This window comes from Sinohyriopsis cumingii, chromosome 14, assembly GCF_028554795.1.
Source record: "Sinohyriopsis cumingii isolate HCF-2022 chromosome 14, ASM2855479v2, whole genome shotgun sequence".
In the NCBI taxonomy this organism is placed as follows: Eukaryota; Metazoa; Mollusca; class Bivalvia; order Unionida; family Unionidae; genus Sinohyriopsis; species Sinohyriopsis cumingii.
In genome coordinates this window covers 10,475,813-10,547,901 of record NC_142974.1, presented here as the reverse complement: position 1 = coordinate 10,547,901, position 72,089 = coordinate 10,475,813, and the positions used below count along the sequence as shown (strand labels likewise).

Sequence of the window (72,089 nt, the reverse complement as noted above, 5' to 3'; positions counted from 1 at the left end):
GGTTGTAAAAATGTTAAATATTAAAAGAAATGCAAGACCGCTCAATCCCAGCCAATGATTTAAGAACACAAGCGTGTTTTCCTGCATAAAAATAATGTGGCGAGACATTCGCTTACTCCCAAAATGACCCCGTTCGGAACATGGGCATATGCCCGTTTCGGGAACTGTCCCGCCTTTGGCACACTTTATATCCCTCATTCAGCGCAATCATCAATAAAATGTACCAGACATGGCGCAGTAAAATAATTTGTCATGATATATTATCTAGAAACCACCGATAGCACAGTTCATGCAGATAATATATAAATATTGCATGGAGAGGGAGACTGATGTGATGTCATGTGATTTGGATTTGTAACGTACCATTAACAATTTTACAGTCATATAGCTACAATGCCTGCAATGTGGCAGTTTACAGTGATGCCTATCACTAGGGCATCATGCCGCAGACATACAGCATGATGTCCCACCCAGTCACATTATCCTGACACCAAGCCGACGAGTCTTAAAACTAACCTCTTGATGCAGAGCGCCAAGCGAGGCAGCTATTAGTACCATTTTTGAATGTCTTTGGTTTGATTCGGGATTGAAATTCTAACCACTAGGCCACCGGAGTGGTGAGGGAGATTGAAATAAGCTTGCGGTTGCCCGACTGTTTTGCACATGCTTTACACATCTAAATCAAATTGTCATGTAAACTGTATTGGACAGTAAGAACCCAAAGCCCATCCCCATGAGACGGATACATAAATGAAGTGTATTTTTAAAAGAAAAAGCAGCCTAAAAAGATCATCTGACGAAATTGTATACCTGCATTTGTGTATATGCGTCTATGTGAATGTTTGAAAAATTGTAAGATTTATATTCGACTTCCGTCTTGCACGTTTCATTACTCACGTGACGATATCAGCAAGGGCTATAAACGAGTCTACAACTTAATCTTCATCAGGTACTTCCCACGTTTCAGTCTTGAGCTGATTTTGTTCCTAAACATGCAGGTCATTTGCATATGATGAACATTTATATTGCCGTAATCAAGAATGAATCAATAACATACATTTAGACTCGGAATAGCTTTCCATTTGGGGCTGCCGGTAGTATAATATTCCAAGGCGACCGCCCTTACCGATCACAGATATCACACCTCTGTCCGCATGGGCTTGAAAGTCGTGCTCGAGGCATGTATTTGTTAGATTAGTCATAGGTGGCAGAGAAGAGTTTGGTAATACGGCCCCTGGCAAATTTATCTTTTAGCGCAATGTCTCGTTTTGAAATATTACTGAAATAAAGATATGAGTATATTTGTGAATTAGGTGTTTCAGGCGTGTCTTGAGTATGAATTTGATGAGAGTTATGTATACCTTTCATTGTCACTTCACAGTATGTAGCCAGTGAAAAAAACAATAATATGCAGGGCAGCAGAAGTAGCCCAATCAAAGCAGCAGACACGTGTGTTCAAGAAACATACAATATCTACAATCGTCGTTGATGAAAATTATTTTGAATTGCATCAGGAATTTAAGTAAACAATGCATTTCAAAACTTTTCCCCGAGGGAAAGGACTTGTGTTCACACTATGAGCACCGGTGCTTTCCAAATAGTCTTTGGACGCAAAAAATGCATGTATATTACGGGAAAGCTGGCATACCTCACAATCATCTTACTGGAAAACAATGATTTGTGCAAATAACAACGGCAAACAAATTTTATATGCATGTATATATGTATGCATGTATGTATGTATGTATGTATGTATGTATGTATGTATGTATGTATGTATGTATGAATGTATGTATTTATATGCATGCATGCACGGATATATAGATCAATGAGTCGATTAATGTATGCATGTATAGGTACGCACCTTCCTCGTTCGCTCAAGCTTTGCTTCATGTATGCCCACGTGCAAATATATGTAGATCCATGTATCCTTGTACATGTTATGCATGCCATCACGTGTACACGTTCTTTTATTGACGTGCATGTATGTATGTATGTATGTATGGATTGATGGATCTATGGATGGATGTAGGTAAGTAAGTAGGCATATATGTAGGTAGGAAAATAGATATGTAGATTCCTGCGTACGTATGTAGGCGTGAAGTAATCTATGAACATGATCAAAATTAACTGATTCCGAAAATATATCAAGTTATGCGGTTGATAAAGAAACTCAACGACTAAATGTTTTTCTGTGTTTTTATTTCAAAAATTATGAACGAATTTATACACACGGATTTTGCAGATAAGTCTTAAAAATGGGCCCATTTGTATCAATGATATATCCGCTTACAGTCTGTTTGCATATTTTGACAAATGTGTATGGCATTAACTGCTATCAAAACTTTGAAAAGAAGATAATGTTCATATATAACGCTGCATAAAATAATGATGTATAGAAAGGCATTGCGGAAGATTTCTCAGTCAATTAAATATATTCATCTCATTGATTTTTTTATGACATCATACGCGATACAATAAAGGATGTACCCCGAGACTAAAATTTAATAACAGTTGTATACAGTATAAGATAATATTACTTTCAGATGATTAAGAGAGATCAAGTTTCCTATCATATCATTCAGATCTATCACGATTACCAAATGAGATCAATTGAACAAGATTATGATATTGGCACTAATTAATGTCCAGTACAATGTATCCAACATGACCACCGCGTCTGTGGACAAAAACAACGTCATGGAACCGGTCACTGAAGCATCCTTAAATCAGCAGAATACAATTATGAATTGGCCATCCGTTTTCTATAAAGAAGTTGTAAGTCTGTTCAGACACATGATTTTTCGGCTTGACACATCTTTTCAAATCAAAAAAGCGGCATCAGCCAGTACAACCTCTACATCCGCAGTAAATACAGGCTCCTGTGTTATCCTCTGCTAGGTTGGCTTTTGGGTTACGACATGTGCAATGGGCCTCAATACAAGGAAGACAGCAGAGGTCTTCATGACCCTGCTTCTTCCATTTCGCGAAGGGAATTTTATCCGCTTTATTCTTCTCTAAAGCGTACTCGCACAACTCTCTACTAATGGTGTCGCTGGTACAAGGCAAGTCGCAGATGTATCTTGATTTATGTTGATCAATATGAAAAACTGGCCAAATCACTTCCACTTTTCTTTCACCACCTTGAGACTCTTGTTCGGCCTCTTTCATCTTGTCGTTCTGCTCTAGGCCTGGCTTTATCAACTCATGTCTCTCTGCAGAACATTTCCTTATTGTCTTTAAATTAAGCATCGTTGTATGGTTTGCACTCAAACTTGGAGCGAATATTTGCACTTTAGAACAGTCACCCGTCCCAGAAATGTTTGCAACAGTGTTAGTCAGTGTGCATCAGTAAGAAGGAGTATCACTGCATCTAAAAATATATATGTTTTATAGTGTCACCTTACCATTGTCGGTGTTTAGTTCTATTTTGTAAATAAAACCATTTATACATCAAACTGACCAATTGTAAACCTGTTCAAGGATTAGTAGATACGCCATACTGCACATACCATATGTTGTACTAATGAGACCCTATTGTTGAGCATCCGGCATGAGTAGATGCCATACGAGAAAGTGAGGTGAGTATGTGCCTAAAAGGAAATTGTGAAGCTAGTGCCAACGAAACAAATATATATAACGTATACTAACTGTAAACCTGCATTATTGTTATTAAAGCACATTTAGTAGCAGAAATAGAAATCAACAACCGACAATTGATAACACGTAAATGAAAGATAGTTCCGACATGCCAATAAAGTATGTATGTATCCATATATATTGGTGTTGTTGTTGTGTTTAACGCCATTTTTCAGCACACGATCGGCTATACATGGCAGCCAGTATTAACGGTGGAGGAAGAACCCGGGAAAACCGCCGGAAAGAACCACCGACCCACGACAAGCTACCGGCAAGCTTTTTCACATACTGAAATTGGCTGAATTCGAGACTCGAACCCATGCAGGCAGAGGTGAGCTGGCAGTGGTCCGTAACGAAGATCGCTTTAGACCACTCGGCCACTCGGGGCCCCTTTATGTATGTATGTATGTATGGATGGATGGATGGATGGATGGATGGATGGATGGATGGATGGATCTATGTATGTACGTATGTATGTATGTATGTATATGTGTGTTTCTGTGTGTAAATATGTATGTATGTATGTATGTATGTATGTATGTATGTATGTATGTATGTATGTATGTATATATGTATGTATGTATGTATGTAATTACGAATGTATTAATATATGTATGTATGTATACGACCACATGACATTTGAACACAGCAATTTTTCAAAATCAATGGAAACAAGTGGATTTTCCGATTCAAATAACACATATTTCGAAGGAAATATCTTGATGCATTCACTGATACACACGGCTGATGTATCCCTTGATCAAAGAATGATTAAATGCTGTAAAATTTTTAAATATTAAACGAATTGCAAGACCGCTCAATCACACCCAATGGTTTAAGAACACAAGGGTGTTTTCCTGCATAAAAATGATGTGGCAAGACATTCGCTTAGTCCCAAAATGACACCGTTCGGAACATGGGCATATGCCCGTTTCGGGAACTGTCCCGCCCTTGGTATACTTTATATCCCTCATTCAGCGCAATCATCAATAAAAATGTACCAGACATGTCGCATTAAAATAATTTTCATGATATGTTATCTAGAAACCACCGATATCACAGTTCATGCAGATAATATATAAATATTGCATGGAGAGGGAGACTGATGTGATGTCATGTGATTTGGATTTGTAACGTACCATTAATAATTTTACAGTCATATAGCTACAATGCCTGCAATGTGGCAGTTTACAGTGATGCGTAGGACTAGGGCATCATGCCGCAGACATACAGCATGATGTCCCACCCAGTCACATTATACTGACACCAAGCCGACGAGTCTTAAAACTAACCTCTTGATGCAGAGCGCCAAGCGAGGCAGCTATTAGTACCATTTTTGAATGTCTTTGGTTTGATTCGGGATGGAAATTCTAACCACTACCCCACCGGAGTGGTGAGGGAGATTGAAATAAGGTTGCGGTTGCCCGCCTGTTTTGCACAAGTTTTACACATCTAAATGACATTGTCATGTTAACTGCATTGGACAGTAAGAACCCAAAGCCCAACCCCAAGAGACGGATACATAAATAAAGTGTATTTTTAAAAAAAAAACAGCCTAAAAAGATCACCTGACGAAATTGTATACCTGCATTTGTGTATATGCGTCTATGTGAATGTTTGAAAAATTGGAAGATTTATATTCGACTTCCGTCTTGCACGTTTCATTACTCACGTGACGATATCAGCAAGGGCTATAAACGAGTCTACAACTTAATCTTCATCAGGTACTTCCCACGTTTCAGTCTTGAGTTGATTTTGTTCCCAGGCATGCAGGTCATTTGCATATGATGAACATTTATATTGCCGTAATCAAGGATGAATCAATAACATACATTTGGACTCGGAATAGCTTTCCATTTGGGGCTGCAGGTGGCCTAATATTCCAAGGCGACCGCCCTTACCGATCACAGATATCACACCTCTGTCCTCATAGGGTTGAAACTCGTGCTCGAGGCATGTATTTGTAAGATTAAACATAGGTGGCAGAGAAGAGTTTGGTAATACGGCCCCTGGCAAATTTATCTTTTAGCGCTATGATGTCTCGTTTTGAAATATTATTGCTTTGTAATAAAGATATGGGTATATTTGTGAATTAGGTGTTTCAGGCGTGTTTTGAGTATGAATTTGATGTGAGGTATGTATACCTTTCATTGTCACTTCACAGTATGTAGCCAGTGAAATACCAATAATATGCAAGGTAGCAGAAGTAGCCCAATCAAAGCAGCAGACACGTGTGTTCAAGACAAATACAATATCTACAATCGTCGTTGATGAAAATTATTTTGAATTGCATCAGGAATTTAAGTAAAGAATGCATTTCAAAACTTTTCGCTCAGGGAAAAGACTTGTGGTCACACTATGAGCACCGGTGCTTTCCAAATGGTCTTTGGACGCAAAAAATGCATGTATATTACGGGAAAGCTGGCATACCACACACTCATCTTACTGGAAAACTGATTTGTGCAAATATCAACGGCATAGAAATTTTATATGTATGTATGTATGTATGTATTGTATTGTATTGTATTGTATTGCATTGTATGTATATATGTATGTATGTATGTATGTATGTATGTATGTATGTACTTGCATGCATGCACGGATGTATGGATCAATGAGCCGATTCATGTATGTACGTATAGGTACGCACCTTCCTCGTTCGCTCAAGCTTTGCTTCATGTATGCCCACGTGCAAATATATGTATATCCATGTATCCTTGTACATGTTATGCATGCCATCACGTGTACACGTTCTTTAATTGATGTGCATGCATGTATGTATGTATGTATGTATGTATGTATGTATGTATGTATGCATGTATGTATGTATGGATGGATGGATGGATGGATGTAGGTAGTTAGGTAAGTAGGTATATATGTAGATAGGAAAAGAGATACGTAGATTCGTGCGTACGTATGTAGGCATGAACTAATTTATGAACATGATCAAAATTAGCTCATTCCGAAAATATATCAAGTTATGCGGTTGATAAAGAAACTCAACGATTAAATGTTTTTATTTGTTTTTATTGCAAAAATTATGAACGAATTTGTACACACGGATTTTGCAGATAAGTCTTAAAAATGGGCCCATTTGTATCAATGATATATCCGCTTACAGTCTGTTTGCATAATTTAAGAAATGTGTATGGCATTAACTGCTATGAAAACTTTGAAAAGAAAATAATGTTCATATATAACGCTGCATAAAATAATGATGTATAGAAAGGCATTGCGGAAGATTTCTCAGTCAATTAAATATATTCATCTCATTGATTTTTTTATGACATCATACGCGATACAATAAAGGATGTACCCCGAGACTAAAATTTAATAACAGTTGTATACAGTATAAGATAATATTACTTTCAGATGATTAAGAGAGATCAAGTTTCCTATCATATCATTCAGATCTATCACGATTACCAAATGAGATCAATTGAACAAGATTATGATATTGGCACTAATTATTGTCGAGTACAATGTATCCAACATGACCACCGCGTCTGTGGACAAAAACATCGTCATGGAACCGGTCACTGAAGCATCCTTAAATCAGCAGAATACAATTATGAATTGGCCATCCGTTTTCTATAAAGAAGTTGTAAGTCTGTTCAGACACATGATTTTTCGGCTTGACACATCTTTTCAATTCAAAAAAGCGGCATCAGCCAGTACAACCTCTACATCCGCAGTAAATACAGGCTCCTGTGTTATCCTCTGCTAGGTTGGCTTTAGGGTTACGACATGTGCAATGGGCCTCAATACAAGGAAGACAGCAGAGGTCTTCATGACCCTGCTTCTTCCATTTCGCGAAGGGAATTTTATCTGCTTTATTCTTCTCTAAAGCGTACTTGCACAACTCTCTACTAATGGTGTCGCTGGTACAAGGCAAGTCGCACATGTATCTGGATTTATGTTGATCAATATGAAAAACTGGCCAAAGCGCTTCCACTTTTCTTTCACCACCTTGAGACTCTTGTTCGGCCGCTTTCATCTTGTCGTCCTGCTCTAGGCCTGGCTTTATCAACTCATGTCTCTCTGCAGAACATTTCCTTATTGTCTTTAAATTAAGCATCGTTGTATGGTTTGCACTTAAACTTGGAGCGAATATTTGCACTCTAGAACAGTCACCCGTCTCAGAAATGTTTGCAACAGTGTTAATCAGTGTGCATCAGTAAGAAGGAGTATCACTGCATCTAAAAATATGTGTCTTCTATAGTGTCACCTTACCATTGTCGGTGTTTAGTTCTATTTTGTAAATAAAACCATTTATACATCAAACTGACCAATAATAAACCTGTTCAAGGATTAGTTGATACGCCATACTGCACATAACATATGTTGTACTAATGACACCCTATTGTTAAGCATCCGGCATGAGTAGATGCCATACGAGAAAGTGAGGTGAGTATGTGCCTAAAAGGTAATAGTGAAGCTAGTGCCAACGAAACAAATATATATAACGTATACTAACTGTAAACCTGCATTATTGTTATTAAAGCACATTTAGTAGCAGAAATAGAAATCTACACCCGACAATTGATAGCACGTAAAAGAAAGATATTTCCGACATGTCAATAAAGTATGTATGTATGCATATATGTTGTTGTTGTTGTTGTTGTGTTTAACGCCATTTTTCAGCACACGATCGGATATACATGGCAGTCAGTATTAACGGTGGAGGAGAAACCCGGGAAAACCCCAGAAAAGAACCACCAACCCACGAAAAGCTACCGGCAAGCTTTTTCACATACTGACATTGGCTGAATCCGAGACTCGAACCCATGCAGTCAGAGGTGAGCTGCCAGTGGTCCGTAACGAAGAGCGCTTTAAACCACTCGGCCACTCGGGGCCCCTTTATGTATGTATGTATGTTTGTAGGTATGTAGGTATGTATTTATGTATGTGTGTGTCTGTGTGTGTAAATATGTATGTATGTATGTATGTATGTATGTATGTATGTATGTATGTATGTATGTATGTATGTATGTATGTATGTATGTATGTATGTGTTTGTGTGTGTAAATATGTATGTATGTATGTATGTATGTATGTATGTATGGATGTATTAATATATTTATGTATGTATAAGACCACATGACATTTGAACACAGCAATTTTTCAAAGTCAATGGAAACAAGTAGATTTTCCGATTCAAATAACACATATTTCGAAGGAAATATCTGGATGCATTCACTGATACACGCGGCTAATGTATCCCTTGATCAAAGAATGATTAAAGGTTGTAAAAATGTTAAATATTAAAAGAAATGCAAGACCGCTCAATCCCAGCCAATGATTTAAGAACACAAGCGTGTTTTCCTGCATAAAAATAATGTGGCGAGACATTCGCTTACTCCCAAAATGACCCCGTTCGGAACATGGGCATATGCCCGTTTCGGGAACTGTCCCGCCTTTGGCACACTTTATATCCCTCATTCAGCGCAATCATCAATAAAATGTACCAGACATGGCGCAGTAAAATAATTTGTCATGATATATTATCTAGAAACCACCGATAACAGAGTTCATGCAGATAATATATAAATATTTCATGGAGAGGGAGACTGATGTGATGTCTTGTGATTTGGATTTGTAACGTACCGTTAACAATTTTACAGTCATATAGCTACAATGCCTGCAATGTGGCAGTTTGCAGTGATGCCTAGCACTAGGGCATCATGCCGCAGACATACAGCATGATGTCCCACCCAGTCACATTATCCTGACACCAAGCCGACGAGTCTTAAAACTAACCTCTTGATGCAGAGCGCCAAGCGAGGCAGCTATTAGTACCATTTTTGAAAGTCTTTGGTTTGATTCGGTCGTGGATTCAACCCACGACCTCCCGCATCCGAGATGGAAAGTCTAACCACTAGGCCACCGGAGTGGTGAGGGAGATTGAAATAAGGTTGCGGTTGCCCGACTGTTTTGCACAAGTTTTACACATCTAAATGATATTGTCATGTTAACTGCATTGGACAGTAAGAACCCAAAGCCCAACCCCAAGAGACGGATACATAAATAAAGTGTATTTTTTACAAAAAAAGCCTAAAACGGTCACCTGACGAAATTGTATACCTGCATATGTGTATATGCGTCTATGTGAATGTTTGAAAAATTGGAAGATTTATATTCGACTTCCGTCTTGCACGTTTCATTACTCACGTGACGATATCAGCAAGGGCTATAAACGAGTCTACAACTTAATCTTCATCAGGTACTTCCCACGTTTCAGTCTTGAGTTGATTTTGTTCCCAGGCATGCAGGTCATTTGCATATGATGAACATTTATATTGCCGTAATCAAGGATGAATCAATAACATACATTTGGACTCGGAATAGCTTTCCATTTGGGGCTGCAGGTGGCCTAATATTCCAAGGCGACCGCCCTTACCGATCACAGATATCACACCTCTGTCCTCATAGGGTTGAAACTCGTGCTCGAGGCATGTATTTGTAAGATTAAACATAGGTGGCAGAGAAGAGTTTGGTAATACGGCCCCTGGCAAATTTATCTTTTAGCGCTATGATGTCTCGTTTTGAAATATTATTGCTTTGTAATAAAGATATGGGTATATTTGTGAATTAGGTGTTTCAGGCGTGTTTTGAGTATGAATTTGATGTGAGGTATGTATACCTTTCATTGTCACTTCACAGTATGTAGCCAGTGAAATACCAATAATATGCAAGGTAGCAGAAGTAGCCCAATCAAAGCAGCAGACACGTGTGTTCAAGACAAATACAATATCTACAATCGTCGTTGATGAAAATTATTTTGAATTGCATCAGGAATTTAAGTAAAGAATGCATTTCAAAACTTTTCGCTCAGGGAAAAGACTTGTGGTCACACTATGAGCACCGGTGCTTTCCAAATGGTCTTTGGACGCAAAAAATGCATGTATATTACGGGAAAGCTGGCATACCACACACTCATCTTACTGGAAAACTGATTTGTGCAAATATCAACGGCATAGAAATTTTATATGTATGTATGTATGTATGTATGTATTGTATTGTATTGTATTGTATTGTATTGTATGTATGTATGTATGTATGTATGTATGTATGTATGTATTTGCATGCATGCACGGATGTATGGATCAATGAGCCGATTCATGTATGTACGTATAGGTACGCACCTTTCTCGTTCGCTCAAGCTTTGCTTCATGGGGGCCCACGTGCAAATATATGTATATCCATGTATCCTTGTACATGTTATGCATGCCATCACGTGTACACGTTCTTTAATTGAAGTGCATGCATGTATGTATGTATGTATGGATGGATGGATGGATGTAGGTAGTTAGGTAAGTAGGTATATATGTAGATAGGAAAATAGATACGTAGATTCGTGCGTACGTATGCAGGCATGAACTAATTTATGAACATGATCAAAATTAGCTCATTCCGAAAATTTATCTAGTTATGCGGTTGATAAAGAAACTCAACGATTAAATGTTTTTATTTGTTTTTATTGCAAAAATTATGAACGAATTTGTACACACGGATTTTGCAGATAAGTCTTAAAAATGGGCCCATTTGTATCAATGATATATCCGCTTACAGTCTGTTTGCATAATTTGACAAATGTGTATGGCATTAACTGCTATGAAAACTTTGAAAAGAAAATAATGTTCATATATAACGCTGCATAAAATAATGATGTATAGAAAGGCATTGCGGAAGATTTCTCAGTCAATTAAATATATTCATCTCATTGATTTTTTTATGACATCATACGCGATACAATAAAGGATGTACCCCGAGACTAAAATTTAATAACAGTTGTATACAGTATAAGATAATATTACTTTCAGATGATTAAGAGAGATCAAGTTTCCTATCATATCATTCAGATCTATCACGATTACCAAATGAGATCAATTGAACAAGATTATGATATTGGCACTAATTATTGTCGAGTACAATGTATCCAACATGACCACCGCGTCTGTGGACAAAAACATCGTCATGGAACCGGTCACTGAAGCATCCTTAAATCAGCAGAATACAATTATGAATTGGCCATCCGTTTTCTATAAAGAAGTTGTAAGTCTGTTCAGACACATGATTTTTCGGCTTGACACATCTTTTCAATTCAAAAAAGCGGCATCAGCCAGTACAACCTCTACATCCGCAGTAAATACAGGCTCCTGTGTTATCCTCTGCTAGGTTGGCTTTAGGGTTACGACATGTGCAATGGGCCTCAATACAAGGAAGACAGCAGAGGTCTTCATGACCCTGCTTCTTCCATTTCGCGAAGGGAATTTTATCTGCTTTATTCTTCTCTAAAGCGTACTTGCACAACTCTCTACTAATGGTGTCGCTGGTACAAGGCAAGTCGCACATGTATCTGGATTTATGTTGATCAATATGAAAAACTGGCCAAAGCGCTTCCACTTTTCTTTCACCACCTTGAGACTCTTGTTCGGCCGCTTTCATCTTGTCGTCCTGCTCTAGGCCTGGCTTTATCAACTCATGTCTCTCTGCAGAACATTTCCTTATTGTCTTTAAATTAAGCATCGTTGTATGGTTTGCACTTAAACTTGGAGCGAATATTTGCACTCTAGAACAGTCACCCGTCTCAGAAATGTTTGCAACAGTGTTAATCAGTGTGCATCAGTAAGAAGGAGTATCACTGCATCTAAAAATATGTGTCTTTTATAGTGTCACCTTACCATTGTCGGTGTTTAGTTCTATTTTGTAAATAAAACCATTTATACATCAAACTGACCAATAATAAACCTGTTCAAGGATTAGTTGATACGCCATACTGCACATAACATATGTTGTACTAATGACACCCTATTGTTAAGCATCCGGCATGAGTAGATGCCATACGAGAAAGTGAGGTGAGTATGTGCCTAAAAGGTAATTGTGAAGCTAGTGCCAACGAAACAAATATATATAACGTATACTAACTGTAAACCTGCATTATTGTTATTAAAGCACATTTAGTAGCAAAAATAGAAATCTACACCCGACAATTGATAGCACGTAAAAGAAAGATATTTCCGATATGTCAATAAAGTATGTATGTATGCATATATGTTGTTGGTGTTGTTGTGTTTAACGCGATTTTTCAGCACATGATCGGCTATACATGGCAGTCAGTATTAACGGTGGAGGAAGAACCCGGGAAAACCCCGGAAAGAACCACCGACCCACGAAAAGCTACCGGCAAGTTTTTTCACATACTGACATTGGCTGAATCCGAGACTCGAACCCATGCAGGCAGAATTGAGCTGCCAGTGGTCCGTAATGAAGAGCGCTTTAAACCACTCGGCCACTCGGGGCTCCTTTATGTATGTATGTATGTAGGTATGTAGGTATGTATGTGTGTGTTTGTGTGTGTAAATATGTATGTATGTAAGTATGTATGTATGACTGACTGACTGACTGACTGACTGACTTTATTTCCTCTTTAAAAAGAGATTACATCAGAATAAACAAATTCATGATAATACAAGATCATAAAATAAAACAGAAAATTGACAAAAATACAATAGTAATACTGTGTCAGCTACCGTATTGACAAAACGAAATATCTCACTGCCTGCAATTATGCAAATCTGCAGTCATTTGGCGGAGCAAGGCACTAATCTTTTAACAGTTGCTTGATGATGATAATATTTCGAGAAGTTAATACGTCTATAGTGTTATGTGCTTAACATTAAGTTCGAGATAGTAACGAAAATGAAATGAAAAACTTTTAACAGTGTAATTCTATATGTAGTTTTTTTTCTTTATATGACGCATGTATTTATGCATATGTATACTTGTTTGCGCGTATGCGTGCGTGCATGCATTTATCTGTGACTGACTGTCTAAATGACTTAGTTACCTCTACAAAAAAGAGTATATCAGGTTGCTAAGATACATATTATACATATCATAGGATTATGAGACACATCATAGACGAGAACGCAAGCAATTATATACATCGTCAACTAATGTGTTTACAAAATGAGATATATAAATACAGAAAACCATATAGAAATCTCTTGGAAATAAACATAAACAAATACATAAACAAATACATAAACACACACACAAACAGCTGTCATACAACAAAATTTCCGGATTTGACAAGAAGACTTTGGCCTTTAATTGTTTATATTAAATGTTAATTTACTACTTACTTTTAATATCATGTTAGGGCATGTGTGAGTTTGTGTGTGTAAATATGTATGTATGTAAGTATGTATGTATGTATGTATGTATGTATGTATGTATGTATGTATGTATGTATGAATGTAAGTATGAATGTATTAATATATTTATGTATGTATAAGACCACATGACATTTCAACACAGCAATTTTTCAAAGTCAATGGAAACAAGTAGATTTTCCGATTCAAATAACACATATTTCGAAGGAAATATCTGGATGCATTCACTGATACACGCGGCTGATGTATCCCTTGATCAAAGAATGATTAAAGGTTGTAAAAATGTTAAATATTAAAAGAAATGCAAGACCGCTCAATCCCAGCCAATGATTTAAGAACACAAGCGTGTTTTCCTGCATAAAAATAACGTGGCGAGACATTCGCTTACTCCCAAAATGACCCCGTTCGGAACATGGGCATATGCCCGTTTCGGGAACTGTCCCGCCTTTGGCACACTTTATATCCCTCATTCAGCGCAATCATCAATAAAATGTACCAGACATGGCGCAGTAAAATAATTTGTCATGATATATTATCTAGAAACCACCGATAACAGAGTTCATGCAGATAATATATAAATATTGCATGGAGAGGGAGACTGATGTGATGTCTTGTGATTTGGATTTGTAACGTACCATTAACAATTTTACAGTCATATAGCTACAATGCCTGCAATGTGGCAGTTTGCAGTGATGCCTAGCACTAGGGCATCATGCCGCAGACATACAGCATGATGTCCCACCCAGTCACATTATCCTGACACCAAGCCGACGAGTCTTAAAACTAACCTCTTGATGCAGAGCGCCAAGCGAGGCAGCTATTAGTACCATTTTTGAAAGTCTTTGGTTTGATTCGGTCGTGGATTCAACCCACGACCTCCCGCATCCGAGATGGAAAGTCTAACCACTAGGCCACCGGAGTGGTGAGGGAGATTGAAATAAGGTTGCGGTTGCCCGACTGTTTTGCACAAGTTTTACACATCTAAATGATATTGTCATGTTAACTGCATTGGACAGTAAGAACCCAAAGCCCAACCCCAAGAGACGGATACATAAATAAAGTGTATTTTTTTTAAAAAAAGGATAAAACGGTCACCTGACGAAATTGTATACCTGCATTTGTGTATATGCGTCTATGTGAATGTTTGAAAAATTGGAAGATTTATATTCGACTTCCGTCTTGCACGTTTCATTACTCACGTGACGATATCAGCAAGGGCTATAAACGAGTCTACAACTTAATCTTCATCAGGTACTTTCCACGTTTCAGTCTTGAGTTGATTTTGTTCCCAGGCATGCATGTCATTTGCATATGATGAACATTTATATTGCCGTAATCAAGGATGAATCAATAACATACATTTGGACTCGGAATAGCTTTCCATTTGGGGCTGCAGGTGGCCTAATATTCCAAGGCGACCGCCCTTACCGATCACAGATATCACACCTCTGTCCTCATAGGGTTGAAACTCGTGCTCGAGGCATGTATTTGTAAGATTAAACATAGGTGGCAGAGAAGAGTTTGGTAATACGGCCCCTGGCAAATTTATCTTTTAGCGCTATGATGTCTCGTTTTGAAATATTATTGCTTTGTAATAAAGATATGGGTATATTTGTGAATTAGGTCTTTCAGGCATGTGTTGAGTATGAATTTGATGTGAGGTATGTATACTTTTCATTGTCACTTCACAGCATGTAGCCAGTGAAATGCCAATAATATGCAAGGTAGCAGAAGTAGCCCAATCAAAGCAGCACACACGTGTGTTCAAGACAAATACAATATCTACAATCGTCGTTGATGAAAATTATTTTGAATTGCATCAGGAATTTAAGTAAACAATGCATTTCAAAACTTTTCGCTCAGGGAAAAGACTTGTGGTCACACTATGAGCACCGGTGCTTTCCAAATGGTCTTTGGACGCAAAAAATGCATGTATATTACGGGAAAGCTGGCATACCACACACTCATCTTACTGGAAAACTGATTTGTGCAAATATCAACGGCATAGAAATTTTATATGTATGTATGTATGTATGTATTGTATTATATTGTATTGTATTGCATTGTATGTATGTATGCATGTATGTATGTATGTATGTACTTGCATGCATGCACGGATGTATGGATCAATGAGCCGATTCATGTATGTACGTATAGGTACGCACCTTCCTCGTTCGCTCAAGCTTTGCTTCATGTATGCCCACGTGCAAATATGTGTATATCCATATATACTTGTACATGTTATGCATGCCATCACGTGTACACGTTCTTTAATTGATGTGCATGCATGTATGTATGTATGTATGTATGTATGTATGTATGTATGGATGGATGGATGGATGTAGGTAGTTAGGTAAGTAGGTATATATGTAGATATTAAACTAGATACGTAGATTCGTGCGTACGTATGTAAGCATGAACTAATTTATGAACATGATCAAAATTAGCTCATTCCGAAAATATATCAAGTTATGCGGTTCATAAAGAAACTCAACGATTAAAGGTTTTTATTTGTTTTTATTGCAAAAATTATGAACGAATTTGTACACACGGATTTTGCAGATAAGTCTTAAAAATGGGCCCATTTGTATCAATGATATATCCGCTTACAGTCTGTTTGCATAATTTGACAAATGTGTATGGCATTAACTGCTATGAAAACTTTGAAAAGAAAATAATGTTCATATATAACGCTGCATAAAATAATGATGCATAGAAAGGCATTGCGGAAGATTTCTCAGTCAATTAAATATATTCATCTCATTGATTTTTTTATGACATCATACGCGATACAATAAAGGATGTACCCCGAGACTAAAATTTAATAACAGTTGTATACAGTATAAGATAATATTACTTTCAGATGATTAAGAGAGATCAAGTTTCCCATCATATCATTCAGATCTATCACGATTACCAAATGAGATCAATTGAACAAGATTATGATATTGGCACTAATTATTGTCCAGTACAATGTATCCAACATGACCACCGCGTCTGTGGACAAAAACATCGTCATGGATCCGGTCACTGAAGCATCCTTAAATCAGCAGAATACAATTATGAATTGGCCATCCGTTTTCTATAAAGAAGTTGTAAGTCTGTTCAGACACATGATTTTTCGGCTTGACACTTCTTTTCAATTCAAAAAAGCGGCATCAGCCAGTACAACCTCTACATCCGCAGTAAATACAGGCTCCTGTGTTATCCTCTGCTAGGTTGGCTTTAGGGTTACGACATGTGCAATGGGCCTCAATACAAGGAAGACAGCAGAGGTCTTCATGACCCTGCTTCTTCCATTTCGCGAAGGGAATTTTATCTGCTTTATTCTTCTCTAAAGCGTACTCGCACAACTCTCTACTAATGGTGTCGCTGGTACAGGGCAAGTCGCACATGTATCTGGATTTATGTTGATCAATATGAAAAACTGGCCAAAGCGCTTCCACTTTTCTTTCACCACCTTGAGACTCTTGTTCGGCCGCTTTCATCTTGTCGTCCTGCTCTAGGCCTGGCTTTATCAACTCATGTCTCTCTGCAGAACATTTCCTTATTGTCTTTAAATTAAGCATCGTTGTATGGTTTGCACTTAAACTTGGAGCGAATATTTGCACTCTAGAACAGTCACCCGTCTCAGAAATGTTTGCAACAGTGTTAATCAGTGTGCATCAGTAAGAAGGAGTATCACTGCATCTAAAAATATGTGTCTTTTATAGTGTCACCTTACCATTGTCGGTGTTTAGTTCTATTTTGTAAATAAAACCATTTATACATCAAACTGACCAATAATAAACCTGTTCAAGGATTAGTTGATACGCCATACTACACATATGTTGTACTAATGACACCCTATTGTTAAGCATCCGGCATGAGTAGATGCCATACGAGAAAGTGAGGTGAGTATGTGCCTAAAAGGTAATTGCGAAGCTAGTGCCAACGAAACAAATATATATAACGTATACTAACTGTAAACCTGCATTATTGTTATTAAAGCACATTTAGTAGCAGAAATAGAAATCTACACCCGACAATTGATAGCACGTAAAAGAAAGATATTTCCGACATGTCAATAAAGTATGTATGTATGCATATATGTTGTTGATGTTGTTGTGTTTAACGCGATTTTTCAGCACATGATCGGCTATACATGGCAATCAGTATTAACGGTGGAGGAAGAACCCGGGAAAACCACGGAAAGAACCACCGACCCACGAAAAGCTACCGGCAAGCTTTTTCACATACTGACATTGGCTGAATCCGAGACTCGAACCCATGCAGGCAGAGTTTATCTGCCAGAGGTCCATAATGAAGAGAGCTTTAAACCACTCGGCCACTCGGGGCCCCTTTATGTATGTATGTATGTAGGTATGTAGGTATGTAGGTATGTATGTGTGTGTTTGTGTGTGTAAATATGTATGTATGTATGTATGTATGTATGTATGTATGTATGTATGTATGTATGTATGTATGAATGTAAGTATGAATGTATTAATATATTTATGTATGTATAAGACCACATGACATTTCAACACAGCAATTTTTCAAAGTCAATGGAAACAAGTAGATTTTCCGATTCAAATAACACATATTTCGAAGGAAATATCTGGATGCATTCACTGATACACGCGGCTGATGTATCCCTTGATCAAAGAATGATTAAAGGTTGTAAAAATGTTAAATATTAAAAGAAATGCAAGACCGCTCAATCCCAGCCAATGATTTAAGAACACAAGCGTGTTTTCCTGCATAAAAATAACGTGGCGAGACATTCGCTTACTCCCAAAATGACCCCGTTCGGAACATGGGCATATGCCCGTTTCGGAAACTGTCCCGCCTTTGGCACACTTTATATCCCTCATTCAGCGCAATCATCAATAAAATGTACCAGACATGGCGCAGTAAAATAATTTGTCATGATATATTATCTAGAAACCACCGATAACAGAGTTCATGCAGATAATATATAAATATTGCATGGAGAGGGAGACTGATGTGATGTCTTGTGATTTGGATTTGTAACGTACCATTAACAATTTTACAGTCATATAGCTACAATACCTGCAATGTGGCAGTTTGCAGTGATGCCTAGCACTAGGGCATCATGCCGCAGACATACAGCATGATGTCCCACCCAGTCACATTATCCTGACACCAAGCCGACGAGTCTTAAAACTAACCTCTTGATGCAGAGCGCCAAGCGAGGCAGCTATTAGTACCATTTTTGAAAGTCTTTGGTTTGATTCGGTCGTGGATTCAACCCACGACCTCCCGCATCCGAGATGGAAAGTCTAACCACTAGGCCACCGGAGTGGTGAGGGAGATTGAAATAAGGTTGCGGTTGCCCGACTGTTTTGCACAAGTTTTACACATCTAAATGATATTGTCATGTTAACTGCATTGGACAGTAAGAACCCAAAGCCCAACCCCAAGAGACGGATACATAAATAAAGTGTATTTTTTTAAAAAAAGCCTAAAACGGTCACCTGACGAAATTGTATACCTGCATTTGTGTATATGCGTCTATGTGAATGTTTGAAAAATTGGAAGATTTATATTCGACTTCCGTCTTGCACGTTTCATTACTCACGTGACGATATCAGCAAGGGCTATAAACGAGTCTACAACTTAATCTTCATCAGGTACTTCCCACGTTTCAGTCTTGAGTTGATTTTGTTCCCAGGCATGCAGGTCATTTGCGTATGATGAACATTTATATTGCCGTAATCAAGGATGAATCAATAACATACATTTGGACTCGGAATAGCCTTCCATTTGGGGCTGCAGGTGGCCTAATATTCCAAGGCGACCGCCCTTACCGATCACAGATATCACACCTCTGTCCTCATAGGGTTGAAACTCGTGCTCGAGGCATGTATTTGTAAGATTAAACATAGGTGGCAGAGAAGAGTTTGGTAATACGGCCCCTGGCAAATTTATCTTTTAGCGCTATGATGTCTCGTTTTGAAATATTATTGCTTTGTAATAAAGATATGGGTATATTTGTGAATTAGGTCTTTCAGGCATGTGTTGAGTATGAATTTGATGTGAGGTATGTATACTTTTCATTGTCACTTCACAGTATGTAGCCAGTGAAATGCCAATAATATGCAAGGTAGCAGAAGTAGCCCAATCAAAGCAGCAGACACGTGTGTTCAAGACAAATACAATATCTACAATCGTCGTTGATGAAAATTATTTTGAATTGCATCAGGAATTTAAGTAAAGAATGCATTTCAAAACTTTTCGCTCAGGGAAAAGACTTGTGGTCACACTATGAGCACCGGTGCTTTCCAAATGGTCTTTGAACGCAAAAAATGCATGTACATTACGGGAAAGCTGGCATACGACACACTCATCTTACTGGAAAACTGATTTGTGCAAATAACAACGGCATAGAAATTTTATATGTATGTAAGTATGTATGTATTGTATTGTATTGTATGTATGTATGTATGTATGTATGTATGTATGTATGTATGTATGTATGTATGTATGTATGTATTTGCATGCATGCACGGATGTATGGATCAATGAGCCGATTCATGTATGTACGTATAGGTACGCACCTTCCTCGTTCGCTCAAGCTTTGCTTCATGTATGCCCACGTGCAAATATATGTATATCCATGTATCCTTGTACATGTTATGCATGCCATCACGTGAACACGTTCTTTAATTGATGTGCATGCATGTATGTATTTATGTATGTATGTATGGATGGATGGATGGAAGGATGTAGTTAGGTAAGTAGGTATATATGTAGATAGGAAAATAGATACGTAGATTCGTGCGTACGTATGTAGGCATGAACTAATTTATGAGCATGATCAAAATTAGCTCATTCCGAAAATATATCAAGTTATGCGGTTGATAAAGAAACTCAACGATTAAATATTTTTATTTGTTTTTATTGCAAAAATTATGAACGAATTTGTACACACGGATTTTGCAGATAAGTCTTAAAAATGGGCCCATTTGTATCAATGATATATTCGATTTCAGTCTGTTTGCATATTTTGACAAATGTGTATGGCATTAACTGCTATCAAAATTTTGAAAAGAAAATAATGTTCATATATAACGCTGCATAAAATAATGATGTATAGAAAGGCATTGCGGAAGATTTCTCAGTCAATTAAATATATTCATCTCATTGATTTTTTATGACATCATACGCGATACAATAAAGGATGTACCCCGAGTGTAAAATTTAATAACAGTTGTATACAGTATAAGATAATATTACTTTCAGATGATTAAGAGAGATCAAGTTTCCTATCATATCATTCAGATCTATCACGATTACCAAATGAGATCAATTGAACAAGATTATGATATTGGCACTAATTATTGTCGAGTACAATGTATCCAACATGACCACCGCGTCTGTGGACAAAAACATCGTCATGGAACCGGTCACTGAAGCATCCTTAAATCAGCAGAATACAATTATGAATTGGCCATCCGTTTTCTATAAAGAAGTTGTAAGTCTGTTCAGACACATGATTTTTCGGCTTGACACATCTTTTCAATTCAAAAAAGCGGCATCAGCCAGTACAACCTCTACATCCGCAGTAAATACAGGCTCCTGTGTTATCCTCTGCTAGGTTGGCTTTAGGGTTACGACATGTGCAATGGGCCTCAATACAAGGAAGACAGCAGAGGTCTTCATGACCCTGCTTCTTCCATTTCGCGAAGGGAATTTTATCTGCTTTATTCTTCTCTAAAGCGTACTCGCACAACTCTCTACTAATGGTGTCGCTGGTACAGGGCAAGTCGCACATGTATCTGGATTTATGTTGATCAATATGAAAAACTGGCCAAAGCGCTTCCACTTTTCTTTCACCACCTTGAGACTCTTGTTCGGCCGCTTTCATCTTGTCGTCCTGCTCTAGGCCTGGCTTTATCAACTCATGTCTCTCTGCAGAACATTTCCTTATTGTCTTTAAATTAAGCATCGTTGTATGGTTTGCACTTAAACTTGGAGCGAATATTTGCACTCTAGAACAGTCACCCGTCTCAGAAATGTTTGCAACAGTGTTAATCAGTGTGCATCAGTAAGAAGGAGTATCACATCACTGCATCTAAAAATATGTGTCTTTTATAGTGTCACCTTACCATTGTCGGTGTTTAGTTCTATTTTGTAAATAAAACCATTTATACATCAAACTGACCAATAATAAACCTGTTCAAGGATTAGTTGATACGCCATACTGCACATATGTTGTACTAATGACACCCTATTGTTAAGCATCCGGCATGAGTAGATGCCATACGAGAAAGTGAGGTGAGTATGTGCCTAAAAGGAAATTGTGAAGCTAATGCCAACGAAACAAATATATATAACGTATACTAACTGTAAACCTGCATTATTGTTATTAAAGCACATTTAGTAGCAGAAATAGAAATCTACACCCGACAATTGATAGCACGTAAAAGAAAGATATTTCCGACATGTCAATAAAGTATGTATGTATGCATATATGTTGTTGGTGTTGTTGTGTTTAACGCGATCTTTCAGCACATGATCGGCTATACATGGCAGTCAGTATTAACGGTGGAGGAAGAACCCGGGAAAAGCCCGGAAAGAACCACCGACCCACGAAAAGCTACCGGCAAGCTTTTTCACATACTGACATTGGCTGAATCCGAGACTCGAACCCATGCAGGCAGAGGTGAGCTGCCAGTGGTCCGTAATGAAGAGCGCTTTAAACCACTCGGCCACTCGGGGCCCCTTTATGTATGTATGTATGTAGGTATGTAGGTATGTAGGTATGTATGTGTGTGTTTGTGTGTGTAAATATGTATGTATGTATGTATGTATGTATGTATGCATGTATGTATGTATGTATGTATGACTGACTGACTGACTGACTGACTGACTTTATTTCCTCTTTAAAAAGAGATTACATCAGATTAAACAAATTCAGAATAATACAAGATCATAAAATAGAACAGAAAAGTGACAAAGATACAGTAGTAATACAATTGTAATACTGTGTAAGCTACCGTATTGACAAAACGAAATATCTCAATACCTGCAATTATGCAAATCTGCAATCATTTGGCGGAGCATGGCACTGATCTTTTAACAGTTGCTTGATGATGATAATATTTCGAAAAGTTAATACGTCTATAGTGTTATGTGCTTAACATTAAGTCCGAGATAGCAACGAAAATGAAATGTAAAACTTATAACAGTGTAATTCTATATGTAGTTTCTTTTCTTCATATGACGCATGTATTTATGCATATATATATACTTGTTTGCGCGTATGCGTGCGTGTATGTATGTATGTATGTATGTATGTATGTATGAATGTATGTATGAATGTAAGTATGAATGTATTAATATATTTATGTATGTATAAGACCACATGACATTTCAACACAGCAATTTTTCAAAGTCAATGGAAACAAGTAGATTTTCCGATTGAAATAACACATATTTCGAAGGAAATATCTGGATGCATTCACTGATACACGCGGCTGATGTATCCCTTGATCAAAGAATGATTAAAGGTTGTAAAAATGTTAAATATTAAAAGAAATGCAAGACCGCTCAATCCCAGCCAATGATTTAAGAACACAAGCGTGTTTTCCTGCATAAAAATAACGTGGCGAGACATTCGCTTACTCCCAAAATGACCCCGTTCGGAACATGGGCATATGCCCGTTTCGGGAACTGTCCCGCCTTTGGCACACTTTATATCCCTCATTCAGCGCAATCATCAATAAAATGTACCAGACATGGCGCAGTAAAATAATTTGTCATGATATATTATCTAGAAACCACCGATAACAGAGTTCATGCAGATAATATATAAATATTGCATGGAGAGGGAGACTGATGTGATGTCTTGTGATTTGGATTTGTAACGTACCACTAACAATTTTACAGTCATATAGCTACAATGCCTGCAATGTGGCAGTTTGCAGTGATGCCTAGCACTAGGGCATCATGCCGCAGACATACAGCATGATGTCCCACCCAGTCACATTATCCTGACACCAAGCCGACGAGTCTTAAAACTAACCTCTTGATGCAGAGCGCCAAGCGAGGCAGCTATTAGTACCATTTTTGAAAGTCTTTGGTTTGATTCGGTCGTGGATTCAACCCACGACCTCCCGCATCCGAGATGGAAAGTCTAACCACTAGGCCACCGGAGTGGTGAGGGAGATTGAAATAAGGTTGCGGTTGCCCGACTGTTTTGCACAAGTTTTACACATCTAAATGATATTGTCATGTTAACTGCATTGGACAGTAAGAACCCAAAGCCCAACCCCAAGAGACGGATACATAAATAAAGTGTATTTTTTTAAAAAAAGCCTAAAACGGTCACCTGACGAAATTGTATACCTGCATTTGTGTATATGCGTCTATGTGAATGTTTGAAAAATTGGAAGATTTATATTCGACTTCCGTCTTGCACGTTTCATTACTCACGTGACGATATCAGCAAGGGCTATAAACGAGTCTACAACTTAATCTTCATCAGGTACTTCCCACGTTTCAGTCTTGAGTTGATTTTGTTCCCAGGCATGCAGGTCATTTGCATATGATGAACATTTATATTGCCGTAATCAAGGATGAATCAATAACATACATTTGGACTCGGAATAGCTTTCCATTTGGGGCTGCAGGTGGCCTAATATTCCAAGGCGACCGCCCTTACCGATCACAGATATCACACCTCTGTCCTCATAGGGTTGAAACTCGTGCTCGAGGCATGTATTTGTAAGATTAAACATAGGTGGCAGAGAAGAGTTTGGTAATACGGCCCCTGGCAAATTTATCTTTTAGCGCTATGATGTCTCGTTTTGAAATATTATTGCTTTGTAATAAAGATATGGATATATTTGTGAATTAGGTCTTTCAGGCGTGTTTTAAGTATGAATTTGATGTGAGGTATGTATACCTTTCATTGTCACTTCACAGTATGTAGCCAGTGAAATACCAATAATATGCAAGGTAGCAGAAGTAGCCCAATCAAAGCAGCAGACACGTGTGTTCAAGACAAATACAATATCTACAATCGTCGTTGATGAAAATTATTTTGAATTGCATCAGGAATTGAAGTAAACAATGCATTTCAAAACTTTTCGCTCAGGGAAAAGACTTGTGGTCACACTATGAGCACCGGTGCTTTCTAAATTGTCTTTGGACGCAAAAAATGCATGTATACTACGGGAAAGCAGGCATACGACACACTCATCTTACTGGAAAACTGATTTGTGCAAATAACAACGGCATAGAAATTTTATATGTATGTAAGTATGTATGTATTGTATTGTATTGTATGTATGTATGTATGTATGTATGTATGTATGTATGTATGTATGTATGTATGTATGTATGTATTTGCATGCATGCACGGATGTATGGATCAATGAGCCGATTCATGTATGTACGTATAGGTACGCACCTTCCTCGTTCGCTCAAGCTTTGCTTCATGTATGCCCACGTGCAAATATATGTATATCCATGTATCCTTGTACATGTTATGCATGCCATCACGTGAACACGTTCTTTAATTGATGTGCATGCATGTATGTATTTATGTATGTATGTATGTATGGATGGATGGATGGAAGGATGTAGTTAGGTAAGTAGGTATATATGTAGATAGGAAAATAGATACGTAGATTCGTGCGTACGTATGTAGGCATGAACTAATTTATGAGCATGATCAAAATTAGCTCATTCCGAAAATATATCAAGTTATGCGGTTGATAAAGAAACTCAACGATTAAATATTTTTATTTGTTTTTATTGCAAAAATTATGAACGAATTTGTACACACGGATTTTGCAGATAAGTCTTAAAAATGGGCCCATTTGTATCAATGATATATTCGATTTCAGTCTGTTTGCATATTTTGACAAATGTGTATGGCATTAACTGCTATCAAAATTTTGAAAAGAAAATAATGTTCATATATAACGCTGCATAAAATAATGATGTATAGAAAGGCATTGCGGAAGATTTCTCAGTCAATTAAATATATTCATCTCATTGATTTTTTATGACATCATACGCGATACAATAAAGGATGTACCCCGAGTGTAAAATTTAATAACAGTTGTATACAGTATAAGATAATATTACTTTCAGATGATTAAGAGAGATCAAGTTTCCTATCATATCATTCAGATCTATCACGATTACCAAATGAGATCAATTGAACAAGATTATGATATTGGCACTAATTATTGTCGAGTACAATGTATCCAACATGACCACCGCGTCTGTGGACAAAAACATCGTCATGGAACCGGTCACTGAAGCATCCTTAAATCAGCAGAATACAATTATGAATTGGCCATCCGTTTTCTATAAAGAAGTTGTAAGTCTGTTCAGACACATGATTTTTCGGCTTGACACATCTTTTCAATTCAAAAAAGCGGCATCAGCCAGTACAACCTCTACATCCGCAGTAAATACAGGCTCCTGTGTTATCCTCTGCTAGGTTGGCTTTAGGGTTACGACATGTGCAATGGGCCTCAATACAAGGAAGACAGCAGAGGTCTTCATGACCCTGCTTCTTCCATTTCGCGAAGGGAATTTTATCTGCTTTATTCTTCTCTAAAGCGTACTCGCACAACTCTCTACTAATGGTGTCGCTGGTACAGGGCAAGTCGCACATGTATCTGGATTTATGTTGATCAATATGAAAAACTGGCCAAAGCGCTTCCACTTTTCTTTCACCACCTTGAGACTCTTGTTCGGCCGCTTTCATCTTGTCGTCCTGCTCTAGGCCTGGCTTTATCAACTCATGTCTCTCTGCAGAACATTTCCTTATTGTCTTTAAATTAAGCATCGTTGTATGGTTTGCACTTAAACTTGGAGCGAATATTTGCACTCTAGAACAGTCACCCGTCTCAGAAATGTTTGCAACAGTGTTAATCAGTGTGCATCAGTAAGAAGGAGTATCACATCACTGCATCTAAAAATATGTGTCTTTTATAGTGTCACCTTACCATTGTCGGTGTTTAGTTCTATTTTGTAAATAAAACCATTTATACATCAAACTGACCAATAATAAACCTGTTCAAGGATTAGTTGATACGCCATACTGCACATATGTTGTACTAATGACACCCTATTGTTAAGCATCCGGCATGAGTAGATGCCATACGAGAAAGTGAGGTGAGTATGTGCCTAAAAGGTAATTGTGAAGCTAATGCCAACGAAACAAATATATATAACGTATACTAACTGTAAACCTGCATTATTGTTATTAAAGCACATTTAGTAGCAGAAATAGAAATCTACACCCGACAATTGATAGCACGTAAAAGAAAGATATTTCCGAGATGTCAATAAAGTATGTATGTATGCATATATGTTGTTGGTGTTGTTGTGTTTAACGCGATCTTTCAGCACATGATCGGCTATACATGGCAGTCAGTATTAACGGTGGAGGAAGAACCCGGGAAAAGCCCGGAAAGAACCACCGACCCACGAAAAGCTATCGGCAAGCTTTTTCACATACTGACATTGGCTGAATCCGAGACTCGAACCCATGCAGGCAGAGGTGAGCTGCCAGTGGTCCGTAATGAAGAGCGCTTTAAACCACTCGGCCACTCGGGGCCCCTTTATGTATGTATGTATGTAGGTATGTAGGTATGTAGGTATGTATGTGTGTGTTTGTGTGTGTAAATATGTATGTATGTATGTATGTATGTATGTATGCATGTATGTATGTATGTATGTATGACTGACTGACTGACTGACTGACTGACTTTATTTCCTCTTTAAAAAGAGATTACATCAGATTAAACAAATTCAGAATAATACAAGATCATAAAATAGAACAGAAAAGTGACAAAGATACAGTAGTAATACAATTGTAATACTGTGTAAGCTACCGTATTGACAAAACGAAATATCTCAATACCTGCAATTATGCAAATCTGCAATCATTTGGCGGAGCATGGCACTGATCTTTTAACAGTTGCTTGATGATGATAATATTTCGAAAAGTTAATACGTCTATAGTGTTATGTGCTTAACATTAAGTCCGAGATAGCAACGAAAATGAAATGTAAAACTTATAACAGTGTAATTCTATATGTAGTTTCTTTTCTTCATATGACGCATGTATTTATGCATATATATATACTTGTTTGCGCGTATGCGTGCGTGTATGTATGTATGTATGTATGTATGTATGTATGTATGTATGTATGAATGTATGTATGAATGTAAGTATGAATGTATTAATATATTTATGTATGTATAAGACCACATGACATTTCAACACAGCAATTTTTCAAAGTCAATGGAAACAAGTAGATTTTCCGATTGAAATAACACATATTTCGAAGGAAATATCTGGATGCATTCACTGATACACGCGGCTGATGTATCCCTTGATCAAAGAATGATTAAAGGTTGTAAAAATGTTAAATATTAAAAGAAATGCAAGACCGCTCAATCCCAGCCAATGATTTAAGAACACAAGCGTGTTTTCCTGCATAAAAATAACGTGGCGAGACATTCGCTTACTCCCAAAATGACCCCGTTCGGAACATGGGCATATGCCCGTTTCGGGAACTGTCCCGCCTTTGGCACACTTTATATCCCTCATTCAGCGCAATCATCAATAAAATGTACCAGACATGGCGCAGTAAAATAATTTGTCATGATATATTATCTAGAAACCACCGATAACAGAGTTCATGCAGATAATATATAAATATTGCATGGAGAGGGAGACTGATGTGATGTCTTGTGATTTGGATTTGTAACGTACCACTAACAATTTTACAGTCATATAGCTACAATGCCTGCAATGTGGCAGTTTGCAGTGATGCCTAGCACTAGGGCATCATGCCGCAGACATACAGCATGATGTCCCACCCAGTCACATTATCCTGACACCAAGCCGACGAGTCTTAAAACTAACCTCTTGATGCAGAGCGCCAAGCGAGGCAGCTATTAGTACCATTTTTGAAAGTCTTTGGTTTGATTCGGTCGTGGATTCAACCCACGACCTCCCGCATCCGAGATGGAAAGTCTAACCACTAGGCCACCGGAGTGGTGAGGGAGATTGAAATAAGGTTGCGGTTGCCCGACTGTTTTGCACAAGTTTTACACATCTAAATGATATTGTCATGTTAACTGCATTGGACAGTAAGAACCCAAAGCCCAACCCCAAGAGACGGATACATAAATAAAGTGTATTTTTTTAAAAAAAGCCTAAAACGGTCACCTGACGAAATTGTATACCTGCATTTGTGTATATGCGTCTATGTGAATGTTTGAAAAATTGGAAGATTTATATTCGACTTCCGTCTTGCACGTTTCATTACTCACGTGACGATATCAGCAAGGGCTATAAACGAGTCTACAACTTAATCTTCATCAGGTACTTCCCACGTTTCAGTCTTGAGTTGATTTTATTCCCAGGCATGCAGGTCATTTGCATATGATGAACATTTATATTGCCGTAATCAAGGATGAATCAATAACATACATTTGGACTCGGAATAGCTTTCCATTTGGGGCTGCAGGTGGCCTAATATTCCAAGGAGACCGCCCTTACCGATCACAGATATCACACCTCTGTCCTCATAGGGTTGAAACTCGTGCTCGAGGCATGTATTTGTAAGATTAAACATAGGTGGCAGAGAAGAGTTTGGTAATACGGCCCCTGGCAAATTTATCTTTTAGCGCTATGATGTCTCGTTTTGAAATATTATTGCTTTGTAATAAAGATATGGATATATTTGTGAATTAGGTCTTTCAGGCATGTGTTGAGTATGAATTTGATGTGAGGTATGTATACTTTTCATTGTCACTTCACAGTATGTAGCCAGTGAAATGCCAATAATATGCAAGGTAGCAGAAGTAGCCCAATCAAAGCAGCAGACACGTGTGTTCAAGACAAATACAATATCTACAATCGTCGTTGATGAAAATTATTTTGAATTGCATCAGGAATTGAAGTAAACAATGCATTTCAAAACTTTTCGCTCAGGGAAAAGACTTGTGGTCACACTATGAGCACCGGTGCTTTCTAAATTGTCTTTGGACGCAAAAAATGCATGTATACTACGGGAAAGCAGGCATACGACACACTCATCTTACTGGAAAACTGATTTGTGCAAATAACAACGGCATAGAAATTTTATATGTATGTAAGTATGTATGTATTGTATTGTATTGTATGTATGTATGTATGTATGTATGTATGTATGTATGTATGTATGTATGTATGTATGTATTTGCATGCATGCACGGATGTATGGATCAATGAGCCGATTCATGTATGTACGTATAGGTACGCACCTTCCTCGTTCGCTCAAGCTTTGCTTCATGTATGCCCACGTGCAAATATATGTATATCCATGTAACCTTGTACATTTTATGCATGCCATCACGTGAACACGTTCTTTAATTGATGTGCATGCATGTATGTATTTATGTATGTATGTATGGATGGATGGATGGAAGGATGTAGTTAGGTAAGTAGGTATATATGTAGATAGGAAAATAGATACGTAGATTCGTGCGTACGTATGTAGGCATGAACTAATTTATGAGCATGATCAAAATTAGCTCATTCCGAAAATATATCAAGTTATGCGGTTGATAAAGAAACTCAACGATTAAATGTTTTTATTTGTTTTTATTGCAAAAATTATGAACGAATTTGTACACACGGATTTTGCAGATAAGTCTTAAAAATGGGCCCATTTGTATCAATGATATATTCGATTTCAGTCTGTTTGCATATTTTGACAAATGTGTATGGCATTAACTGCTATCAAAATTTTGAAAAGAAAATAATGTTCATATATAACGCTGCATAAAATAATGATGTATAGAAAGGCATTGCGGAAGATTTCTCAGTCAATTAAATATATTCATCTCATTGATTTTTTTATGACACCATACGCGATACAATAAAGGATGTACCCCGAGACTAAAATTTATTAACAGTTGTATACAGTATAAGATAATATTACTTTCAGATGATTAAGAGAGATCAAGTTTCCTATCATATCATTCAGATCTATCACGATTACCAAATGAGATCAATTGAACAAGATTATGATATTGGCACTAATTATTGTCCAGCACAATGTATCCAACATGACCACCGCGTCTGTGGACAAAAACATCGTCATGGAACCGGTCACTGAAGCATCCTTAAATCAGCAGAATACAATTATGAATTGGCCATCCGTTTTCTATAAAGAAGTTGTAAGTCTGTTCAGACACATGATTTTTCGGCTTGACACATCTTTTCAATTCAAAAAAGCGGCATCAGCCAGTACAACCTCTACATCCGCAGTAAATACAGGCTCCTGTGTTATCCTCTGCTAGGTTGGCTTTAGGGTTTCGACATGTGCAATGGGCCTCAATACAAGGAAGACAGCAGAGGTCTTCATGACCCTGCTTCTTCCATTTCGCGAAGGGAATTTTATCTGCTTTATTCTTCTCTAAAGCGTACTCGCACAACTCTCTACTAATGGTGTCGCTGGTACAGGGCAAGTCGCACATGTATCTGGATTTATGTTGATCAATATGAAAAACTGGCCAAAGCGCTTCCACTTTTCTTTCACCACCTTGAGACTCTTGTTCGGCCGCTTTCATCTTGTCGTCCTGCTCTAGGCCTGGCTTTATCAACTCATGTCTCTCTGCAGAACATTTCCTTATTGTCTTTAAATTAAGCATCGTTGTATGGTTTGCACTTAAACTTGGAGCGAATATTTGCACTCTAGAACAGTCACCCGTCTCAGAAATGTTTGCAACAGTGTTAATCAGTGTGCATCAGTAAGAAGGAGTATCACTGCATCTAAAAATATGTGTCTTTTATAGTGTCACCTTACCATTGTCGGTGTTTAGTTCTATTTTGTAAATAAAACCATTTATACATCAAACTGACCAATAATAAACCTGTTCAAGGATTAGTTGATACGCCATACTGCACATATGTTGTACTAATGACACCCTATTGTTAAGCATCCGGCATGAGTAGATGCCATACGAGAAAGTGAGGTGAGTATGTGCCTAAAAGGTAATTGTGAAGCTAGTGCCAACGAAACAAATATATATAACGTATACTAACTGTAAACCTGCATTATTGTTATTAAAGCACATTTAGTAGCAGAAATAGAAATCTACACCCGACAATTGATAGCACGTAAAAGAAAGATATTTCCGACATGTCAAAAAAGTATGTATGTATGCATATATGTTGTTGGTGTTGTTGTGTTTAACGCGATTTTTCAGCACATGATCGGCTATACATGGCAGTCAGTATTAACGGTGGAGGAAGAACCCGGGAAAACCCCGGAAAGAACCACCGACCCACGAAAAGCTACCGGCAAGCTTTTTCACATACTGACATTGGCTGAATCCGAGACTCGAACCCATGCAGGCAGAGGTGAGCTGCCAGTGGTCCGTAATGAAGAGCGCTTTAAACCACTCGGCCACTCGGGGCCCCTTTATGTATGTATGTATGTAGGTATGTAGGTATGTATGTGTGTGTTTGTGTGTGTAAATATGTATGTATGTATGTATGTATGTATGTATGTATGTATGTATGTATGTATGAATGTATGTATGAATGTAAGTATGAATGTATTAATATATTTATGTATGTATAAGACCACATGACATTTCAACACAGCAATTTTTCAAAGTCAATGGAAACAAGTAGATTTTCCGATTCAAATAACACATATTTCGAAGGAAATATCTGGATGCATTCACTGATACACGCGGCTGATGTATCCCTTGATCAAAGAATGATTAAAGGTTGTAAAAATGTTAAATATTAAAAGAAATGCAAGACCGCTCAATCCCAGCCAATGATTTAAGAACACAAGCGTGTTTTCCTGCATAAAAATAACGTGGCGAGACATTCGCTTACTCCCAAAATGACCCCGTTCGGAACATGGGCATATGCCCGTTTCGGGAACTGTCCCGCCTTTGGCACACTTTATATCCCTCATTCAGCGCAATCATCAATAAAATGTACCAGACATGGCGCAGTAAAATAATTTGTCATGATATATTATCTAGAAACCACCGATAACAGAGTTCATGCAGATAATATATAAATATTGCATGGAGAGGGAGACTGATGTGATGTCTTGTGATTTGGATTTGTAACGTACCACTAACAATTTTACAGTCATATAGCTACAATGCCTGCAATGTGGCAGTTTGCAGTGATGCCTAGCACTAGGGCATCATGCCGCAGACATACAGCATGATGTCCCACCCAGTCACATTATCCTGACACCAAGCCGACGAGTCTTAAAACTAACCTCTTGATGCAGAGCGCCAAGCGAGGCAGCTATTAGTACCATTTTTGAAAGTCTTTGGTTTGATTCGGTCGTGGATTCAACCCACGACCTCCCGCATCCGAGATGGAAAGTCTAACCACTAGGCCACCGGAGTGGTGAGGGAGATTGAAATAAGGTTGCGGTTGCCCGACTGTTTTGCACAAGTTTTACACATCTAAATGATATTGTCATGTTAACTGCATTGGACAGTAAGAACCCAAAGCCCAACCCCAAGAGACGGATACATAAATAAAGTGTATTTTTTTAAAAAAAGCCTAAAACGGTCACCTGACGAAATTGTATACCTGCATTTGTGTATATGCGTCTATGTGAATGTTTGAAAAATTGGAAGATTTATATTCGACTTCCGTCTTGCACGTTTCATTACTCACGTGACGATATCAGCAAGGGCTATAAACGAGTCTACAACTTAATCTTCATCAGGTACTTCCCACGTTTCAGTCTTGAGTTGATTTTGTTCCCAGGCATGCAGGTCATTTGCATATGATGAACATTTATATTGCCGTAATCAAGGATGAATCAATAACATACATTTGGACTCGGAATAGCTTTCCATTTGGGGCTGCAGGTGGCCTAATATTCCAAGGCGACCGCCCTTACCGATCACAGATATCACACCTCTGTCCTCATAGGGTTGAAACTCGTGCTCGAGGCATGTATTTGTAAGATTAAACATAGGTGGCAGAGAAGAGTTTGGTAATACGGCCCCTGGCAAATTTATCTTTTAGCGCTATGATGTCTCGTTTTGAAATATTATTGCTTTGTAATAAAGATATGGATATATTTGTGAATTAGGTCTTTCAGGCATGTGTTGAGTATGAATTTGATGTGAGGTATGTATACTTTTCATTGTCACTTCACAGTATGTAGCCAGTGAAATGCCAATAATATGCAAGGTAGCAGAAGTAGCCCAATCAAAGCAGCAGACACGTGTGTTCAAGACAAATACAATATCTACAATCGTCGTTGATGAAAATTATTTTGAATTGCATCAGGAATTGAAGTAAACAATGCATTTCAAAACTTTTCGCTCAGGGAAAAGACTTGTGGTCACACTATGAGCACCGGTGCTTTCTAAATTGTCTTTGGACGCAAAAAATGCATGTATACTACGGGAAAGCAGGCATACGACACACTCATCTTACTGGAAAACTGATTTGTGCAAATAACAACGGCATAGAAATTTTATATGTATGTAAGTATGTATGTATTGTATTGTATTGTATTGTATGTATGTATGTATGTATGTATGTATGTATGTATGTATGTATGTATTTGCATGCATGCACGGATGTATGGATCAATGAGCCGATTCATGTATGTACGTATAGGTACGCACCTTCCTCGTTCGCTCAAGTTTTGCTTCATGTATGCCCACGTGCAAATATATGTATATCCATGTATCCTTGTACATTTTATGCATGCCATCACGTGAACACGTTCTTTAATTGATGTGCATGCATGTATGTATTTATGTATGTATGTATGTATGGATGGATGGATGGAAGGATGTAGTTAGGTAAGTAGGTATACATGTAGATAGGAAAATAGATACGTAGATTCGTGCGTACGTATGTAGGCATGCACTAATTTATGAGCATGATCAAAATTAGCTCATTCCGAAAATATATCAAGTTATGCGGTTGATAAAGAAACTCAACGATTAAATGTTTTTATTTGTTTTTATTGCAAAAATTATGAACGAATTTGTACACACGGATTTTGCAGATAAGTCTTAAAAATGGGCCCATTTGTATCAATGATATATTCGATTTCAGTCTGTTTGCATATTTTGACAAATGTGTATGGCATTAACTGCTATCAAAATTTTGAAAAGAAAATAATGTTCATATATAACGCTGCATAAAATAATGATGTATAGAAAGGCATTGCGGAAGATTTCTCAGTCAATTAAATATATTCATCTCATTGATTTTTTTATGACACCATACGCGATACAATAAAGGATGTACCCCGAGACTAAAATTTATTAACAGTTGTATACAGTATAAGATAATATTACTTTCAGATGATTAAGAGAGATCAAGTTTCCCATCATATCATTCAGATCTATCACGATTACCAAATGAGATCAATTGAACAAGATTATGATATTGGCACTAATTATTGTCCAGCACAATGTATCCAACATGACCACCGCGTCTGTGGACAAAAACATCGTCATGGAACCGGTCACTGAAGCATCCTTAAATCAGCAGAATACAATTATGAATTGGCCATCCGTTTTCTATAAAGAAGTTGTAAGTCTGTTCAGACACATGATTTTTCGGCTTGACACATCTTTTCAATTCAAAAAAGCGGCATCAGCCAGTACAACCTCTACATCCGCAGTAAATACAGGCTCCTGTGTTATCCTCTGCTAGGTTGGCTTTAGGGTTACGACATGTGCAATGGGCCTCAATACAAGGAAGACAGCAGAGGTCTTCATGACCCTGCTTCTTCCATTTCGCGAAGGGAATTTTATCTGCTTTATTCTTCTCTAAAGCGTACTCGCACAACTCTCTACTAATGGTGTCGCTGGTACAGGGCAAGTCGCACATGTATCTGGATTTATGTTGATCAATATGAAAAACTGGCCAAAGCGCTTCCACTTTTCTTTCACCACCTTGAGACTCTTGTTCGGCCGCTTTCATCTTGTTGTCCTGCTCTAGGCCTGGCTTTATCAACTCATGTCTCTCTGCAGAACATTTCCTTATTGTCTTTAAATTAAGCATCGTTGTATGGTTTGCACTTAAACTTGGAGCGAATATTTGCACTCTAGAACAGTCACCCGTCTCAGAAATGTTTGCAACAGTGTTAATCAGTGTGCATCAGTAAGAAGGAGTATCACTGCATCTAAAAATATGTGTCTTTTATAGTGTCACCTTACCATTGTCGGTGTTTAGTTCTATTTTGTAAATAAAACCATTTATACATCAAACTGACCAATAATAAACCTGTTCAAGGATTAGTTGATACGCCATACTGCACATATGTTGTACTAATGACACCCTATTGTTAAGCATCCGGCATGAGTAGATGCCATACGAGAAAGTGAGGTGAGTATGTGCCTAAAAGGTAATTGTGAAGCTAGTGCCAATGAAACAAATATATATAACGTATACTAACTGTAAACCTGCATTATTGTTATTAAAGCACATTTAGTAGCAGAAATAGAAATCTACACCCGACAATTGATAGCACGTAAAAGAAAGATATTTCCGACATGTCAATAAAGTATGTATGTATGCATATATGTTGTTGGTGTTGTTGTGTTTAACGCGATTTTTCAGCACATGATCGGCTATACATGGCAGTCAGTATTAACGGTGGAGGAAGAACCCGGGAAAAGCCCGGAAAGAACCACCGACCCACGAAAAGCTACCGGCAAGCTTTTTCACATACTGACATTGGCTGAATCCGAGACTCGAACCCATGCAGGCAGAGGTGAGCTGCCAGTGGTCCGTAATGAAGAGCGCTTTAAACCACTCGGCCACTCGGGGCCCCTTTATGTATGTATGTATGTAGGTATGTAGGTATGTAGGTATGTATGTGTGTGTTTGTGTGTGTAAATATGTATGTATGTATGTATGTATGTATGTATGTATGTATGTATGTATGTATGAATGTATGTATGAATGTAAGTATGAATGTATTAATATATTTATGTATGTATAAGACCACATGACATTTCAACACAGCAATTTTTCAAAGTCAATGGAAACAAGTAGATTTTCCGATTGAAATAACACATATTTCGAAGGAAATATCTGGATGCATTCACTGATACACGCGGCTGATGTATCCCTTGATCAAAGAATGATTAAAGGTTGTAAAAATGTTAAATATTAAAAGAAATGCAAGACCGCTCAATCCCAGCCAATGATTTAAGAACACAAGCGTGTTTTCCTGCATAAAAATAACGTGGCGAGACATTCGCTTACTCCCAAAATGACCCCGTTCGGAACATGGGCATATGCCCGTTTCGGGAACTGTCCCGCCTTTGGCACACTTTATATCCCTCATTCAGCGCAATCATCAATAAAATGTACCAGACATGGCGCAGTAAAATAATTTGTCATGATATATTATCTAGAAACCACCGATAACAGAGTTCATGCAGATAATATATAAATATTGCATGGAGAGGGAGACTGATGTGATGTCTTGTGATTTGGATTTGTAACGTACCACTAACAATTTTACAGTCATATAGCTACAATGCCTGCAATGTGGCAGTTTGCAGTGATGCCTAGCACTAGGGCATCATGCCGCAGACATACAGCATGATGTCCCACCCAGTCACATTATCCTGACACCAAGCCGACGAGTCTTAAAACTAACCTCTTGATGCAGAGCGCCAAGCGAGGCAGCTATTAGTACCATTTTTGAAAGTCTTTGGTTTGATTCGGTCGTGGATTCAACCCACGACCTCCCGCATCCGAGATGGAAAGTCTAACCACTAGGCCACCGGAGTGGTGAGGGAGATTGAAATAAGGTTGCGGTTGCCCGACTGTTTTGCACAAGTTTTACACATCTAAATGATATTGTCATGTTAACTGCATTGGACAGTAAGAACCCAAAGCCCAACCCCAAGAGACGGATACATAAATAAAGTGTATTTTTTTAAAAAAAGCCCAAAACGGTCACCTGACGAAATTGTATACCTGCATTTGTGTATATGCGTCTATGTGAATGTTTGAAAAATTGGAAGATTTATATTCGACTTCCGTCTTGCACGTTTCATTACTCACGTGACGATATCAGCAAGGGCTATAAACGAGTCTACAACTTAATCTTCATCAGGTACTTCCCACGTTTCAGTCTTGAGTTGATTTTGTTCCCAGGCATGCAGGTCATTTGCATATGATGAACATTTATATTGCCGTAATCAAGGATGAATCAATAACATACATTTGGACTCGGAATAGCTTTCCATTTGGGGCTGCAGGTGGCCTAATATTCCAAGGCGACCGCCCTTACCGATCACAGATATCACACCTCTGTCCTCATAGGGTTGAAACTCGTGCTCGAGGCATGTATTTGTAAGATTAAACATAGGTGGCAGAGAAGAGTTTGGTAATACGGCCCCTGGCAAATTTATCTTTTAGCGCTATGATGTCTCGTTTTGAAATATTATTGCTTTGTAATAAAGATATGGGTATATTTGTGAATTAGGTCTTTCAGGCATGTGTTGAGTATGAATTTGATGTGAGGTATGTATACTTTTCATTGTCACTTCACAGTATGTAGCCAGTGAAATGCCAATAATATGCAAGGTAGCAGAAGTAGCCCAATCAAAGCAGCAGACACGTGTGTTCAAGACAAATACAATATCTACAATCGTCGTTGATGAAAATTATTTTGAATTGCATCAGGAATTGAAGTAAACAATGCATTTCAAAACTTTTCGCTCAGGGAAAAGACTTGTGGTCACACTATGAGCACCGGTGCTTTCTAAATTGTCTTTGGACGCAAAAAATGCATGTATATTACGGGAAAGCAGGCATACGACACACTCATCTTACTGGAAAACTGATTTGTGCAAATAACAACGGCATAGAAATTTTATATGTATGTAAGTATGTATGTATTGTATTGTATTGTATGTATGTATGTATGTATGTATGTATGTATGTATGTATGTATGTATGTATGTATGTATGTATGTATTTGCATGCATGCACGGATGTATGGATCAATGAGCCGATTCATGCATGTACGTATAGGTACGCACCTTCCTCGTTCGCTCAAGCTTTGCTTCATGTATGCCCACGTGCAAATATATGTATATCCATGTATCCTTGTACATTTTATGCATGCCATCACGTGAACACGTTCTTTAATTGATGTGCATGCATGTATGTATTTATGTATGTATGTATGGATGGATGGATGGAAGGATGTAGTTAGGTAAGTAGGTATATATGTAGATAGGAAAATAGATACGTAGATTCGTGCGTACGTATGTAGGCATGAACTAATTTATGAGCATGATCAAAATTAGCTCATTCCGAAAATATATCAAGTTATGCGGTTGATAAAGAAACTCAACGATTAAATGTTTTTATTTGTTTTTATTGCAAAAATTATGAACGAATTTGTACACACGGATTTTGCAGATAAGTCTTAAAAATGGGCCCATTTGTATCAATGATATATTCGGTTTCAGTCTGTTTGCATATTTTGACAAATGTGTATGGCATTAACTGCTATCAAAATTTTGAAAAGAAAATAATGTTCATATATAACGCTGCATAAAATAATGATGTATAGAAAGGCATTGCGGAAGATTTCTCAGTCAATTAAATATATTCATCTCATTGATTTTTTTATGACACCATACGCGATACAATAAAGGATGTACCCCGAGACTAAAATTTAATAACAGTTGTATACAGTATAAGATAATATTACTTTCAGATGATTAAGAGAGATCAAGTTTCCTATCATATCATTCAGATCTATCACGATTACCAAATGAGATCAATTGAACAAGATTATGATATTGGCACTAATTATTGTCCAGCACAATGTATCCAACATGACCACCGCGTCTGTGGACAAAAACATCGTCATGGAACCGGTCACTGAAGCATCCTTAAATCAGCAGAATACAATTATGAATTGGCCATCCGTTTTCTATAAAGAAGTTGTAAGTCTGTTCAGACACATGATTTTTCGGCTTGACACATCTTTTCAATTCAAAAAAGCGGCATCAGCCAGTACAACCTCTACATCCGCAGTAAATACAGGCTCCTGTGTTATCCTCTGCTAGGTTGGCTTTAGGGTTACGACATGTGCAATGGGCCTCAATACAAGGAAGACAGCAGAGGTCTTCATGACCCTGCTTCTTCCATTTCGCGAAGGGAATTTTATCTGCTTTATTCTTCTCTAAAGCGTACTCGCACAACTCTCTACTAATGGTGTCGCTGGTACAGGGCAAGTCGCACATGTATCTGGATTTATGTTGATCAATATGAAAAACTGGCCAAAGCGCTTCCACTTTTCTTTCACCACCTTGAGACTCTTGTTCGGCCGCTTTCATCTTGTCGTCCTGCTCTAGGCCTGGCTTTATCAACTCATGTCTCTCTGCAGAACATTTCCTTATTGTCTTTAAATTAAGCATCGTTGTATGGTTTGCACTTAAACTTGGAGCGAATATTTGCACTCTAGAACAGTCACCCGTCTCAGAAATGTTTGCAACAGTGTTAATCAGTGTGCATCAGTAAGAAGGAGTATCACTGCATCTAAAAATATGTGTCTTTTATAGTGTCACCTTACCATTGTCGGTGTTTAGTTCTATTTTGTAAATAAAACCATTTATACATCAAACTGACCAATAATAAACCTGTTCAAGGATTAGTTGATACGCCATACTGCACATATGTTGTACTAATGACACCCTATTGTTAAGCATCCGGCATGAGTAGATGCCATACGAGAAAGTGAGGTGAGTATGTGCCTAAAAGGTAATTGTGAAGCTAGTGCCAACGAAACAAATATATATAACGTATACTAACTGTAAACCTGCATTATTGTTATTAAAGCACATTTAGTAGCAGAAATAGAAATCTACACCCGACAATTGATAGCACGTAAAAGAAAGATATTTCCGACATGTCAATAAAGTATGTATGTATGCATATATGTTGTTGGTGTTGTTGTGTTTAACGCGATTTTTCAGCACATGATCGGCTATACATGGCAGTCAGTATTAACGGTGGAGGAAGAACCCGGGAAAACCCCGGAAAGAACCACCGACCCACGAAAAGCTACCGGCAAGCTTTTTCACATACTGACATTGGCTGAATCCGAGACTCGAACCCATGCAGGCAGAGGTGAGCTGCCAGTGGTCCGTAATGAAGAGCGCTTTAAACCACTCGGCCACTCGGGGCCCCTTTATGTATGTATGTATGTAGGTATGTAGGTATGTAGGTATGTATGTGTGTGTTTGTGTGTGTAAATATGTATGTATGTATGTATGTATGTATGTATGTATGTATGTATGTATGTATGAATGTATGTATGAATGTAAGTATGAATGTATTAATATATTTATGTATGTATAAGACCACATGACATTTCAACACAGCAATTTTTCAAAGTCAATGGAAACAAGTAGATTTTCCGATTCAAATAACACATATTTCGAAGGAAATATCTGGATGCATTCACTGATACACGCGGCTGATGTATCCCTTGATCAAAGAATGATTAAAGGTTGTAAAAATGTTAAATATTAAAAGAAATGCAAGACCGCTCAATCCCAGCCAATGATTTAAGAACACAAGCGTGTTTTCCTGCATAAAAATAACGTGGCGAGACATTCGCTTACTCCCAAAATGACCCCGTTCGGAACATGGGCATATGCCCGTTTCGGGAACTGTCCCGCCTTTGGCACACTTTATATCCCTCATTCAGCGCAATCATCAATAAAATGTACCAGACATGGCGCAGTAAAATAATTTGTCATGATATATTATCTAGAAACCACCGATAACAGAGTTCATGCAGATAATATATAAATATTGCATGGAGAGGGAGACTGATGTGATGTCTTGTGATTTGGATTTGTAACGTACCACTAACAATTTTACAGTCATATAGCTACAATGCCTGCAATGTGGCAGTTTGCAGTGATGCCTAGCACTAGGGCATCATGCCGCAGACATACAGCATGATGTCCCACCCAGTCACATTATCCTGACACCAAGCCGACGAGTCTTAAAACTAACCTCTTGATGCAGAGCGCCAAGCGAGGCAGCTATTAGTACCATTTTTGAAAGTCTTTGGTTTGATTCGGTCGTGGATTCAACCCACGACCTCCCGCATCCGAGATGGAAAGTCTAACCACTAGGCCACCGGAGTGGTGAGGGAGATTGAAATAAGGTTGCGGTTGCCCGACTGTTTTGCACAAGTTTTACACATCTAAATGATATTGTCATGTTAACTGCATTGGACAGTAAGAACCCAAAGCCCAACCCCAAGAGACGGATACATAAATAAAGTGTATTTTTTTAAAAAAAGCCTAAAACGGTCACCTGACGAAATTGTATACCTGCATTTGTGTATATGCGTCTATGTGAATGTTTGAAAAATTGGAAGATTTATATTCGACTTCCGTCTTGCACGTTTCATTACTCACGTGACGATATCAGCAAGGGCTATAAACGAGTCTACAACTTAATCTTCATCAGGTACTTCCCACGTTTCAGTCTTGAGTTGATTTTGTTCCCAGGCATGCAGGTCATTTGCATATGATGAACATTTATATTGCCGTAATCAAGGATGAATCAATAACATACATTTGGACTCGGAATAGCTTTCCATTTGGGGCTGCAGGTGGCCTAATATTCCAAGGCGACCGCCCTTACCGATCACAGATATCACACCTCTGTCCTCATAGGGTTGAAACTCGTGCTCGAGGCATGTATTTGTAAGATTAAACATAGGTGGCAGAGAAGAGTTTGGTAATACGGCCCCTGGCAAATTTATCTTTTAGCGCTATGATGTCTCGTTTTGAAATATTATTGCTTTGTAATAAAGATATGGGTATATTTGTGAATTAGGTCTTTCAGGCATGTGTTGAGTATGAATTTGATGTGAGGTATGTATACTTTTCATTGTCACTTCACAGTATGTAGCCAGTGAAATGCCAATAATATGCAAGGTAGCAGAAGTAGCCCAATCAAAGCAGCAGACACGTGTGTTCAAGACAAATACAATATCTACAATCGTCGTTGATGAAAATTATTTTGAATTGCATCAGGAATTGAAGTAAACAATGCATTTCAAAACTTTTCGCTCAGGGAAAAGACTTGTGGTCACACTATGAGCACCGGTGCTTTCTAAATTGTCTTTGGACGCAAAAAATGCATGTATATTACGGGAAAGCAGGCATACGACACACTCATCTTACTGGAAAACTGATTTGTGCAAATAACAACGGCATAGAAATTTTATATGTATGTAAGTATGTATGTATTGTATTGTATTGTATGTATGTATGTATGTATGTATGTATGTATGTATGTATGTATGTATGTATGTATGTATTTGCATGCATGCACGGATGTATGGATCAATGAGCCGATTCATGCATGTACGTATAGGTACGCACCTTCCTCGTTCGCTCAAGCTTTGCTTCATGTATGCCCACGTGCAAATATATGTATATCCATGTATCCTTGTACATTTTATGCATGCCATCACGTGAACACGTTCTTTAATTGATGTGCATGCATGTATGTATTTATGTATGTATGTATGGATGGATGGATGGAAGGATGTAGTTAGGTAAGTAGGTATATATGTAGATAGGAAAATAGATACGTAGATTCGTGCGTACGTATGTAGGCATGAACTAATTTATGAGCATGATCAAAATTAGCTCATTCCGAAAATATATCAAGTTATGCGGTTGATAAAGAAACTCAACGATTAAATGTTTTTATTTGTTTTTATTGCAAAAATTATGAACGAATTTGTACACACGGATTTTGCAGATAAGTCTTAAAAATGGGCCCATTTGTATCAATGATATATTCGGTTTCAGTCTGTTTGCATATTTTGACAAATGTGTATGGCATTAACTGCTATCAAAATTTTGAAAAGAAAATAATGTTCATATATAACGCTGCATAAAATAATGATGTATAGAAAGGCATTGCGGAAGATTTCTCAGTCAATTAAATATATTCATCTCATTGATTTTTTTATGACACCATACGCGATACAATAAAGGATGTACCCCGAGACTAAAATTTAATAACAGTTGTATACAGTATAAGATAATATTACTTTCAGATGATTAAGAGAGATCAAGTTTCCTATCATATCATTCAGATCTATCACGATTACCAAATGAGATCAATTGAACAAGATTATGATATTGGCACTAATTATTGTCCAGCACAATGTATCCAACATGACCACCGCGTCTGTGGACAAAAACATCGTCATGGAACCGGTCACTGAAGCATCCTTAAATCAGCAGAATACAATTATGAATTGGCCATCCGTTTTCTATAAAGAAGTTGTAAGTCTGTTCAGACACATGATTTTTCGGCTTGACACATCTTTTCAATTCAAAAAAGCGGCATCAGCCAGTACAACCTCTACATCCGCAGTAAATACAGGCTCCTGTGTTATCCTCTGCTAGGTTGGCTTTAGGGTTACGACATGTGCAATGGGCCTCAATACAAGGAAGACAGCAGAGGTCTTCATGACCCTGCTTCTTCCATTTCGCGAAGGGAATTTTATCTGCTTTATTCTTCTCTAAAGCGTACTCGCACAACTCTCTACTAATGGTGTCGCTGGTACAGGGCAAGTCGCACATGTATCTGGATTTATGTTGATCAATATGAAAAACTGGCCAAAGCGCTTCCACTTTTCTTTCACCACCTTGAGACTCTTGTTCGGCCGCTTTCATCTTGTCGTCCTGCTCTAGGCCTGGCTTTATCAACTCATGTCTCTCTGCAGAACATTTCCTTATTGTCTTTAAATTAAGCATCGTTGTATGGTTTGCACTTAAACTTGGAGCGAATATTTGCACTCTAGAACAGTCACCCGTCTCAGAAATGTTTGCAACAGTGTTAATCAGTGTGCATCAGTAAGAAGGAGTATCACTGCATCTAAAAATATGTGTCTTTTATAGTGTCACCTTACCATTGTCGGTGTTTAGTTCTATTTTGTAAATAAAACCATTTATACATCAAACTGACCAATAATAAACCTGTTCAAGGATTAGTTGATACGGCATACTGCACATATGTTGTACTAATGACACCCTATTGTTAAGCATCCGGCATGAGTAGATGCCATACGAGAAAGTGAGGTGAGTATGTGCCTAAAAGGAAATTGTGAAGCTAGTGCCAACGAAACAAATATATATAACGTATACTAACTGTAAACCTGCATTATTGTTATTAAAGCACATTTAGTAGCAGAAATAGAAATCTACACCCGACAATTGATAGCACGTAAAAGAAAGATATTTCCGAGATGTCAATAAAGTATGTATGTATGCATATATGTTGTTGGTGTTGTTGTGTTTAACGCGATTTTTCAGCACATGATCGGCTATACATGGCAGTCAGTATTAACGGTGGAGGAAGAACCCGGGAAAACCCCGGAAAGAACCACCGACCCACGAAAAGCTACCGGCAAGCTTTTTCACATACTGACATTGGCTGAATCCGAGACTCGAACCCATGCAGGCAGAGGTGAGCTGCCAGTGGTCCGTAATGAAGAGCGCTTTAAACCACTCGGCCACTCGGGGCCCCTTTATGTATGTATGTATGTAGGTATGTAGGTATGTAGGTATGTATGTGTGTGTTTGTGTGTGTATGTATGTATGTATGTATGTATGTATGTATGTATGTATGTATGTATGTATGAATGTATGTATGAATGTAAGTATGAATGTATTAATATATTTATGTATGTATAAGACCACATGACATTTCAACACAGCAATTTTTCAAAGTCAATGGAAACAAGTAGATTTTCCGATTCAAATAACACATATTTCGAAGGAAATATCTGGATGCATTCACTGATACACGCGGCTGATGTATCCCTTGATCAAAGAATGATTAAAGGTTGTAAAAATGTTAAATATTAAAAGAAATGCAAGACCGCTCAATCCCAGCCAATGATTTAAGAACACAAGCGTGTTTTCCTGCATAAAAATAACGTGGCGAGACATTCGCTTACTCCCAAAATGACCCCGTTCGGAACATGGGCATATGCCCGTTTCGGGAACTGTCCCGCCTTTGGCACACTTTATATCCCTCATTCAGCGCAATCATCAATAAAATGTACCAGACATGGCGCAGTAAAATAATTTGTCATGATATATTATCTAGAAACCACCGATAACAGAGTTCATGCAGATAATATATAAATATTGCATGGAGAGGGAGACTGATGTGATGTCTTGTGATTTGGATTTGTAACGTACCACTAACAATTTTGCAGTCATATAGCTACAATGCCTGCAATGTGGCAGTTTGCAGTGATGCCTAGCACTAGGGCATCATGCCGCAGACATACAGCATGATGTCCCACCCAGTCACATTATCCTGACACCAAGCCGACGAGTCTTAAAACTAACCTCTTGATGCAGAGCGCCAAGCGAGGCAGCTATTAGTACCATTTTTGAAAGTCTTTGGTTTGATTCGGTCGTGGATTCAACCCACGACCTCCCGCATCCGAGATGGAAAGTCTAACCACTAGGCCACCGGAGTGGTGAGGGAGATTGAAATAAGGTTGCGGTTGCCCGACTGTTTTGCACAAGTTTTACACATCTAAATGATATTGTCATGTTAACTGCATTGGACAGTAAGAACCCAAAGCCCAACCCCAAGAGACGGATACATAAATAAAGTGTATTTTTTTAAAAAAAGCCTAAAACGGTCACCTGACGAAATTGTATACCTGCATTTGTGTATATGCGTCTATGTGAATGTTTGAAAAATTGGAAGATTTATATTCGACTTCCGTCTTGCACGTTTCATTACTCACGTGACGATATCAGCAAGGGCTATAAACGAGTCTACAACTTAATCTTCATCAGGTACTTCCCACGTTTCAGTCTTGAGTTGATTTTGTTCCCAGGCATGCAGGTCATTTGCATATGATGAACATTTATATTGCCGTAATCAAGGATGAATCAATAACATACATTTGGACTCGGAATAGCTTTCCATTTGGGGCTGCAGGTGGCCTAATATTCCAAGGCGACCGCCCTTACCGATCACAGATATCACACCTCTGTCCTCATAGGGTTGAAACTCGTGCTCGAGGCATGTATTTGTAAGATTAAACATAGGTGGCAGAGAAGAGTTTGGTAATACGGCCCCTGGCAAATTTATCTTTTAGCGCTATGATGTCTCGTTTTGAAATATTATTGCTTTGTAATAAAGATATGGGTATATTTGTGAATTAGGTCTTTCAGGCATGTGTTGAGTATGAATTTGATGTGAGGTATGTATACTTTTCATTGTCACTTCACAGTATGTAGCCAGTGAAATGCCAATAATATGCAAGGTAGCAGAAGTAGCCCAATCAAAGCAGCAGACACGTGTGTTCAAGACAAATACAATATCTACAATCGTCGTTGATGAAAATTATTTTGAATTGCATCAGGAATTGAAGTAAACAATGCATTTCAAAACTTTTCGCTCAGGGAAAAGACTTGTGGTCACACTATGAGCACCGGTGCTTTCTAAATTGTCTTTGGACGCAAAAAATGCATGTATATTACGGGAAAGCAGGCATACGACACACTCATCTTACTGGAAAACTGATTTGTGCAAATAACAACGGCATAGAAATTTTATATGTATGTAAGTATGTATGTATTGTATTGTATTGTATGTATGTATGTATGTATGTATGTATGTATGTATGTATGTATGTATGTATGTATGTATGTATGTATGTATTTGCATGCATGCACGGATGTATGGATCAATGAGCCGATTCATGCATGTACGTATAGGTACGCACCTTCCTCGTTCGCTCAAGCTTTGCTTCATGTATGCCCACGTGCAAATATATGTATATCCATGTATCCTTGTACATTTTATGCATGCCATCACGTGAACACGTTCTTTAATTGATGTGCATGCATGTATGTATTTATGTATGTATGTATGGATGGATGGATGGAAGGATGTAGTTAGGTAAGTAGGTATATATGTAGATAGGAAAATAGATACGTAGATTCGTGCGTACGTATGTAGGCATGAACTAATTTATGAGCATGATCAAAATTAGCTCATTCCGAAAATATATCAAGTTATGCGGTTGATAAAGAAACTCAACGATTAAATGTTTTTATTTGTTTTTATTGCAAAAATTATGAACGAATTTGTACACACGGATTTTGCAGATAAGTCTTAAAAATGGGCCCATTTGTATCAATGATATATTCGGTTTCAGTCTGTTTGCATATTTTGACCAATGTGTATGGCATTAACTGCTATCAAAATTTTGAAAAGAAAATAATGTTCATATATAACGCTGCATAAAATAATGATGTATAGAAAGGCATTGCGGAAGATTTCTCAGTCAATTAAATATATTCATCTCATTGATTTTTTTATGACACCATACGCGATACAATAAAGGATGTACCCCGAGACTAAAATTTAATAACAGTTGTATACAGTATAAGATAATATTACTTTCAGATGATTAAGAGAGATCAAGTTTCCTATCATATCATTCAGATCTATCACGATTACCAAATGAGATCAATTGAACAAGATTATGATATTGGCACTAATTATTGTCCAGCACAATGTATCCAACATGACCACCGCGTCTGTGGACAAAAACATCGTCATGGAACCGGTCACTGAAGCATCCTTAAATCAGCAGAATACAATTATGAATTGGCCATCCGTTTTCTATAAAGAAGTTGTAAGTCTGTTCAGACACATGATTTTTCGGCTTGACACATCTTTTCAATTCAAAAAAGCGGCATCAGCCAGTACAACCTCTACATCCGCAGTAAATACAGGCTCCTGTGTTATCCTCTGCTAGGTTGGCTTTAGGGTTACGACATGTGCAATGGGCCTCAATACAAGGAAGACAGCAGAGGTCTTCATGACCCTGCTTCTCCCATTTCGCGAAGGGAATTTTATCTGCTTTATTCTTCTCTAAAGCGTACTCGCACAACTCTCTACTAATGGTGTCGCTGGTACAGGGCAAGTCGCACATGTATCTGGATTTATGTTGATCAATATGAAAAACTGGCCAAAGCGCTTCCACTTTTCTTTCACCACCTTGAGACTCTTGTTCGGCCGCTTTCATCTTGTCGTCCTGCTCTAGGCCTGGCTTTATCAACTCATGTCTCTCTGCAGAACATTTCCTTATTGTCTTTAAATTAAGCATCGTTGTATGGTTTGCACTTAAACTTGGAGCGAATATTTGCACTCTAGAACAGTCACCCGTCTCAGAAATGTTTGCAACAGTGTTAATCAGTGTGCATCAGTAAGAAGGAGTATCACTGCATCTAAAAATATGTGTCTTTTATAGTGTCACCTTACCATTGTCGGTGTTTAGTTCTATTTTGTAAATAAAACCATTTATACATCAAACTGACCAATAATAAACCTGTTCAAGGATTAGTTGATACGCCATACTGCACATATGTTGTACTAATGACACCCTATTGTTAAGCATCCGGCATGAGTAGATGCCATACGAGAAAGTGAGGTGAGTATGTGCCTAAAAGGTAATTGTGAAGCTAGTGCCAACGAAACAAATATATATAACGTATACTAACTGTAAACCTGCATTATTGTTATTAAAGCACATTTAGTAGCAGAAATAGAAATCTACACCCGACAATTGATAGCACGTAAAAGAAAGATATTTCCGACATGTCAATAAAGCATGTATGTATGCATATATGTTGTTGGTGTTGTTGTGTTTAACGCGATTTTTCAGCACATGATCGGCTATACATGGCAGTCAGTATTAACGGTGGAGGAAGAACCCGGGAAAACCCCGGAAAGAACCACCGACCCACGAAAAGCTACCGGCAAGCTTTTTCACATACTGACATTGGCTGAATCCGAGACTCGAACCCATGCAGGCAGAGGTGAGCTGCCAGTGGTCCGTAATGAAGAGCGCTTTAAACCACTCGGCCACTCGGGGCCCCTTTATGTATGTATGTATGTAGGTATGTAGGTATGTAGGTATGTATGTGTGTGTTTGTGTGTGTAAATATGTATGTATGTATGTATGTATGTATGTATGTATGTATGTATGTATGTATGAATGTAAGTATGAATGTATTAATATATTTATGTATGTGTAAGACCACATGACATTTCAACACAGCAATTTTTCAAAGTCAATGGAAACAAGTAGATTTTCCGATTCAAATAACACATATTTCGAAGGAAATATCTGGATGCATTCACTGATACACGCGGCTGATGTATCCCTTGATCAAAGAATGATTAAAGGTTGTAAAAATGTTAAATATTAAAAGAAATGCAAGACCGCTCAATCCCAGCCAATGATTTAAGAACACAAGCGTGTTTTCCTGCATAAAAATAACGTGGCGAGACATTCGCTTACTCCCAAAATGACCCCGTTCGGAACATGGGCATATGCCCGTTTCGGGAACTGTCCCGCCTTTGGCACACTTTATATCCCTCATTCAGCGCAATCATCAATAAAATGTACCAGACATGGCGCAGTAAAATAATTTGTCATGATATATTATCTAGAAACCACCGATAACAGAGTTCATGCAGATAATATATAAATATTGCATGGAGAGGGAGACTGATGTGATGTCTTGTGATTTGGATTTGTAACGTACCACTAACAATTTTACAGTCATATAGCTACAATGCCTGCAATGTGGCAGTTTGCAGTGATGCCTAGCACTAGGGCATCATGCCGCAGACATACAGCATGATGTCCCACCCAGTCACATTATCCTGACACCAAGCCGACGAGTCTTAAAACTAACCTCTTGATGCAGAGCGCCAAGCGAGGCAGCTATTAGTACCATTTTTGAAAGTCTTTGGTTTGATTCGGTCGTGGATTCAACCCACGACCTCCCGCATCCGAGATGGAAAGTCTAACCACTAGGCCACCGGAGTGGTGAGGGAGATTGAAATAAGGTTGCGGTTACCCGACTGTTTTGCACAAGTTTTACACATCTAAATGATATTGTCATGTTAACTGCATTGGACAGTAAGAACCCAAAGCCCAACCCCAAGAGACGGATACATAAATAAAGTGTATTTTTTTAAAAAAAGCCTAAAACGGTCACCTGACGAAATTGTGTACCTGCATTTGTGTATATGCGTCTATGTGAATGTTTGAAAAATTGGAAGATTTATATTCGACTTCCGTCTTGCACGTTTCATTACTCACGTGACGATATCAGCAAGGGCTATAAACGAGTCTACAACTTAATCTTCATCAGGTACTTCCCACGTTTCAGTCTTGAGTTGATTTTGTTCCCAGGCATGCAGGTCATTTGCATATGATGAACATTTATATTGCCGTAATCAAGGATGAATCAATAACATACATTTGGACTCGGAATAGCTTTCCATTTGGGGCTGCAGGTGGCCTAATATTCCAAGGCGACCGCCCTTACCGATCACAGATATCACACCTCTGTCCTCATAGGGTTGAAACTCGTGCTCGAGGCATGTATTTGTAAGATTAAACATAGGTGGCAGAGAAGAGTTTGGTAATACGGCCCCTGGCAAATTTATCTTTTAGCGCTATGATGTCTCGTTTTGAAATATTATTGCTTTGTAATAAAGATATGGGTATATTTGTGAATTAGGTCTTTCAGGCATGTGTTGAGTATGAATTTGATGTGAGGTATGTATACTTTTCATTGTCACTTCACAGTATGTAGCCAGTGAAATGCCAATAATATGCAAGGTAGCAGAAGTAGCCCAATCAAAGCAGCAGACACGTGTGTTCAAGACAAATACAATATCTACAATCGTCGTTGATGAAAATTATTTTGAATTGCATCAGGAATTGAAGTAAACAATGCATTTCAAAACTTTTCGCTCAGGGAAAAGACTTGTGGTCACACTATGAGCACCGGTGCTTTCTAAATTGTCTTTGGACGCAAAAAATGCATGTATATTACGGGAAAGCAGGCATACGACACACTCATCTTACTGGAAAACTGATTTGTGCAAATAACAACGGCATAGAAATTTTATATGTATGTAAGTATGTATGTATTGTATTGTATTCTATGTATGTATGTATGTATGTATGTATGTATGTATGTATGTATGTATGTATGTATTTGCATGCATGCACGGATGTATGGATCAATGAGCCGATTCATGCATGTACGTATAGGTACGCACCTTCCTCGTTCGCTCAAGCTTTGCTTCATGTATGCCCACGTGCAAATATATGTATATCCATGTATCCTTGTACATTTTATGCATGCCATCACGTGAACACGTTCTTTAATTGATGTGCATGCATGTATGTATTTATGTATGTATGTATGGATGGATGGATGGAAGGATGTAGTTAGGTAAGTAGGTATATATGTAGATAGGAAAATAGATACGTAGATTCGTGCGTACGTATGTAGGCATGAACTAATTTATGAGCATGATCAAAATTAGCTCATTCCGAAAATATATCAAGTTATGCGGTTGATAAAGAAACTCAACGATTAAATGTTTTTATTTGTTTTTATTGCAAAAATTATGAACGAATTTGTACACACGGATTTTGCAGATAAGTCTTAAAAATGGGCCCATTTGTATCAATGATATATTCGGTTTCAGTCTGTTTGCATATTTTGACAAATGTGTATGGCATTAACTGCTATCAAAATTTTGAAAAGAAAATAATGTTCATATATAACGCTGCATAAAATAATGATGTATAGAAAGGCATTGCGGAAGATTTCTCAGTCAATTAAATATATTCATCTCATTGATTTTTTTATGACACCATACGCGATACAATAAAGGATGTACCCCGAGACTAAAATTTAATAACAGTTGTATACAGTATAAGATAATATTACTTTCAGATGATTAAGAGAGATCAAGTTTCCTATCATATCATTCAGATCTATCACGATTACCAAATGAGATCAATTGAACAAGATTATGATATTGGCACTAATTATTGTCCAGCACAATGTATCCAACATGACCACCGCGTCTGTGGACAAAAACATCGTCATGGAACCGGTCACTGAAGCATCCTTAAATCAGCAGAATACAATTATGAATTGGCCATCCGTTTTCTATAAAGAAGTTGTAAGTCTGTTCAGACACATGATTTTTCGGCTTGACACATCTTTTCAATTCAAAAAAGCGGCATCAGCCAGTACAACCTCTACATCCGCAGTAAATACAGGCTCCTGTGTTATCCTCTGCTAGGTTGGCTTTAGGGTTACGACATGTGCAATGGGCCTCAATACAAGGAAGACAGCAGAGGTCTTCATGACCCTGCTTCTTCCATTTCGCGAAGGGAATTTTATCTGCTTTATTCTTCTCTAAAGCGTACTCGCACAACTCTCTACTAATGGTGTCGCTGGTACAGGGCAAGTCGCACATGTATCTGGATTTATGTTGATCAATATGAAAAACTGGCCAAAGCGCTTCCACTTTTCTTTCACCACCTTGAGACTCTTGTTCGGCCGCTTTCATCTTGTCGTCCTGCTCTAGGCCTGGCTTTATCAACTCATGTCTCTCTGCAGAACATTTCCTTATTGTCTTTAAATTAAGCATCGTTGTATGGTTTGCACTTAAACTTGGAGCGAATATTTGCACTCTAGAACAGTCACCCGTCTCAGAAATGTTTGCAACAGTGTTAATCAGTGTGCATCAGTAAGAAGGAGTATCACTGCATCTAAAAATATGTGTCTTTTATAGTGTCACCTTACCATTGTCGGTGTTTAGTTCTATTTTGTAAATAAAACCATTTATACATCAAACTGACCAATAATAAACCTGTTCAAGGATTAGTTGATACGCCATACTGCACATATGTTGTACTAATGACACCCTATTGTTAAGCATCCGGCATGAGTAGATGCCATACGAGAAAGTGAGGTGAGTATGTGCCTAAAAGGAAATTGTGAAGCTAGTGCCAACGAAACAAATATATATAACGTATACTAACTGTAAACCTGCATTATTGTTATTAAAGCACATTTAGTAGCAGAAATAGAAATCTACACCCGACAATAGATAGCACGTAAAAGAAAGATATTTCCGAGATGTCAATAAAGTATGTATGTATGCATATATGTTGTTGGTGTTGTTGTGTTTAACGCGATTTTTCAGCACATGATCGGCTATACATGGCAGTCAGTATTAACGGAGGAGGAAGAACCCGGGAAAACCCCGGAAAGAACCACCGACCCACGAAAAGCTACCGGCAAGCTTTTTCACATACTGACATTGGCTGAATTCGAGACTCGAACCCATGCAGGCAGAGGTGAGCTGCCAGTGGTCCGTAATGAAGAGCGCTTTAAACCACTCGGCCACTCGGGGCCCCTTTATGTATGTATGTATGTAGGTATGTAGGTATGTAGGTATGTATGTGTGTGTTTGTGTGTGTAAATATGTATGTATGTATGTATGTATGTATGTATGTATGTATGTATGTATGTATGAATGTATGTATGAATGTAAGTATGAATGTATTAATATATTTATGTATGTATAAGACCACATGACATTTCAACACAGCAATTTTTCAAAGTCAATGGAAACAAGTAGATTTTCCGATTCAAATAACACATATTTCGAAGGAAATATCTGGATGCATTCACTGATACACGCGGCTGATGTATCCCTTGATCAAAGAATGATTTAAGGTTGTAAAAATGTTAAATATTAAAAGAAATGCAAGACCGCTCAATCCCAGCCAATGATTTAAGAACACAAGCGTGTTTTCCTGCATAAAAATAACGTGGCGAGACATTCGCTTACTCCCAAAATGACCCCGTTCGGAACATGGGCATATGCCCGTTTCGGGAACTGTCCCGCCTTTGGCACACTTTATATGCCTCATTCAGCGCAATCATCAATAAAATGTACCAGACATGGCGCAGTAAAATAATTTGTCATGATATATTATCTAGAAACCACCGATAACAGAGTTCATGCAGATAATATATAAATATTGCATGGAGAGGGAGACTGATGTAATGTCTTGTGATTTGGATTTGTAACGTACCACTAACAATTTTACAGTCATATAGCTACAATGCCTGCAATGTGGCAGTTTGCAGTGATGCCTAGCACTAGGGCATCATGCCGCAGACATACAGCATGATGTCCCACCCAGTCACATTATCCTGACACCAAGCCGACGAGTCTTAAAACTAACCTCTTGATGCAGAGCGCCAAGCGAGGCAGCTATTAGTACCATTTTTGAAAGTCTTTGGTTTGATTCGGTCGTGGATTCAACCCACGACCTCCCGCATCCGAGATGGAAAGTCTAACCACTAGGCCACCGGAGTGGTGAGGGAGATTGAAATAAGGTTGCGGTTGCCCGACTGTTTTGCACAAGTTTTACACATCTAAATGATATTGTCATGTTAACTGCATTGGACAGTAAGAACCCAAAGCCCAACCCCAAGAGACGGATACATAAATAAAGTGTATTTTTTTAAAAAAAGCCTAAAACGGTCACCTGACGAAATTGTATACCTGCATTTGTGTATATGCGTCTATGTGAATGTTTGAAAAATTGGAAGATTTATATTCGACTTCCGTCTTGCACGTTTCATTACTCACGTGACGATATCAGCAAGGGCTATAAACGAGTCTACAACTTAATCTTCATCAGGTACTTCCCACGTTTCAGTCTTGAGTTGATTTTGTTCCCAGGCATGCAGGTCATTTGCATATGATGAACATTTATATTGCCGTAATCAAGGATGAATCAATAACATACATTTGGACTCGGAATAGCTTTCCATTTGGGGCTGCAGGTGGCCTAATATTCCAAGGCGACCGCCCTTACCGATCACAGATATCACACCTCTGTCCTCATAGGGTTGAAACTCGTGCTCGAGGCATGTATTTGTAAGATTAAACATAGGTGGCAGAGAAGAGTTTGGTAATACGGCCCCTGGCAAATTTATCTTTTAGCGCTATGATGTCTCGTTTTGAAATATTATTGCTTTGTAATAAAGATATGGGTATATTTGTGAATTAGGTCTTTCAGGCATGTGTTGAGTATGAATTTGATGTGAGGTATGTATACTTTTCATTGTCACTTCACAGTATGTAGCCAGTGAAATGCCAATAATATGCAAGGTAGCAGAAGTAGCCCAATCAAAGCAGCAGACACGTGTGTTCAAGACAAATACAATATCTACAATCGTCGTTGATGAAAATTATTTTGAATTGCATCAGGAATTGCAGTAAACAATGCATTTCAAAACTTTTCGCTCAGGGAAAAGACTTGTGGTCACACTATGAGCACCGGTGCTTTCTAAATGGTCTTTGGACGCAAAAAATGCATGTATATTACGGGAAAGCAGGCATACGACACACTCATCTTACTGGAAAACTGATTTATGCAAATAACAACGGCATAGAAATTTTATATGTATGTAAGTATGTATGTATGTATTGTATTGTATTGTATTGTATTGTATGTATGTATGTATGTATGTATGTATTTGCATGCATGCACGGATGTATGGATCAATGAGCCGATTCATGTATGTACGTAGAGGTACGCACCTTCCTCGTTCGCTCAAGCTTTGCTTCATGTATGCCCACGTGCAAATATATGTATATCCATGTATCCTTGTACATGTTATGCATGCCATCACGTGAACACGTTCTTTAATTGATGTGCATGCATGTATGTATGTATGTATGTATGTATGGATGGATGGATGGATGGAAGGATGTAGTTAGGTAAGTAGGTATATATGTAGATAGGAAAATAGATACGTAGATTCGTGCGTACGTATGTAGGCATGAACTAATTTATGAGCATGATCAAAATTTGCTGATTCCGAAAATATATCAAGTTATGCGGTTGATAAAGAAACTCAACGATTAAATGTTTTTATTTGTTTTTATTGCAAAAATTATGAACGAATTTGTACACACGGATTTTGCAGATAAGTCTTAAAAATGGGCCCATTTGTATCAATGATATATTCGGTTTCAGTCTGTTTGCATATTTTGACAAATGTGTATGGCATTAACTGCTATCAAAATTTTGAAAAGAAAATAATGTTCATATATAACGCTGCATAAAATAATGATGTATAGAAAGGCATTGCGGAAGATTTCTCAGTCAATTAAATATATTCATCTCATTGATTTTTTTATGACACCATACGCGATACAATAAAGGATGTACCCCGAGAGTAAAATTTAATAACAGTTGTATACAGCATAAGATAATATTACTTTCAGATGATTAAGAGAGATCAAGTTTCCTATCATATCATTCAGATCTATCACGATTACCAAATGAGATCAATTGAACAAGATTATGATATTGGCACTAATTATTGTCCAGCACAATGTATCCAACATGACCACCGCGTCTGTGGACAAAAACATCGTCATGGAACCGGTCACTGAAGCATCCTTAAATCAGCAGAATACAATTATGAATTGGCCATCCGTTTTCTATAAAGAAGTTGTAAGTCTGTTCAGACACATGATTTTTCGGCTTGACACATCTTTTCAATTCAAAAAAGCGGCATCAGCCAGTACAACCTCTACATCCGCAGTAAATACAGGCTCCTGTGTTATCCTCTGCTAGGTTGGCTTTAGGGTTACGACATGTGCAATGGGCCTCAATACAAGGAAGACAGCAGAGGTCTTCATGACCCTGCTTCTTCCATTTCGCGAAGGGAATTTTATCCGCTTTATTCTTCTCTAAAGCGTACTCGCACAACTCTCTACTAATGGTGTCGCTGGTACAGGGCAAGTCGCACATGTATCTGGATTTATGTTGATCAATATGAAAAACTGGCCAAAGCGCTTCCACTTTTCTTTCACCACCTTGAGACTCTTGTTCGGCCGCTTTCATCTTGTCGTCCTGCTCTAGGCCTGGCTTTATCAACTCATGTCTCTCTGCAGAACATTTCCTTATTGTCTTTAAATTAAGCATCGTTGTATGGTTTGCACTTAAACTTGGAGCGAATATTTGCACTCTAGAACAGTCACCCGTCTCAGAAATGTTTGCAACAGTGTTAATCAGTGTGCATCAGTAAGAAGGAGTATCACTGCATCTAAAAATATGTGTCTTTTATAGTGTCACCTTACCATTGTCGGTGTTTAGTTCTATTTTGTAAATAAAACCATTTATACATCAAACTGACCAATAATAAACCTGTTCAAGGATTAGTTGATACGCCATACTGCACATATGTTGTACTAATGACACCCTATTGTTAAGCATCCGGCATGAGTAGATGCCATACGAGAAAGTGAGGTGAGTATGTGCCTAAAAGGTAATTGTGAAGCTAGTGCCAACGAAACAAATATATATAACGTATACTAACTGTAAACCTGCATTATTGTTATTAAAGCACATTTAGTAGCAGAAATAGAAATCTACACCCGACAATTGATAGCACGTAAAAGAAAGATATTTCCGACATGTCAATAAAGCATGTATGTATGCATATATGTTGTTGGTGTTGTTGTGTTTAACGCGATTTTTCAGCACATGATCGGCTATACATGGCAGTCAGTATTAACGGTGGAGGAAGAACCCGGGAAAACCCCGGAAAGAACCACCGACCCACGAAAAGCTACCGGCAAGCTTTTTCACATACTGACATTGGCTGAATCCGAGACTCGAACCCATGCAGGCAGAGGTGAGCTGCCAGTGGTCCGTAATGAAGAGCGCTTTAAACCACTCGGCCACTCGGGGCCCCTTTATGTATGTATGTATGTAGGTATGTAGGTATGTAGGTATGTATGTGTGTGTTTGTGTGTGTATGTATGTATGTATGTATGTATGTATGTATGTATGTATGTATGAATGTATGTATGAATGTAAGTATGAATGTATTAATATATTTATGTATGTATAAGACCACATGACATTTCAACACAGCAATTTTTCAAAGTCAATGGAAACAAGTAGATTTTCCGATTCAAATAACACATATTTCGAAGGAAATATCTGGATGCATTCACTGATACACGCGGCTGATGTATCCCTTGATCAAAGAATGATTAAAGGTTGTAAAAATGTTAAATATTAAAAGAAATGCAAGACCGCTCAATCCCAGCCAATGATTTAAGAACACAAGCGTGTTTTCCTGCATAAAAATAACGTGGCGAGACATTCGCTTACTCCCAAAATGACCCCGTTCGGAACATGGGCATATGCCCGTTTCGGGAACTGTCCCGCCTTTGGCACACTTTATATTCCTCATTCAGCGCAATCATCAATAAAATGTACCAGACATGGCGCAGTAAAATAATTTGTCATGATATATTATCTAGAAACCACCGATAACAGAGTTCATGCAGATAATATATAAATATTGCATGGAGAGGGAGACTGATGTGATGTCTTGTGATTTGGATTTGTAACGTACCACTAACAATTTTACAGTCATATAGCTACAATGCCTGCAATGTGGCAGTTTGCAGTGATGCCTAGCACTAGGGCATCATGCCGCAGACATACAGCATGATGTCCCACCCAGTCACATTATCCTGACACCAAGCCGACGAGTCTTAAAACTAACCTCTTGATGCAGAGCGCCAAGCGAGGCAGCTATTAGTACCATTTTTGAAAGTCTTTGGTTTGATTCGGTCGTGGATTCAACCCACGACCTCCCGCATCCGAGATGGAAAGTCTAACCACTAGGCCACCGGAGTGGTGAGGGAGATTGAAATAAGGTTGCGGTTGCCCGACTGTTTTGCACAAGTTTTACACATCTAAATGATATTGTCATGTTAACTGCATTGGACAGTAAGAACCCAAAGCCCAACCCCAAGAGACGGATACATAAATAAAGTGTATTTTTTTAAAAAAAGCCTAAAACGGTCACCTGACGAAATTGTATACCTGCATTTGTGTATATGCGTCTATGTGAATGTTTGAAAAATTGGAAGATTTATATTCGACTTCCGTCTTGCACGTTTCATTACTCACGTGACGATATCAGCAAGGGCTATAAACGAGTCTACAACTTAATCTTCATCAGGTACTTCCCACGTTTCAGTCTTGAGTTGATTTTGTTCCCAGGCATGCAGGTCATTTGCATATGATGAACATTTATATTGCCGTAATCAAGGATGAATCAATAACATACATTTGGACTCGGAATAGCTTTCCATTTGGGGCTGCAGGTGGCCTAATATTCCAAGGCGACCGCCCTTACCGATCACAGATATCACACCTCTGTCCTCATAGGGTTGAAACTCGTGCTCGAGGCATGTATTTGTAAGATTAAACATAGGTGGCAGAGAAGAGTTTGGTAATACGGCCCCTGGCAAATTTATCTTTTAGCGCTATGATGTCTCGTTTTGAAATATTATTGCTTTGTAATAAAGATATGGGTATATTTGTGAATTAGGTCTTTCAGGCATGTGTTGAGTATGAATTTGATGTGAGGTATGTATACTTTTCATTGTCACTTCACAGTATGTAGCCAGTGAAATGCCAATAATATGCAAGGTAGCAGAAGTAGCCCAATCAAAGCAGCAGACACGTGTGTTCAAGACAAATACAATATCTACAATCGTCGTTGATGAAAATTATTTTGAATTGCATCAGGAATTGAAGTAAACAATGCATTTCAAAACTTTTCGCTCAGGGAAAAGACTTGTGGTCACACTATGAGCACCGGTGCTTTCTAAATTGTCTTTGGACGCAAAAAATGCATGTATATTACGGGAAAGCAGGCATACGACACACTCATCTTACTGGAAAACTGATTTGTGCAAATAACAACGGCATAGAAATTTTATATGTATGTAAGTATGTATGTATTGTATTGTATTGTATGTATGTATGTATGTATGTATGTATGTATGTATGTATGTATGTATGTATGTATGTATGTATGTATTTGCATGCATGCACGGATGTATGGATCAATGAGCCGATTCATGCATGTACGTATAGGTACGCACCTTATTCGTTCGCTCAAGCTTTGCTTCATGTATGCCCACGTGCAAATATATGTATATCCATGTATCCTTGTACATTTTATGCATGCCATCACGTGAACACGTTCTTTAATTGATGTGCATGCATGTATGTATTTATGTATGTATGTATGGATGGATGGATGGAAGGATGTAGTTAGGTAAGTAGGTATATATGTAGATAGGAAAATAGATACGTAGATTCGTGCGTACGTATGTAGGCATGAACTAATTTATGAGCATGATCAAAATTAGCTCATTCCGAAAATATATCAAGTTATGCGGTTGATAAAGAAACTCAACGATTAAATGTTTTTATTTGTTTTTATTGCAAAAATTATGAACGAATTTGTACACACGGATTTTGCAGATAAGTCTTAAAAATGGGCCCATTTGTATCAATGATATATTCGGTTTCAGTCTGTTTGCATATTTTGACCAATGTGTATGGCATTAACTGCTATCAAAATTTTGAAAAGAAAATAATGTTCATATATAACGCTGCATAAAATAATGATGTATAGAAAGGCATTGCGGAAGATTTCTCAGTCAATTAAATATATTCATCTCATTGATTTTTTTATGACACCATACGCGATACAATAAAGGATGTACCCCGAGACTAAAATTTAATAACAGTTGTATACAGTATAAGATAATATTACTTTCAGATGATTAAGAGAGATCAAGTTTCCTATCATATCATTCAGATCTATCACGATTACCAAATGAGATCAATTGAACAAGATTATGATATTGGCACTAATTATTGTCCAGCACAATGTATCCAACATGACCACCGCGTCTGTGGACAAAAACATCGTCATGGAACCGGTCACTGAAGCATCCTTAAATCAGCAGAATACAATTATGAATTGGCCATCCGTTTTCTATAAAGAAGTTGTAAGTCTGTTCAGACACATGATTTTTCGGCTTGACACATCTTTTCAATTCAAAAAAGCGGCATCAGCCAGTACAACCTCTACATCCGCAGTAAATACAGGCTCCTGTGTTATCCTCTGCTAGGTTGGCTTTAGGGTTACGACATGTGCAATGGGCCTCAATACAAGGAAGACAGCAGAGGTCTTCATGACCCTGCTTCTCCCATTTCGCGAAGGGAATTTTATCTGCTTTATTCTTCTCTAAAGCGTACTCGCACAACTCTCTACTAATGGTGTCGCTGGTACAGGGCAAGTCGCACATGTATCTGGATTTATGTTGATCAATATGAAAAACTGGCCAAAGCGCTTCCACTTTTCTTTCACCACCTTGAGACTCTTGTTCGGCCGCTTTCATCTTGTCGTCCTGCTCTAGGCCTGGCTTTATCAACTCATGTCTCTCTGCAGAACATTTCCTTATTGTCTTTAAATTAAGCATCGTTGTATGGTTTGCACTTAAACTTGGAGCGAATATTTGCACTCTAGAACAGTCACCCGTCTCAGAAATGTTTGCAACAGTGTTAATCAGTGTGCATCAGTAAGAAGGAGTATCACTGCATCTAAAAATATGTGTCTTTTATAGTGTCACCTTACCATTGTCGGTGTTTAGTTCTATTTTGTAAATAAAACCATTTATACATCAAACTGACCAATAATAAACCTGTTCAAGGATTAGTTGATACGCCATACTGCACATATGTTGTACTAATGACACCCTATTGTTAAGCATCCGGCATGAGTAGATGCCATACGAGAAAGTGAGGTGAGTATGTGCCTAAAAGGTAATTGTGAAGCTAGTGCCAACGAAACAAATATATATAACGTATACTAACTGTAAACCTGCATTATTGTTATTAAAGCACATTTAGTAGCAGAAATAGAAATCTACACCCGACAATTGATAGCACGTAAAAGAAAGATATTTCCGACATGTCAATAAAGCATGTATGTATGCATATATGTTGTTGGTGTTGTTGTGTTTAACGCGATTTTTCAGCACATGATCGGCTATACATGGCAGTCAGTATTAACGGTGGAGGAAGAACCCGGGAAAACCCCGGAAAGAACCACCGACCCACGAAAAGCTACCGGCAAGCTTTTTCACATACTGACATTGGCTGAATCCGAGACTCGAACCCATGCAGGCAGAGGTGAGCTGCCAGTGGTCCGTAATGAAGAGCGCTTTAAACCACTCGGCCACTCGGGGCCCCTTTATGTATGTATGTATGTAGGTATGTAGGTATGTAGGTATGTATGTGTGTGTTTGTGTGTGTATGTATGTATGTATGTATGTATGTATGTATGTATGTATGTATGAATGTATGTATGAATGTAAGTATGAATGTATTAATATATTTATGTATGTATAAGACCACATGACATTTCAACACAGCAATTTTTCAAAGTCAATGGAAACAAGTAGATTTTCCGATTCAAATAACACATATTTCGAAGGAAATATCTGGATGCATTCACTGATACACGCGGCTGATGTATCCCTTGATCAAAGAATGATTAAAGGTTGTAAAAATGTTAAATATTAAAAGAAATGCAAGACCGCTCAATCCCAGCCAATGATTTAAGAACACAAGCGTGTTTTCCTGCATAAAAATAACGTGGCGAGACATTCGCTTACTCCCAAAATGACCCCGTTCGGAACATGGGCATATGCCCGTTTCGGGAACTGTCCCGCCTTTGGCACACTTTATATTCCTCATTCAGCGCAATCATCAATAAAATGTACCAGACATGGCGCAGTAAAATAATTTGTCATGATATATTATCTAGAAACCACCGATAACAGAGTTCATGCAGATAATATATAAATATTGCATGGAGAGGGAGACTGATGTGATGTCTTGTGATTTGGATTTGTAACGTACCACTAACAATTTTACAGTCATATAGCTACAATGCCTGCAATGTGGCAGTTTGCAGTGATGCCTAGCACTAGGGCATCATGCCGCAGACATACAGCATGATGTCCCACCCAGTCACATTATCCTGACACCAAGCCGACGAGTCTTAAAACTAACCTCTTGATGCAGAGCGCCAAGCGAGGCAGCTATTAGTACCATTTTTGAAAGTCTTTGGTTTGATTCGGTCGTGGATTCAACCCACGACCTCCCGCATCCGAGATGGAAAGTCTAACCACTAGGCCACCGGAGTGGTGAGGGAGATTGAAATAAGGTTGCGGTTGCCCGACTGTTTTGCACAAGTTTTACACATCTAAATGATATTGTCATGTTAACTGCATTGGACAGTAAGAACCCAAAGCCCAACCCCAAGAGACGGATACATAAATAAAGTGTATTTTTTTAAAAAAAGCCTAAAACGGTCACCTGACGAAATTGTATACCTGCATTTGTGTATATGCGTCTATGTGAATGTTTGAAAAATTGGAAGATTTATATTCGACTTCCGTCTTGCACGTTTCATTACTCACGTGACGATATCAGCAAGGGCTATAAACGAGTCTACAACTTAATCTTCATCAGGTACTTCCCACGTTTCAGTCTTGAGTTGATTTTGTTCCCAGGCATGCAGGTCATTTGCATATGATGAACATTTATATTGCCGTAATCAAGGATGAATCAATAACATACATTTGGACTCGGAATAGCTTTCCATTTGGGGCTGCAGGTGGCCTAATATTCCAAGGCGACCGCCCTTACCGATCACAGATATCACACCTCTGTCCTCATAGGGTTGAAACTCGTGCTCGAGGCATGTATTTGTAAGATTAAACATAGGTGGCAGAGAAGAGTTTGGTAATACGGCCCCTGGCAAATTTATCTTTTAGCGCTATGATGTCTCGTTTTGAAATATTATTGCTTTGTAATAAAGATATGGGTATATTTGTGAATTAGGTCTTTCAGGCATGTGTTGAGTATGAATTTGATGTGAGGTATGTATACTTTTCATTGTCACTTCACAGTATGTAGCCAGTGAAATGCCAATAATATGCAAGGTAGCAGAAGTAGCCCAATCAAAGCAGCAGACACGTGTGTTCAAGACAAATACAATATCTACAATCGTCGTTGATGAAAATTATTTTGAATTGCATCAGGAATTGAAGTAAACAATGCATTTCAAAACTTTTCGCTCAGGGAAAAGACTTGTGGTCACACTATGAGCACCGGTGCTTTCTAAATTGTCTTTGGACGCAAAAAATGCATGTATATTACGGGAAAGCAGGCATACGACACACTCATCTTACTGGAAAACTGATTTGTGCAAATAACAACGGCATAGAAATTTTATATGTATGTAAGTATGTATGTATTGTATTGTATTGTATGTATGTATGTATGTATGTATGTATGTATGTATGTATGTATGTATGTATGTATGTATGTATGTATTTGCATGCATGCACGGATGTATGGATCAATGAGCCGATTCATGCATGTACGTATAGGTACGCACCTTATTCGTTCGCTCAAGCTTTGCTTCATGTATGCCCACGTGCAAATATATGTATATCCATGTATCCTTGTACATTTTATGCATGCCATCACGTGAACACGTTCTTTAATTGATGTGCATGCATGTATGTATTTATGTATGTATGTATGGATGGATGGATGGAAGGATGTAGTTAGGTAAGTAGGTATATATGTAGATAGGAAAATAGATACGTAGATTCGTGCGTACGTATGTAGGCATGAACTAATTTATGAGCATGATCAAAATTAGCTCATTCCGAAAATATATCAAGTTATGCGGTTGATAAAGAAACTCAACGATTAAATGTTTTTATTTGTTTTTATTGCAAAAATTATGAACGAATTTGTACACACGGATTTTGCAGATAAGTCTTAAAAATGGGCCCATTTGTATCAATGATATATTCGGTTTCAGTCTGTTTGCATATTTTGACCAATGTGTATGGCATTAACTGCTATCAAAATTTTGAAAAGAAAATAATGTTCATATATAACGCTGCATAAAATAATGATGTATAGAAAGGCATTGCGGAAGATTTCTCAGTCAATTAAATATATTCATCTCATTGATTTTTTTATGACACCATACGCGATACAATAAAGGATGTACCCCGAGACTAAAATTTAATAACAGTTGTATACAGTATAAGATAATATTACTTTCAGATGATTAAGAGAGATCAAGTTTCCTATCATATCATTCAGATCTATCACGATTACCAAATGAGATCAATTGAACAAGATTATGATATTGGCACTAATTATTGTCCAGCACAATGTATCCAACATGACCACCGCGTCTGTGGACAAAAACATCGTCATGGAACCGGTCACTGAAGCATCCTTAAATCAGCAGAATACAATTATGAATTGGCCATCCGTTTTCTATAAAGAAGTTGTAAGTCTGTTCAGACACATGATTTTTCGGCTTGACACATCTTTTCAATTCAAAAAAGCGGCATCAGCCAGTACAACCTCTACATCCGCAGTAAATACAGGCTCCTGTGTTATCCTCTGCTAGGTTGGCTTTAGGGTTACGACATGTGCAATGGGCCTCAATACAAGGAAGACAGCAGAGGTCTTCATGACCCTGCTTCTCCCATTTCGCGAAGGGAATTTTATCTGCTTTATTCTTCTCTAAAGCGTACTCGCACAACTCTCTACTAATGGTGTCGCTGGTACAGGGCAAGTCGCACATGTATCTGGATTTATGTTGATCAATATGAAAAACTGGCCAAAGCGCTTCCACTTTTCTTTCACCACCTTGAGACTCTTGTTCGGCCGCTTTCATCTTGTCGTCCTGCTCTAGGCCTGGCTTTATCAACTCATGTCTCTCTGCAGAACATTTCCTTATTGTCTTTAAATTAAGCATCGTTGTATGGTTTGCACTTAAACTTGGAGCGAATATTTGCACTCTAGAACAGTCACCCGTCTCAGAAATGTTTGCAACAGTGTTAATCAGTGTGCATCAGTAAGAAGGAGTATCACTGCATCTAAAAATATGTGTCTTTTATAGTGTCACCTTACCATTGTCGGTGTTTAGTTCTATTTTGTAAATAAAACCATTTATACATCAAACTGACCAATAATAAACCTGTTCAAGGATTAGTTGATACGCCATACTGCACATATGTTGTACTAATGACACCCTATTGTTAAGCATCCGGCATGAGTAGATGCCATACGAGAAAGTGAGGTGAGTATGTGCCTAAAAGGTAATTGTGAAGCTAGTGCCAACGAAACAAATATATATAACGTATACTAACTGTAAACCTGCATTATTGTTATTAAAGCACATTTAGTAGCAGAAATAGAAATCTACACCCGACAATTGATAGCACGTAAAAGAAAGATATTTCCGACATGTCAATAAAGCATGTATGTATGCATATATGTTGTTGGTGTTGTTGTGTTTAACGCGATTTTTCAGCACATGATCGGCTATACATGGCAGTCAGTATTAACGGTGGAGGAAGAACCCGGGAAAACCCCGGAAAGAACCACCGACCCACGAAAAGCTACCGGCAAGCTTTTTCACATACTGACATTGGCTGAATCCGAGACTCGAACCCATGCAGGCAGAGGTGAGCTGCCAGTGGTCCGTAATGAAGAGCGCTTTAAACCACTCGGCCACTCGGGGCCCCTTTATGTATGTATGTATGTAGGTATGTAGGTATGTAGGTATGTATGTGTGTGTTTGTGTGTGTAAATATGTATGTATGTATGTATGTATGTATGTATGTATGTATGTATGTATGTATGTATGTATGTATGAATGTAAGTATGAATGTATTAATATATTTATGTATGTATAAGACCACATGACATTTCAACACAGCAATTTTTCAAAGTCAATGGAAACAAGTAGATTTTCCGATTCAAATAACACATATTTCGAAGGAAATATCTGGATGCATTCACTGATACACGCGGCTGATGTATCCCTTGATCAAAGAATGATTAAAGGTTGTAAAAATGTTAAATATTAAAAGAAATGCAAGACCGCTCAATCCCAGCCAATGATTTAAGAACACAAGCGTGTTTTCCTGCATAAAAATAACGTGGCGAGACATTCGCTTACTCCCAAAATGACCCCGTTCGGAACATGGGCATATGCCCGTTTCGGGAACTGTCCCGCCTTTGGCACACTTTATATCCCTCATTCAGCGCAATCATCAATAAAATGTACCAGACATGGCGCAGTAAAATAATTTGTCATGATATATTATCTAGAAACCACCGATAACAGAGTTCATGCAGATAATATATAAATATTGCATGGAGAGGGAGACTGATGTGATGTCTTGTGATTTGGATTTGTAACGTACCACTAACAATTTTACAGTCATATAGCTACAATGCCTGCAATGTGGCAGTTTGCAGTGATGCCTAGCACTAGGGCATCATGCCGCAGACATACAGCATGATGTCCCACCCAGTCACATTATCCTGACACCAAGCCGACGAGTCTTAAAACTAACCTCTTGATGCAGAGCGCCAAGCGAGGCAGCTATTAGTACCATTTTTGAAAGTCTTTGGTTTGATTCGGTCGTGGATTCAACCCACGACCTCCCGCATCCGAGATGGAAAGTCTAACCACTAGGCCACCGGAGTGGTGAGGGAGATTGAAATAAGGTTGCGGTTGCCCGACTGTTTTGCACAAGTTTTACACATCTAAATGATATTGTCATGTTAACTGCATTGGACAGTAAGAACCCAAAGCCCAACCCCAAGAGACGGATACATAAATAAAGTGTATTTTTTTAAAAAAAGCCTAAAACGGTCACCTGACGAAATTGTGTACCTGCATTTGTGTATATGCGTCTATGTGAATGTTTGAAAAATTGGAAGATTTATATTCGACTTCCGTCTTGCACGTTTCATTACTCACGTGACGATATCAGCAAGGGCTATAAACGAGTCTACAACTTAATCTTCATCAGGTACTTCCCACGTTTCAGTCTTGAGTTGATTTTGTTCCCAGGCATGCAGGTCATTTGCATATGATGAACATTTATATTGCCGTAATCAAGGATGAATCAATAACATACATTTGGACTCGGAATAGCTTTCCATTTGGGGCTGCAGGTGGCCTAATATTCCAAGGCGACCGCCCTTACCGATCACAGATATCACACCTCTGTCCTCATAGGGTTGAAACTCGTGCTCGAGGCATGTATTTGTAAGATTAAACATAGGTGGCAGAGAAGAGTTTGGTAATACGGCCCCTGGCAAATTTATCTTTTAGCGCTATGATGTCTCGTTTTGAAATATTATTGCTTTGTAATAAAGATATGGGTATATTTGTGAATTAGGTCTTTCAGGCATGTGTTGAGTATGAATTTGATGTGAGGTATGTATACTTTTCATTGTCACTTCACAGTATGTAGCCAGTGAAATGCCAATAATATGCAAGGTAGCAGAAGTAGCCCAATCAAAGCAGCAGACACGTGTGTTCAAGACAAATACAATATCTACAATCGTCGTTGATGAAAATTATTTTGAATTGCATCAGGAATTGAAGTAAACAATGCATTTCAAAACTTTTCGCTCAGGGAAAAGACTTGTGGTCACACTATGAGCACCGGTGCTTTCTAAATTGTCTTTGGACGCAAAAAATGCATGTATATTACGGGAAAGCAGGCATACGACACACTCATCTTACTGGAAAACTGATTTGTGCAAATAACAACGGCATAGAAATTTTATATGTATGTAAGTATGTATGTATTGTATTGTATTGTATGTATGTATGTATGTATGTATGTATGTATGTATGTATGTATGTATGTATTTGCATGCATGCACGGATGTATGGATCAATGAGCCGATTCATGCATGTACGTATAGGTACGCACCTTCCTCGTTCGCTCAAGCTTTGCTTCATGTATGCCCACGTGCAAATATATGTATATCCATGTATCCTTGTACATTTTATGCATGCCATCACGTGAACACGTTCTTTAATTGATGTGCATGCATGTATGTATTTATGTATGTATGTATGGATGGATGGATGGAAGGATGTAGTTAGGTAAGTAGGTATATATGTAGATAGGAAAATAGATACGTAGATTCGTGCGTACGTATGTAGGCATGAACTAATTTATGAGCATGATCAAAATTAGCTCATTCCGAAAATATATCAAGTTATGCGGTTGATAAAGAAACTCAACGATTAAATGTTTTTATTTGTTTTTATTGCAAAAATTATGAACGAATTTGTACACACGGATTTTGCAGATAAGTCTTAAAAATGGGCCCATTTGTATCAATGATATATTCGGTTTCAGTCTGTTTGCATATTTTGACCAATGTGTATGGCATTAACTGCTATCAAAATTTTGAAAAGAAAATAATGTTCATATATAACGCTGCATAAAATAATGATGTATAGAAAGGCATTGCGGAAGATTTCTCAGTCAATTAAATATATTCATCTCATTGATTTTTTTATGACACCATACGCGATACAATAAAGGATGTACCCCGAGAGTAAAATTTAATAACAGTTGTATACAGTATAAGATAATATTACTTTCAGATGATTAAGAGAGATCAAGTTTCCTATCATATCATTCAGATCTATCACGATTACCAAATGAGATCAATTGAACAAGATTATGATATTGGCACTAATTATTGTCCAGCACAATGTATCCAACATGACCACCGCGTCTGTGGACAAAAACATCGTCATGGAACCGGTCACTGAAGCATCCTTAAATCAGCAGAATACAATTATGAATTGGCCATCCGTTTTCTATAAAGAAGTTGTAAGTCTGTTCAGACACATGATTTTTCGGCTTGACACATCTTTTCAATTCAAAAAAGCGGCATCAGCCAGTACAACCTCTACATCCGCAGTAAATACAGGCTCCTGTGTTATCCTCTGCTAGGTTGGCTTTAGGGTTACGACATGTGCAATGGGCCTCAATACAAGGAAGACAGCAGAGGTCTTCATGACCCTGCTTCTTCCATTTCGCGAAGGGAATTTTATCTGCTTTATTCTTCTCTAAAGCGTACTCGCACAACTCTCTACTAATGGTGTCGCTGGTACAGGGCAAGTCGCACATGTATCTGGATTTATGTTGATCAATATGAAAAACTGGCCAAAGCGCTTCCACTTTTCTTTCACCACCTTGAGACTCTTGTTCGGCCGCTTTCATCTTGTCGTCCTGCTCTAGGCCTGGCTTTATCAACTCATGTCTCTCTGCAGAACATTTCCTTATTGTCTTTAAATTAAGCATCGTTGTATGGTTTGCACTTAAACTTGGAGCGAATATTTGCACTCTAGAACAGTCACCCGTCTCAGAAATGTTTGCAACAGTGTTAATCAGTGTGCATCAGTAAGAAGGAGTATCACTGCATCTAAAAATATGTGTCTTTTATAGTGTCACCTTACCATTGTCGGTGTTTAGTTCTATTTTGTAAATAAAACCATTTATACATCAAACTGACCAATAATAAACCTGTTCAAGGATTAGTTGATACGCCATACTGCACATATGTTGTACTAATGACACCCTATTGTTAAGCATCCGGCATGAGTAGATGCCATACGAGAAAGTGAGGTGAGTATGTGCCTAAAAGGTAATTGTGAAGCTAGTGCCAACGAAACAAATATATATAACGTATACTAACTGTAAACCTGCATTATTGTTATTAAAGCACATTTAGTAGCAGAAATAGAAATCTACACCCGACAATTGATAGCACGTAAAAGAAAGATATTTCCGACATGTCAATAAAGCATGTATGTATGCATATATGTTGTTGGTGTTGTTGTGTTTAACGCGATTTTTCAGCACATGATCGGCTATACATGGCAGTCAGTATTAACGGTGGAGGAAGAACCCGGGAAAACCCCGGAAAGAACCACCGACCCACGAAAAGCTACCGGCAAGCTTTTTCACATACTGACATTGGCTGAATCCGAGACTCGAACCCATGCAGGCAGAGGTGAGCTGCCAGTGGTCCGTAATGAAGAGCGCTTTAAACCACTCGGCCACTCGGGGCCCCTTTATGTATGTATGTATGTAGGTATGTAGGTATGTAGGTATGTATGTGTGTGTTTGTGTGTGTATGTATGTATGTATGTATGTATGTATGTATGTATGTATGAATGTATGTATGAATGTAAGTATGAATGTATTAATATATTTATGTATGTATAAGACCACATGACATTTCAACACAGCAATTTTTCAAAGTCAATGGAAACAAGTAGATTTTCCGATTCAAATAACACATATTTCGAAGGAAATATCTGGATGCATTCACTGATACACGCGGCTGATGTATCCCTTGATCAAAGAATGATTAAAGGTTGTAAAAATGTTAAATATTAAAAGAAATGCAAGACCGCTCAATCCCAGCCAATGATTTAAGAACACAAGCGTGT

At 38.1% G+C, this 72,089-nt stretch overlaps 16 pseudogenes; all 16 read right to left on the bottom strand.

Annotated features, from left to right (window-relative positions):
- Positions 1-2,841: 2,841 nt before the first annotated feature.
- LOC149783236 (protein BUD31 homolog pseudogene) lies at positions 2,842-3,252 on the bottom strand (annotated as a pseudogene).
- Positions 3,253-7,306: 4,054 nt separating this feature from the next.
- Positions 7,307-7,717, bottom strand: LOC149783235 (protein BUD31 homolog pseudogene; annotated as a pseudogene).
- Positions 7,718-11,757: 4,040 nt separating this feature from the next.
- On the bottom strand, positions 11,758-12,168 carry LOC149783234 (protein BUD31 homolog pseudogene; annotated as a pseudogene).
- A 4,807-nt stretch (positions 12,169-16,975) lies between these two features.
- Positions 16,976-17,386, bottom strand: LOC149783233 (protein BUD31 homolog pseudogene; annotated as a pseudogene).
- Positions 17,387-21,360: 3,974 nt separating this feature from the next.
- On the bottom strand, positions 21,361-21,771 carry LOC149783232 (protein BUD31 homolog pseudogene; annotated as a pseudogene).
- Positions 21,772-26,223: 4,452 nt separating this feature from the next.
- LOC149783231 (protein BUD31 homolog pseudogene) lies at positions 26,224-26,634 on the bottom strand (annotated as a pseudogene).
- A 4,457-nt stretch (positions 26,635-31,091) lies between these two features.
- LOC149783230 (protein BUD31 homolog pseudogene) lies at positions 31,092-31,502 on the bottom strand (annotated as a pseudogene).
- A 3,964-nt stretch (positions 31,503-35,466) lies between these two features.
- LOC149783229 (protein BUD31 homolog pseudogene) lies at positions 35,467-35,877 on the bottom strand (annotated as a pseudogene).
- Positions 35,878-39,860: 3,983 nt separating this feature from the next.
- Positions 39,861-40,271, bottom strand: LOC149783228 (protein BUD31 homolog pseudogene; annotated as a pseudogene).
- A 3,975-nt stretch (positions 40,272-44,246) lies between these two features.
- LOC149783227 (protein BUD31 homolog pseudogene) lies at positions 44,247-44,657 on the bottom strand (annotated as a pseudogene).
- A 3,983-nt stretch (positions 44,658-48,640) lies between these two features.
- LOC149783226 (protein BUD31 homolog pseudogene) lies at positions 48,641-49,051 on the bottom strand (annotated as a pseudogene).
- Positions 49,052-53,010: 3,959 nt separating this feature from the next.
- Positions 53,011-53,421, bottom strand: LOC149783225 (protein BUD31 homolog pseudogene; annotated as a pseudogene).
- Positions 53,422-57,382: 3,961 nt separating this feature from the next.
- On the bottom strand, positions 57,383-57,793 carry LOC149783224 (protein BUD31 homolog pseudogene; annotated as a pseudogene).
- A 3,971-nt stretch (positions 57,794-61,764) lies between these two features.
- Positions 61,765-62,175, bottom strand: LOC149783223 (protein BUD31 homolog pseudogene; annotated as a pseudogene).
- A 3,971-nt stretch (positions 62,176-66,146) lies between these two features.
- LOC149783222 (protein BUD31 homolog pseudogene) lies at positions 66,147-66,557 on the bottom strand (annotated as a pseudogene).
- A 3,967-nt stretch (positions 66,558-70,524) lies between these two features.
- LOC149783221 (protein BUD31 homolog pseudogene) lies at positions 70,525-70,935 on the bottom strand (annotated as a pseudogene).
- Between the last annotated feature and the right edge of the window lie 1,154 nt (positions 70,936-72,089).